We start from the raw sequence: 72,089 nt of genomic DNA on the forward strand, positions 1-72,089 counted from the left end.
AAACCATAGTCATTAATTTTCTAAAAATAAATTATAAAAATACTATTTATAATTTTATAATGAGCATATTTTAAGATTTTATTCGATCTCCACTGTGGGTTTAACATAGTCAATAGCATAATGGGGCCTCGAGGCGTTTTGATTCGTCCCCCTACGGAAGGTGTTCATTAGTTATTTTGACAAGGTTAGATCTCGAAAGATAGATAATTATAGGTCAAATTCTACTAGACTCACCCCTACGGTGACTACTAGGACTAAATCTATGCTTATCGAAACCGTGGGTCTAGTTCATAAAATAAGAGATTTTGTTTTCTTATTTTGATCGAATAGTAGGTTGTTAATAATGGTGTCCATTATTAAATGAGTTTACAACTCTATTTAACTAGTGGAAATTTTTGACTCTCGCCAACCGGGACAAGGATATCATAGATTAGTTAAAAACTAAACAAATAAAGATATGATTGTTTTTTATATTTTTTCTCATATCTTACATATTTTGGTATATGTTGCGCTATTTCTTGAAATTTGAGTGAATAGAAGTTTTATTGAGCAAATGTGATTGATTTCTTCTTTATTGGTAATTTGTAGTTTTAAGTTAAGTAGTGTATGTGTCTACTCCCATCCTTTCTCAATTTTCGATGGAGAAACTCATTGGAGAAAACTTCCTTAATTGGAAGCAGAATATCAACATAGAGTTGATTGGTGACAACTCCGAGTTCGTCATGATTGAGGAATCCCCAGAACAAGCATTGTGTCTGCACGTTCGTGATGGTACCATCAATGCTCATGATGGCACCGTAAATGCTTGGATATCACCGTCTCCGCATATACGTGATGACACTGTGAATGCTCGGATGGCAACGGGTCTGCACGTTCGTAATCAACTCAACTATGGTCCGACGCATCTCATGAACGAGCTTCAGAATTTCGAGTCTATCATGGGTGGACCTAGTAAAGGAAGATAAAATAAGACTATTGTTGTTGTTGATGATCCAGCTAAGACTGAAGCTATCCAAGCTTCGTCTTCGAAAGCTAGAAACAAGAGGAAAGGTGGACAAAACAACAACCCCAAGCCTGCAAAGGCTGCAAAGACGAGTGCACAACCAAGTGCACAGACGCCTAAGGGGAAGAACAAGAAAAACAAGAAAGATAAAGATAAGTGCTTTCGCTGCAAAGGGAAGGGGCATTGGAAATGAGATTGCCCCAAGCTTCTAGCAGCGAAAAACAAAGGTAATGATTATAGTTCATTTATCTTAGAAACATGTGTTTTAGAGAATGATAAATCTGTTTGGATTATTGATTCTGGATCTACCAATCATGTTTGTAACTCTTTACAGCTTCTAGAATCATGGGAGGAAGTGAACGAATGTAGCTTAAAGCTTAGAGTTGGGAACAGAGCGTTCGTTGTGATCCAAGCTAGAGGAAGAGGTCGTCTGAAGTTCGGAAATAAATTTTTAATTTTAAAAGATGTCTTTTTCATTCCGAATTTTAGTAGAAATTTAATTTCAGTTTCCATGTTGCAATTAGAACAAATTGTTATGACTTTCACAAGTTTTAATATATCTATTTCTTTCAATGGATCACAATTGTGTATTGCATGTTTGGAAAATGGGCTTTATATTCTGCGACGTTACGAACCCCTCGCTCTTAATAATGATTTATTCAAAGTAGCTAAACCTAGGACCAATAAACGTCAAAAGACCAATAACGATAATATGATGTCTTTATGGCACTTGAGACTAGGTCACATTGGCTATGATAGGATTCAAAGAATTACAAAGAACGGACCTTTGAGGGAACTCACCTTAGGGGAATTACCTGTCTGTGAATCTTTTCTATAAGGCAAACTGACCAAGCGTCCATTCTCTACAAAAGGGTGATAGGGCCAAAGAACCACTTGGTCTTGTGCATTCCGATGTTTGTGGACCTTTGAATGTACAAGCCATGGGTGGGTTTGAGTATTTCATCACTTTCATTGACGATTACTCTAGATACTCATGTCTTTACCTAATGCATAGGAAATCAAAAACATTTTCAAAGTTTCAGGAATTCCTAGCAATGGCTCAGAACCAATTAGGTAAAACATTAAAGATCTTGCGATCTGATAAGGGTGGAGAATATTTGGATATGGAGTTCCAAGATCATTTAACTGAACTTGATATTTTATCACAACTTACTACCCCAGGTACTCTACAACAAATGGTGTAGTGGAACGCTAGAAAAAAACTTGATTGGAAATGGTTAAATGCATGCTTAGTTACTCAACTCTACCAACTTCATTCTAGGGACATGCAATTGAAACCGCGAATGACATTCTCAATGTCGTGTCATCTAAAGCAATCCCCAAAACACCTTTAGAATGCTGGAATGGTCGTGAACCTAGTTTACGCCATTATAGAATCTGGGGGTGTCCCGCCCACATCCTGAGGAAAAAGGAGGTAAAGCTAGAGCCGCGAACTGAATTTTGCATGTTTTTGGCTATCCTAAAGGTACTTGGGGTGGAATTTTCTATAGTCATTCAGAAAAGAAAGTGTTTACTTCTACGAACGCTACTTTTCTAGAAAATGACTATGTCCAAAATTTCAAACCTCACAGCAAAGTAGTTTTAGAGGAGATGGTTAAAGATTTGACTCCAACCAATGTTCCATCGTCATCAACGTAAGTTGATGATGAAATTCCCACTCTTCATGTCCAACTGGCGCAAGTCCATTTAAATGAAGAAAGTACCACTGTTCCTGAGCAAATAGTCACAGAGCCTCGTCATAGTGGGAGGGTTTCTAGAAACCCTGTTCGCTATGGTTTGGATGGTGAAACCAATATGGTTGTTGGTGACACTAGTGATGATGATCCATTGTCTTTCAAACAGGCAATGGCTAGCCCTGAAAAGGAACTATGGCTCGAAGCCATGAAACAGGAAATGGAGTCCATGTACTCAAATTCCGTTTGGGATCTTGTGGAAGCACCTAGTGACTTTAGGGCCATTGGGTGCAAGTGGATCTACAAGAAGAAACAAGGTGTTGATGGAAATATTGAGACTTATAAAGCTCGATTAATGGCAAAGGGTTATGCCCAAAGAGAAGGCGTGGACTATGAGGAAACGTTTAGTCCGATAGCCATGCTCAAATCCATTTGCATCCTTCTATCCATAGCAGCTGCTCTCGACTATGAGATATGGCAAATGGACGTCAAGACAACTTTTCTTAATGGAAAGCTTGACGAAGTCATTTATATGGATCAGCCCGAAGGATTTAAAGTAGCTGGACGAGAAGGAAAAGTTTGCAAGTTGAATAGGTCCATTTTTGGACTTAAGCAAGCTTCTCATTCCTAGAATCTTAGGTTTGATGAAATAATCAAAACATATGGCTTTGAACAAAATATTTATGAGCCCTGTGTTTACCAACTGAAGGCAAATCAAATAGTGGCATTCTTGGTTCTTTTATGTAGATGATATCTTACTCATTGGAAACAATGTTAAGAAATTATCAGATGTGAAGAATTGGCTGAGCACTCAATTCCAGATGAAGGATTTGGGTGAAGCAAGTTATGTTCTAGGTATCCAGATCATCAGGGATAGAAAGAACAATTTCTTAGCTCTATCTCAAGCAGCTTATATAGATAAAGTGCTTGAACGTTTCTCAATGACAAATTCCAAGAAAGGGCGTCTACCGTCTCGCCATGGAATTCATCTTTCAAAGAAATAGTCTCCCCAAACTCCTGAAGAGGAAGATGCATTGAGAAAAGTTCCTTATGCATCTGCAGTTGGAAGTCTAATGTATGTTATGTTGTGTGCTAGACCAGATATCTGCTATGTAGTGAGAGTAGTGAGCAGGTATTAGTCAAACCCAGGACTCGAACATTGGATAGCAGTTAAGCATATCCTAAAGTATTTGAGACGAACTAGGGATTATATGTTAGTCTACAAGGGTGGTGTTCTGAACCCTGTAGGCTACACCGATTCATATTTTCAGACTGATGTTGGTGACAAGAAGTCTACTTTTGGAATGGTGTTTACTCTTGGGGGTGGAGCTGTGATTTGGAAAAGCGTAAATCAGTCTGCAATCTCAGATTCCACCATGGAGGCTGAGTACATAGCCGTGTCAGAAGCAGCTAAGGAAATAGTCTGGCTAAAGAAGTTCTATTTGGATCTTGGTGTTATTCCAGAAATGGATAAACCACTTGTGTTGTTTTGTGACAATACAAGAGAGATAGCCAACTCGAAAGAACCTCGAAGTCACAAGAGGAGTAAGCATATAAAAAGGAACTGTCACATTATTCGAGAACATGTGGGCATGGGAGATGTGAAGGTTATGAAGATTGCAACTGAAGACAATCTTGCGGGTCCGTTTACAAAGACACTACCAGAAGCTACATTTGATACGCATATCAAGGAAATGTGATTAGTAGAATTAAGGCATTAGTTTCAATTACTGCAAGTAGGAGTTTGTTGGGGTTTTATTCCGTAATTAAATCTCAAATTCTTTGTAATCTCATTTTATTATAAATAAAAGAATAGAAATCATTTTTTGACTTGGTCAATCACTTTGCTCACATGTTTTATTTTCATGATTATTTGTTTAATATAAACTTCTATTAAATCCCGAGCATATAGCTAATCTTATTTATAGTGACGTAATCACAGTGGAATATAAATATGATTATATGTTCAAAATAAGTTAGTCCTAAGATTAGTCAGTGCACATGATTTACACTGACTTGCCAATCTATGATATGATCTACTTACACATTATAGTGTTATGTTCTTTCCAGAACATTAGCAAAGTAGATAAGATCAGATGTATTTGTTACATCGAACAGAACCGATATTGACAGTTGATAAGATAAGTAAACATACCGTTATTATCTATTCTAGTCATATCATATAGTTGACCATAGGTCAATTCAATCTCAATTATGAGTGGTTAGTATTCTAACTGATTGTATTATTTGAGCTCTTTGACTTGTTCGTTACCAGCTTACCCTACAGACTAGCCCATACTTACATCTTGGGAACTCGGTAGTATAATAGAGTGGGAGTGTTAATCATAGATATGAACATCTATAGCTTATGATGAATAAGTGAAGCGATGGTTTCCTTTTAGTTTGGTTCAAGGTGTTAAAAGATAGAGATCTCATTTCAGTAATTAAATTAGTTTACTGAAATATCATTTACAAGAAACTAAGTATTTTAAGTATAAAATACAATGAGGGGTACAACGGTATTTTAGTCCAATCTCATTGTAGAGCTTCTATAGAGGATTGAGTAAAAATTATGGTAGTAACAATGGATAATTAATAGCATATCTACATTTGTTATAGAGCATTCTATGAATTCAAGAGTGCAATTCCGAGTCTATAGTAGAGTCACGAGGAATTAATAAGTTAATAAATTTATTTGTTAGATTTATAATAACTTATTGGAGCTTGATTTCATAGGCCCATGGTCCCCATTATACTTTGGATAAAATCATCTAGATAGTCTCAATTAATTGATTTAATTATCAATTAGAATTATAAAAGTTGACCAGGTCAATTTTGGATAGTTTCAAAGAGTTATGTAATTTTGAGAAGAAAAGAGAAATTATGGCAGATTTATTAATTAAGATAAATTGGTGTCTAAATTAATAAATAAGTTTAAATCAAGGTTCAAATTATAAATAATTAATTTGATAAAGGATTTAAATGATTATTTCATTAATTAAATTAATAGAAAATAATACAAACCTTGATTTTAAGTCCAATGGGCTTATAATCAAATGGGAAATTTCACGGGCCTAAAGCCCATGATAATTTTGACCTAGGGCTTTAAAATAACTATTATTTTATTTATTTTTTAATTAAATTAAATGGCCTAATTGAATCTATAAAAGGAGTGCTTAGAGAGAAGTCATCGATTAAGATTTATGAGACGATAAATAAGTTTAATCACTGGTTTTCTGATAGTTTTCGATTCTCTCTAAACACAAGTAATTTTCTAAGCCTCTTTGATTATTTTCTCTTCTTCTCTCTATATCTGTCTCATGTGTTGAGAATTGCCCACACTAGTCTAGGTGATTCTAAGGATACATTGGATGACTGTGAAGAAAATAGAAGATCGGTTCAGTTTCTTAATAATACTCTGCGACAGAGAGGATACAAGAGTTAGAGAAACTAAAGGAATGAATCTTTCATTCTGCTACGTATACTGTAAGAATTCTTGTCTTTGTTTCTCTTTGAATTCAATTTTAGAAGCATGCTCTAGGTTATCTCATATTAATTTGTTTAATATTAGATCTACATGAAAATAAATAAAGATCCTGTATAAGTTTTCCTAACAATAATAGGCTGAAGGGTCAGTTTTAATGCTGACCTCGCCTCTTCTACATTGACGAATCTATGAGCCTTATTATTGAACTTGGTTATTGTCCTCATGGGTTTCATTTGCATGTCATCCCAAAGTGGACTTCCTGGCAGTACTCCAGCTCGTACTGCCATGAGATGACCATTATCATTGAAATTTTGGGCTCGTGCCACCTCTATGTTAAATCTTTCCAGGTAGCATTTTAATGACTCTCCTGGCTATTGTAACGACCCAAATTCGCTAATAAGGCTTAAGGGCCTTGATTAGTGTGCCTGGAGGGCAAAATGGGAGTTATGTGTGGTTTTAATGATTTAGATGCATGATTATGATTTAAAACATGTTATATGATTACTTGAGTATTTGAGATGCATGACTATGTGTGTTAGTATGCATGTAGGCCTTGATTAGGTTAGAAGGGCATAATCGTAATTTTGGCCATTATGGGCATAACTGCTTTGATATATGTGATAATTGTCAAGACCACATTATTATGTGGATATATCTGTGATCTGTGACTCGAGACGATCCTAGTGAGCAAAATAGCGGAAAAGTCATAGCGGGGATTTATACCTGGCTCGGGGTGAGCTTAGGGGTATAAATGGGAGTCTGGCGGATATATTGGAGTCTATTTTGACATTGAGGAATGCCATTGGTGATTAATTAGGTATGGGGAATTAAGCGGGGAATAATAAAGACACTCGAGGAATTAGCGGGAATTGGGTGAAATGACTAAAATGCCCTTAAGTGGACTAAAGGGTTAGAATTAACAGGGAGGGTATAATGGTCATTTTCCTTACAGAAGTTAGATTATACTAAGGCTATATGTTAGTGGAATTTGTTGAATATCAAAGAAGTCTGAAAAAGAAGGAAAAGGAAGGGAAAAGAAAGGAGAGAAAACAGACAGAATTCTCTAGGTCGGTTTGTGCTTCCTTCACTTGTTTCTTGAGGATTTATGGAGTAAAGCTCAGAGGAGAGCTGGGATTAACTAGGAATCAAGGATCCTAACCTAATACTGAGGAATTGACAGAGGTTTAGCAAGGTTTCATCAACACTTGAGGTAAGACTTAGAATTCTTCAGTTTCAGTTTCTGGTTTTTGAGTTGTGGTGCTTAAGTTGAAATTGGGTGGAACCTTAGGGAATTCAGACTTGAGGCTGAGGAGGAGCAAGCCAAAGGGGTCTAGAAGAAGCTTGTGGTCGAAATTCTATCAAAGGTATAAGGTCTAAACTCTAAACTTTGATGTTTAGCTAGTTTTTACTAAGTTTTAGAGTTTAGAAGTGGCTATGGTGAATTCTGAGTTTGTGGATGCATGTGCTTAGGTTTTAGATGTTTAGGGTGCTTGGGATGAGTGGAGTGTGGTTATGAGGTTGTTTTTGAGTTTGGGTAAGAGTTGGAAGAGGTTTGGTTGAGGTTGGTTCGAAGAAATCGCAAAAAGGGAAACATCAGTGCAGGGCTGTCTGTGACTAGTGCTACAGCGCTAGCCTTTGGGCGCTGTAGCGCTAGGCCATTTTGCTGAAGGGTTTTTGGCTTCTGTTTGTAGCGCTGTAGCGCCCTCCCAAGAGCGTTGTAGCGCTACCCTGCCTCCTGAAGGAGATTTTTGGGTTATTTGCAAGGGTTTTTGACCTAAGGTTTGGGGTTTGGTTCCACCACCTTGTTTGGTGGAACTAGGACTTCCCGGGGGCTCGGGATTGGCCCCGGGACTAGGTTTTGAACTTTAGGCTTGATGATGACTTTGGCCATGATTGTATTTAGGTGAGCGCTAGGGCTCGAGGGGGATCGTGCTCAAGGTGTCGAGGGATCAAAGCTATTGAATTGAAAGGTAAGAAAACTGCACTCGGTTATACGATTGTGATGGGACTAAGTGCTCCCAAGAGTTGTATCGTGTCAATGTTGGTATCACGCCATGGGACATGTAAAAGCGGCCTAAGAGTGTCGTACAGACTATCAGTGCACAGAGCGCGATTCGGCCACTGGGAGCCATGAACACTGGATAACAGAGGGAGCAGCCTGTGAGCGCTAGCCCTGGTTATCGTTTATAAACTGTGCATGTTATGAGTTGATATGCTTAGTATGTGGAATACTTGACTATATTGAATGGTTATTTGACTGAGGCTGTGTGATGCAACGTGAGATATTGACTTGTCTGATAATTTCTTATGCTCTGTTGATATTGTGTTTTCTTGCTGGGCCTTGGCTCACGGGTGCTACGTGGTGCAGGTAAAGGCAAGGGCAAGCTGGACCAAGCCTGAGGTGGAGAGCTCCGAGGTGAAATGTACATAGTCAGCTGCTCGATCACCACGATCGAGGAGTGGATCAGGACAGGGATAATCTAACTGCTTGTTTTGCCTTAGTATGGCTGGTTATTGTATCTGAGTCTCACAACTTTTGTAAACAATCTTTAAACTTGTATTTTTGGGATCCCGTGCAACCAGATAATGTTTCTTAATGAAAAGTGTGGCTTTTGAGACCAAAACGCTTTTAACCCTAGTACCTTTGTAGCTTCTGCAACACGATTTTAATTAAATGACTTGATTAGCAAGTCTGGCACTTAATAAACACATAGTGTAACGGTCTTGGCTATCCAGGGCGTTACAACTATTGTCTAACATTAGTCAAGGTCGAGGCCTCGGGCCTAACACCTACCATGGCCTTGAATTGTTTCTTGAATTCCTTAGCCAGTTGTTCCAAAGAGAAGATCAAATGCCTTTGAAACTTGTCGAACCAGTTTTTTGTTGGTCTCGTCAACGTGGTTGGAAAGAGCATGCACCTAAGCTCGTATTCGATGTTGCTGACATGCATTATCGTATTTAACGTACTCAGGTGGCTATATGGGTCTGAGGTCCCATCAAAGGGTGCCACGTGGGGTATCTTGAATCCATAAGGAAACAGAGTTTTTGTTATGTGTGGAGCGAAAGGCTCGAGCTCCTCATCCGAGTTGTTAGCCTTGTCCCTATTTCTTTCTTCTTGAAGGAGCCTGAATGCTCTTTCAAGTTGGTTGATTCTTTATTGGACCAGGTCCATCGTAGGTTGAGCTTGCACTTGGGGTAGCTGGTTATTCTTTGTGAAAACTATAGAACCCTGCCACAGCACAGGGTTATACTGATTCCCATGTACTGGCTGCATGGGCTCTTTTTGGCTATTCAGATGTGTTTGTAAATCTGGGTTTGAAGGGTTAGCCTGCCCTCGATTTTGATTCAAGTGATCTCAAAGATCAGGATAGTCATTCTCATAATTTCCAATATTTCTAGGCTTGATGTTATATACACTCACTGACATGCAGAGGTCCAGACTTCCACTAAGGAAGTGAACATTCCTCTCAGGTTGTTGTTGTGTGGCGCGATGGTTGCGTGGTGGGTTTTCCACTTGACCCTTCACCCCAGTCATTTGTGACATCGACATATGAATTCCCACCGGTTAGGATGCCCTATGTCCTCGTGGAGCCTCTCGTTCACCCCCTTATCCAGGTCAAGCCCTATGATTTGTATCTTGGCTCCCACTCCAAGAAGGTCTCTGGGGTGCCCGTTCCCCCATCTAGTTCCCATTAGGAGTTGGTTGGGGTGCCTCTCGAGTTGGAGAGGGGTTTCATATTGGCGATGAAGGATGCCTTATTGGTGATGGTGGATGCCTTCGATTATTGGGTCTGGAAGGTCCAGAATTGGCTCGGACAAGCTCCGAGTTGTTCCTAGCAGGCTCAGGGTTATCATTCCGAGCTATGGGAGGAGCTCGATTATTCCCCATTTCATCAGTTACACTTACTATAGGGTTACCGCTAGCAGTGTTTTGAGCATTTCCACAGGACGACCGTTGACGGTATTTTTCCTAGGCATCGGTTGGGCCTGTTGGGCCTGTTGGGCCCTTTGCTCAGCCAAAATAGCGGCCGTACTCCCACGGGGCCATCCTCTTGTCCTCCGAGGCGGTGCCTGTACTTCAGTGCCTTGCCTAACCGATTCCTTGTATAGCCATGTGGCTTCATCTAGCTATTCGCACAGTCTTCGATTCTCCAATTCCACAATGGACATGTACCTTTCAGGATTATAGTATAGATCCTCATCGAGTCTGGGGGTTGGAGCAGGTTGCCCTCTGGAGGCTAATGATGCACTTCCCTCATCGGGGCTCTGATCTACCATGGGCTGCTTCCCAAGCCTTTGTTGGTAGTTATCAGTTTGATGAGTTCGCTCCTCAGGGATTTGTGGCAATGGTCGCCCACCAGTTCCAGGTTTGTTCGTGGCGGCCATTGATGGTATGCATGAGGTTTTTGATTAAACAATACATCGATTTGCTTAATGCCCTCAATGAAAGCACCAAACTGTTGATGCCATTTTTCGTCAACTTAAATATGAAGAGCACTAAACAAAAATATAGAAAAAGTAGAAGGATTCAGAGGCTTTTTTACGTGGTTCAACAGTTAAAATATGCCTAGTCCACGGGTCACTATTATTATTCTCACTACTCTCTCAAAGCTTTTTCAGAAAGCAATTTGGTAGAGTATTCTCTAGTACAATTTTATGTCCCCTACAAATAAATTACTACAGGCTAATATCTTCTTCTGATTCAAGGAAGTTACAATCAATCAAATAAATTTGAAATCAATACTATAAATGCGTTAATTACATAATATCCCATGACAATAGGGATTTAATATATGATAATAACGAATCCCTAGGAAATAGGAATTTCCTAATAGTCTTTCCGAGTGCAAAATGCGTCACTGAGCTCGATCGTTGTGTTGACGTGCTTTCGAGACTGGCCAAACTTTGAGCTCATCGTTCCAGTTATAACCTCCTCCTCATCCAGTGATTTCGTCGAACTCATTCCTCGGAGAAGATTGGTGTGTTCGAGCTTGCACCTCATGCTCGAACTCTGATAACAGATCTGGAATTGTATGTCAATTTATACAAGTGTACATCCAACACTTGTTATTTTCGATCTTACTCTTTTCGAGCCTACATTTTGAGGCTATTTATTTTATTCTCGAAATTTGGGTGTAACAATTATTTTTATATCAGTTTATTATACAATATTAGTTTAGTTTTTTAAAAAGGGAACTTAATATATTTTATTACTTTTACATTGTTTAATCTTTATTTTTCGTAATTTAATGTTACAATTCAAAATCACAAATACATTTTTCATTGTACCATTGTTAGTTTTCACCCATTCAACTTCTCTTCTCTGTGATGTCTTCTTTCTTCTCCCTATTTCGTCGAACCTTTTTGGAGAGAGTCTCACATTCAGTCGCCTCGCCTTCAACTCAAATTATTTAATTATTTAATATCATTTTTTATTATTGTACTTATTTTTTTACTATATTTAAAAAAATAATAATAATTTTTTTCCCAATTTAAAGATTGTGACTATTTTTTTTTCTTTGTCTGGGTTAAGAAAGTGATTACTTTCACATTTACATATGAGTAATGATATGTGCACCAAAAAATTACACCAACTGACGTGGCACTTTTTTTTAAAACAGTGGGTCCCACCTGATATAGATTTGATTGGTTAAATGAAACTGGCACGTTTGTTGATGTAAATTTTGGTGCATAATTTTGATGCATATATCATTATTCTTTACATATTTTTTTTCTTCATATTGGGATGTTCTCATCAAGGTAACTAGTTACACATTCACGTTTTCCTATCAGACTTTTTTTAGAATAAATGTTCACATCAAGGTAATTGGTTACCCATTCACAGTTTCATATCTATTTTTTCTTTCCAATTTTGGCGTTCCTATCCGGGTTACTGGTTATCCATTCAAGTTTTCATATTTAAATTATTTTTCCATATTTGGATGTTCTTACTAGGGCAACCAATTACCCATTCACGTTTTCATTATATTTTTGTTTTTCAAATTTGAATGTTCTCATAAGAGTAACTCATTACATATTCACACTTTCATATAAATATATATATATATATATTTCCAAATGTTCCTATCATGGTTAGTGGTTACTGCCTAAGTTTTCATATCTATTGTTTTTTCTTTCTAAATTTGGATGCTTCCACTAGGGTAATCGATTACCCATTTACGTTTTCATATCATATTTTTTTCTCTAGATTTGAATGTTCTTATCAGGGAAATTGGTTTCTCATTCACATTTTCATATCTACAAGTTTTTTTCTTTTCAAATTTGGATTTTTATAATGATTATTTTAAAAAGAAAATACTGAAAAAATTGATTTGAAGTTTTCTACATATAATAGAAAAAAAAAACACTAAAAAAAGTACAATAATAAATAATAAAATAGTAAAATAATTATGTAATATTAAAATATATGTGCAAAAATAAAAAAAATGAAGAAAAAAGTAAATGGAAGGATAAAAGAGAGTAGAAAAAAAGAAGAAGGATGGAAGGAAAAAAATGAAAAAAAAATAGAAGGAAAAAGAAAGAAAAAAAAGAGAGAAAAGAAAACTTAAAAAATATATAAAAATACAAATAATGAAAGAAAAAAAAAAGATGAAGGAAAAAATGGAAAGAAAAAAAACAATGAATGAAAAAAATGATAGAAAAATAAAAGGAAAAAATGGCAGAAAAAAAATTGAAAATTAGTATAAAAAAATTGGAAAAATAATAAAAAGATGAAGGAAAAAAACAAAAATTTGAAGAAAAAAAATTACCCTCAAAATTGAACAAAATATAACTATAATTTGAAATATGACATAGTTATATATTTCAAATTTATGAGAAAGAAAATCATATAATTATGAACTTCCAAATTAAAAAAAAACCCTAAAATAGTAAAAAAAATTCAATGATATTTGTGTAAATCAATCATAGGAAAAGAAAAGGAAAGCTTTTATATTTTTTAGATATTAATAACCCCACAGTCTCACTAGTTGACTAGGGAAATTTTACACTGTATGTTCCATAACATACTTAATTTTTTTAAAATGTCAACATAACTTACTCTCCCAAATATATGCCATTTTTAAATTTTTGGACAAAAATACCCCTAGCATTAAACACTCTCTTCCCAGCCAAACTCTCTCATTTCTCTCTCAGTATTTTCTCTCAACCGAGCAAACCCCTCACATTCTCACCATCTCTCTCAGGCGAAGCTCTCTCTCTCCTCACAGCTGCCGTCACCACCTTCTTCTCCATCGCTGGCCATGGTAAGGCAGTTGTTGTGGTTTATTTTAAAAAAAAAAATTGAATCGTAATGTATAAATCGATGAAATGGGTTTGATTTTTAATCTTTATTTTGCAAAAATGTAGCTTTAAATGGGTTTGATTCTATGCGCATCATTTTGGAAGATTATGTTTAAATTCTGCAAAAATTTGGTGGGTTGATGTTCATTCGATTCCACATCGATGCCATTTCGATGCTTCATCGATGGTAATTCGATGACATACAGTGCATCTGTAGCTTTTAAAATATTGAAAAGTTATTCATCAATGCGCAATCGATAGTATTTCGATCGACCAGTAAATGAAGGCAATAGTCCATCGATGCGCAATCGATGGTATATCGATGTCATTTTGATGGTTGCATGGTTTTCATTTTTTTGTGTAAAAGTCGATGAAATTTTGATGCTATGTCGATGCGATGTCAATGGCTTTTATATGTTTATTCGATGCTCTATCGATGCTATTTCGATGGTATATCGATGGTTGTTCGAGCACATTAATTTGATGGTGATGCATCGATGGTTATTCGATGTTATGTCGATGCGATGGCTTTTATATGTTTATTCGATGCTCCATCAATGCTATTTCGATGGTATATCGATGGTTGTTTGAGCACATTAATTTGATGGTGATGCATCGATGGTTATTCGATGCTATGTCGATGCAATGTCGATGGCTTTATATTTTTATTCGATGCTCCATCGATGCTATTTCGATGGTATATCGATGGTTGTTCGAGCACATTAATTTGATGGTGATGCATCGATGGTTATTCGATGCTATGTCGATGGCTTTATATGTTTATTCGATGCTCCATCGATGCTATTTCGATGGTATATCGATGGTAGTTAGAGCACATTAATTTGATGGTGATGCATTGATGTTTATTCGATCCTATGTCGATGTGATGTCGATGGCTTTTATATGTTTATTCGATGCTTCATCGATGCTATTTCGATGGTATTTCGATGACAACAACAGACTGTGTATTTTTTGTAAATTCAACTAATTCTCTTTTTTTTTGGATATTTTTGCAAATGCCACCCAAACGTATCCCACCGCTTTAGATCCTTATAGAGGATCATTATGTCGGTCGTATGACCTATAGAGGTTCTAGGAGGTTAATAAAATTGAAGAAAAGATTTGAGGAGCATGGATTGTTGGGGAGGGTGGATGAGTCTGTTTTTGGACCATTCTTCACAGCCCCTGCCTTTTCGTTCTCTGGGGTATTGGTGCACACACTGCTTTTGCGAAAGGTCAAGTCTCCGCGTGGCGATGAGGTGCACTTCTTGATGGGCCCAAACTTATGTAAGTTTGGGGTGCATGAGTTTGCCATTATCACTGGCCTGAGCTGCTCCCGTCCACCACCTGTCGTTGACATTCAACCTCACATTACTTCCTCTCGCCTAGTTAATACATATTTTAGTGTGGAACCAAAGAAAGACATTAGGTTTAGTATGTTGGAACGAGATTTTAGTATGTGCGATATACCTGATGATTTGTACAAGCTCAGCTTGGTTTACTTTGTGGAGGGTATACTATTGGCTGCTGAGAACGACAGTGCTATTTGGCGAGATTCATTGCCGATGGTCGAGGATTTAGATTATTTTGAGAAGTATCTGTGGGGATCCCTTTCATTCGATACAACTGTGAAACAATTCAGTAGAGATATGAAAGCGATTGGTGGTACAATACCAGGTAAGAAGGCGAAGAAGATCACGAGCTGGAGTCTTCTAAGGGTGTTCAGGTGGAGGCAAAGTACACTTGCAGGGGTATCCACCAGCCTTGCAATATTGGGCATACGAGACGATTCTTGATTTACAGAAGGAATACGCCAAGCCCTGTGGATTCAAGTTCCCTAGGATGCTACAGTGGGAGAGCATAGGCCAACCGAAGCATTTGCATTTGAAGGATGTACTTGTGAGGAGACATATAAGTTATATTAAATTTAAATATGTCGTTTCTAATTTGCTTGATTTGTTTCCATTACAGTTGTCATGCATTTCTATCCTAAGGCCTCGACCAAATGAGTGAGACTTCTTCGAAACCATATATCAGAGGACAAAGGGGGATGCTCCTAGGTATGCGATGCTGCAGGATATGATCCAGCCTGTACTAGAGGATGGAAGACCTTACGATCCTGAGGCAGAGGCTGCTGCGGTGGCTGAGATAGCCATGGAGGCTGGCATATTTGTGGAGGATGCCCCGACAGAGACTGCTCCAGATACTAGTGCAAAACCTCCTTCTGCTCCTGCTCCTGGGGCTTATGAGGTTGTGTTGGGTGAGATGGCCAGACTATCAGGTGCAGTGGACGAGGTTAAGGCCACTCTAGGTATCGTCCTTAAAAATCAAGAAGTCATATTAGAGAAGTTGGCAACACTAGGTGGTATACCTACTCTTGGATCTACTCAAGCAGTGGATGTAGAGTACGACATTCTCCCCACATGTTACGAGCCTCTTGTTGGAGAAGCCACACCTTCTCAACCAGTGCAGACGGTCTTAGGTACGACTAATCCATGAGTTTTTACATGTTTTAAAGAGATTATATACTAATTGCTCCCGTTACAGGTAAGCGCACTATACTCCAGCAGCCAAGAAACCAAAGTTTAAGGACCCAGTTACGATCCTTCCTTTAAAGGTGTTGGATCAAGATATGTTGACAACTTTTAACCGATGGGTACTCGATGAGATTGACAACAGCAGATCGAGGAAGTTGGAATGTTGTGATGGGACCCCTGTTTGGTTCTTGAAGTTGAAGGTGGCAAAAGAATGGTTGGCAGAAACTATAAGTCTCTTATATTTGTTAGAACATTTATCTCATTTTAACAATCCACTCTTCCTTAACGATACTCTATTTATTTGCAGCATCTCGACACTGCGAATTATCTTACATGGAGACGTCTTTTTGAGTTGCCGAATATGTACCCTGTGAAAGCCACCGTACTTGATTCATCATTTGCACAGTATATTCCTACTAGATATGAGGAATTCAAGAACAAAAGCAGGACTTACCAATGGGACTCGGACATTCTTAATTTCGTGAAAGGAGATGCTAAAAAATACAAGAAACCTTGGGGTGATTACAATGAGGTCTACTTCCACTGGTGCTTGGAAAATCGATATTGGGTCCTTTGCGAAATAAATTTCACTGATTGGATGATCACTATATTTGACTCAGATCATTCCAACTTTAGCCATAATAAGTTGTCTAAGTTGATCGAGCCTTGGACTAGGATGCTTCCATCTTTACTCAACGCTTCTGGTATGTTTAAAGGACACCCCAAGTTGAAAATAGCTAGACCAAAGATCACCGTTCGAAACTTTGATTGGCAGCGCATGTCCACTGATATTGTCCCACAGTCTAGAACCAGGTATTTAGATGTACTAATTTCAGATTTTCATAACACTGTTCTCCTTTAATTTTCAATACACTCACAAATGCGATTTCTTGGTTTCAGCGGAGATTGTGGTGTCTTTGCCATCAAACACTTGGATTTTATTCTTGGAGACATTCCCTTATCATATGCCATCGAGGACAACATTCAGTACGTCAGGAATAAATTATGCATCGACATTTTTATGAGAATGTGTACCCTTGATGTTAGAACATTTATTTTGATTTCTTTATGTTAGAACATTTATTTTTATTTCTCCTTAGTTTTGTATATAAAAAATGTCATTTCGATGGCTATTCGATGACACACAATAGTATATTTCTCCTTAGTTATGTATATAAACAATGTCATTTCGATTAACAAAGTCCATTAATACACAAATAAAAAGAGTAACAAAGGCCATTAGTACCCAAATAAAAAGTTTAACATTGATGCCATAAATTTCAAACACGAACTTTACAAGTTGTCCTATTATGGCCTAGACTTCAACAAGTGCTGCACTTGCGTTGTACAACCAATTTATTTCCATTGGAAGGATGTCGTTTCGTCTTAGGCCTACCTTGTTTCTTCTTTGGACGACCAACCGGGTTTTTCTGCGCAAGTATTCTCACTTTTATTGTCATAATGTCATGTGGAACAATTCACTCTTCCTCGTTGCCAGTAGGATATATAGATTCTGTGTAAGAGGACCTCCATGTCTCAATTTTATAGTAATTTGAACACAGTGAATAAAATTTCACCACTTGCTTAAGGGATCCAGATAGTGCATGAGCACATGGGATACTAATAATCTGAAACACACCACATGTGCATGTCTTATTCAGGAGGTCGACTTCACCATTCAGCTCACCATCTAACACATGGAACTCATGCCTCCCTATTGCATAAGGGATCAAGAATCGAGCTTTCTCAGCCATATCCACAAAAATTTTCTCATAGGTCGGTGCAAGAGTTGTAGTTGTCTTCTCTCCTATCACAGAACCAGGACTGCAGTGTGAAGAGAATAAATTTCAACGAATGTAGTTATCGGAAAGCTCCTAGTGTCCCAGGTCTTATTGTTGAAACTTTCAGTGTAATTGCTTGTCATTATATTATACCTAGTATCCAGGAAAACTAACATTTAATAGTAATGTAAATTTAGAAGATTTCATAAATTAAAATACAATTTACAATGACATGCCTATTTCCAGGAAAGTAAGCACGGGACCACTTATCAAAACTCATGCCTTCTAGGTATTGAGCAATATCTGGGTCTTTTGATTTGATTTTTTCGAAGTTAGCGTGTGTTGACGCAGTTCTTCGGCAACAGGTAATTAATAGAATAAGGAGAGGGATTAGTGCTAAATAATGAGCCGTAATAGATGAATGATCTCAAAGTAAAATGATAACACAAATACTTTTTTAGGTGGTTCAAAGGTTAAAATCCTTCTAGTCCACCAGCCAATATTATTGATATCTCTCTGATATTCCTTACAGGGTATTTCTTTACAAATTAGAAGCCAACCCTTTGCAACTCCCAGGGTCTCCATATTTATAGGGAGAGGGCACCTGGGTGTTGAAAAGGGAGGTCATCCTGTGACCTTCTTACCCATCATGTCACTCCTGTGACATTCATGATTAATTCCTAAAACCTGACATTGAAGTGTGGTCTAATCAATAGGTAAGGGGGATAATGGGCCGCACAGCCCAACCCAGCCGTGGGTGCCTGAACACGCACGTTTATGCTGTGTGTCCAAGAATTCAGGGATGGATCAGACACGTGATGTCTGATATATGCACGTTTACATTGCGTGGTTGACTTTATAAAAGGTCAGAGGTGCCAACTCAAGCTCGTATCTCGAGCTTGATGTAGTCTCAGCTCATGGTGTCCATACTTCTGACTCGACTCTTTAGTAATCTCATTAAGCCTTTGGTTATCTCGAGCTAAAGAGGTAGGACCTTGTAACAGCAGCTCCGGGTACGTGGCTTCCACGTGGCTGATATAATTATGTCATTTCTCAGCTCGCTAATAGCCCGTGGATATTTAGGGCGTACAGCGTGGAACTCGGATTTCCTAAAAGCATATGCCGCATTATACATCAACACGTGACAATGATCAGTCTTGAATTTAGCAACCACATTCATACTAATGTGGTGGTAGCAAGCACCGTGATAGGCATCGGGGAAAATAGTTTCCAAGGCATGTGTAATACTTTCATGCCTGTCAGATACAAACGACAGGTCCTCAACTTCCCCAATCGCTTCCTTTATCTTTGACATGAAATACTTCCAAGAATCATGATTCTCACTATCCACAATACCAAATGCAACTGGATATAGATGGTTATTTGCATCCAGCGTGACTGCACATAACATCTGCCCACTGTATTTTGTCTTTAAAAAAGTGTCGTCCACACATAACACAGGACGACATGTATGAAACCCTCTTCTACTAACTCCGAGTGAGAAAAAGAAATATTTGAATCGATCTTCCTCAGTGACAAAATCTCTCAACGTCCCGGGATTTTTCTGTTGAAGCATGAACAAGTACGATGGTAACTTCTGGTAGGATGCTTCCAGTGTCCCTCTAAGAAAGAGCATTCTCTCGGCATCTCCAAGCTTTTCCATATGACAACTCAATGCCATAATCATTCTTAATGTCCTCTCTTGTGTTGTTTTCCATGTACGCATTCGATCCAGTCTGATATTTTTTCTTTATGCAATGAACAATAACCCAAGGTGCAGCTTGGCGATGGCCTTTATGTAGGAGGTCAAGTGAGCAAGTGTGTTTGTTGGTGAAACGAATTATCTCGAACATATCAGATTTACGAATTCTCTTCCCCCTCAATCTCCACCCACAATCAGGATCCTTGCAAGTGATATACCAAACTTCAGTACCTGACTTCTTCACCACAAACTCGAAGTTCTTCTTCATTGCATACAAGTGTGCATTCGTCTTCAACTCTAACTTGTTCTCAAAAACCTTCCCAACTTCTATTACGCCACAACTCACTCCAGATAACGTGGGGATAACATAAGAGGGGCATGGGATATCTTCAGCAGTATACGCTGGAGAACTCCATCTATTTCTATCGTCTTGTGTAGTTGGACGAATGCTCTCTGAGCCAGCAGTCCTCCGTCCTTGGCTTTCTTGACGTCTTGGCAAGGGTCGTACATTTAAATTATCCACTTGAACCACAAGTAGCATCGACAATCAACCCTCTGAGTTATCGTTATAACTACTGCACCCCTCAACTCTTTCATCATCATCACCAAAATGGGCAACTAGATCGTCGTTGACATAAGGCTCATACTCATACCCATCATCATGCGGGAGATTTGTTGGGGGAAAAAAGTTTCATTATGACTAGGACCTCCCATGCATACACTTGGTCCAGGAGCTATTTGTGGAACAGCCGTGCATGATTGATTATGATTTTCCATATTAACACTCGCTCTAGGAGATGGATCAATAAGAGCAATGTCCTTTGCAATCGAACTAACGCATAAAGGAACCCGATGTGTTAAGGACTTCGAATTGTCAAGAATAAGAGCACTAACTCCTTCTTCATCTGTGATTTCAATGGAATCTATGCTAAAATCATTGCATGTAAACAACACTTCCAACTTCAAGTCAAACAATGACCTATCCACTTTTAGCTTTGAATACAACTTCTCCAATAATTCCATGTAACCAACATCAATTAGTACATGTATTATAGTGTTCAAACCAGCTTTGAAATTCCATTTTTCTGCTTTCTGTTCCCAAACACCATTGTAAGAAACAATTATATTAACTCTGGAACCTACAAATTTACAAAAAAAAAAAACATAAGAAAATTATAAAAATAAAGTGTAATCGTTGAAGAATCGATGGTAAATCAATGATGAATCGATGCCTATGAAAATCTGTATTGCAGTTCAACATCGATGACATTTCGATGCATAATCGATGTTGATGGTTGCCATTTGTACGCGATTCCATTTCGATGGTATATCGATGCCACATCGATGCCATATCGATGCTGAACCAAATCAACATATATGGCATTGATTCAACATTGATATACCATCGAAAATAACATCTAAATTAGAGGTTTGCCTCAGCATCGAGATTCCATCGATGTACAATCGAAATGACATCGATGTACCATCGAAATGCCATCGATGTATAATCGATGCTGATGGTTGCCATCAGTATGTGATTCCATTTCGATGATATATCGATACCATATCGATGCTGAACCAAATCAACATATATGACATCGATTCAACATCGATATACCATCGATATTATATCGAAAATAACATCTAAATTAGATGTTCACCTCAGCATCGACATTCCATCGATGTACCATCGAAATGCCATCGATGTACCATCGATTTTGGAATGGCTCCCACATAATCCCAGATTCGAAGAACAGTTCAAAAATTGCAGAAAAAAAATCCAAACTCAGCTGCGGAACAGTTCGAATCTAATATCTAACCATGACATTTCATATTCACAAGTAGATAGAATGAAATGATACTTACCCATGATTTTTTTCTCTTAAAAAATGCTAAGAATGACAAATTTTTCACTTGAAATGAAACTTCCAGATCTGAGCAGTCTAATTTCTTCAATGATTTGGCTGTGAAAATCGACAAGGATTGCTGTGAAAAATGGCTGTAAATGATGGATGAGAGAAAGAGATAGAGAGAAAAATGTATGAAGTGTTAAATTTGAGTGATGGGAGTATTTTTGTCCAAAATAAGGGAGGGGGCACATTATGGGGAGAATTTTTATGATGGCATGTTATAAAATTTAACTATATTATGATGTATATAATGTAAAATTTCCCTTTGACTATAGCCTGAACAAATTATACCATTCGCATAGCCAACATCTACATAGTCTAACAATTGTTCTTTTATATTAGCAGAGCATATTCAGCAAAGTGGGTTCAGCCTTTTCATAGTGGTAAAGCGTGAAGAGCTTCTTTTCTGCACAATGTGCAGGCAAGACAGGGGAAAGAAAACACAGCTCGAAAAATGGGCTCTCATGTCATGACTTAGAAAAAAGTGCCTTAAACTGGTTTACTTTACGGGGTGTCCCAATAGTTTTTGTACAGCAATCGACTTTGCCTTAAATAATCACATATATCAAACGACAGTTGACGTAATAAATGGTCGACAAGCTTAAAGAATCAGGGTTTGTTCTAATAAAAATGTCACAAAATTATGAGTAAAAGACCCTACATGTCGTATTATAAAATGGGGTTTAATTAATTATGTCGTATGGGTGAGGACTGTTTGATAATAATTCAAGGGAAGAGCGTGGTGTTTGAGCAGTAGGAAATTGTAATTAAAGAAGTATCAAAATGAAAAGAGAGAGAGAGAGAGAGAGTGAGAGATATTAGCTTTGGTGTTGGGGTTAAGAAAGTCATGCTTTTTTATTCCACGCGTGAGTACTACTTCTCATGCTCTCTCTCTGTCTTTTCAAAACCCAAAGGCTCCTCTCTTTTAGCTCATGATGACTCTCTCTATATATAAGCTCTCAAACCCTTTGACATAATGTGATAGTGCTAAGGAGAAGAGAGTGTCTGTTGTTTGCTTTGCTTCATTATTGGTGTTATATAAACCAACCTGCTCTGGAAAAAATTTAACAATGTCTGCAGTAAGTGTCATTCTTAGTATTATTTTACTCGTACGGCATTTTTTTTTACACTAACTATTGTTCTATGGAATATGGAAGTGATATCTTGACAATGTGAATGTTTCAGATGGTTGAAGTGAGAGTCCCAAACCTCGACTGTGAAGGCTGTGCTTCAAAGCTTAAGAAAGCTCTTCTAAAGGTCAAAGGTAAGCTTTTTGTCTAATTTATATTTATAATGACAATGCTTACCACTACTTTTCTACACTTTTTTTCTTTTGCACTGTTGTCTTAATATTATTAAATGTTAAGTAACTTCTGTCTCCTTTATTTCTAACATGAGAATCGGAACTTCCTAACATGCAGTGCCGTTTAGTTAGTCAAGTATAGAATTGTAAAGATTATGTTAGCATTGTTAGATAGTAAAAAAAAAAAAAAAACCAAATGGACTACAAAATCATTTTGTTTTTTTATATCATTGTTTTTTTACTTTTTTCAAAACATTTATGTATTTTTTCAACTTAATTCTTTTGTTGTTAAAGTTGATGATAAATTATTTAATGTTTGTTTATTGGTGTATATTATAAAGTTTCGTGGTGATTATTCATATAAATTATTATATCTTTAGTTTTCTTTTAGGATTTTTTTTTTCTATATGAATTAATTTTTTAATAAAAAAAATGTGTGCTGACTTAATTTATTTTAGTTTTCTTAAACAATATTTCAAAGGCAATAACAGCATGAACCTGTAATGGGCTTCGGCCACTTCAGAGTTAGCTCAGTTTGAAAACTGTGACTTGTTTCATGCCCAGTTAGTTTTAGTGAGGATATAATCTGACCCAAATTTGTAGGATTGAGTTGGTAAAAATGGGTTGAAGACCGGTTTGGTGTGCAATAACAGCCGTGAAGAAATTACACGTAGTACCCAAATTAAGTTAGTCTTTTTATTTTTATCTAAAATTTTAAAATTATTAATTAATACCAATTTTTTAATTACAAAACTTATTGTACTTTTTTTAGGCTTTAAAATGTAAACAATAATCTTTTAAAATATAAACTACTAGTCAAAAATGTAAATTACACACCCATTCATAAATGTAAATCAGAAGCCTAAAAATATAAATCAATAGTATTTTAATTACTCTGCCTCTAAATATGAGTATTAATAATAAAATAAAATAATGAATAAAAGTAGGTAATTTTGAAAAATCCCAATAGTCCTACTGCAAATGGGTTCACCAAAAGGAAAATTGTAGTCACTCTTCTTCTCCAAAAAAAAAAAAAGAAGAGGAAGAAAAAAATTGAATGCTACCTCCTTTGTTTCTAATTTTTCTCCAATATCTCTTTTAGACACTTGTCAGTGTATGAAAAGTGGAAAAAACTAGGAGCAATAAATTTGTATTCGTTTGCTTTGTGTTCATGCCCACTCTCTAAGAAGCCTTTTTCTTTTACACCCACACTCCCACTAAAGCTACAAAAAAATTAGGCATTTCAGGCTTTATGTTGCTATTAGCCCTTTTTTTCGTTGACTTTATTTATCACTTTCTTTATAATTTCTGTTATAGAATGTTATAAACACCACAAGTCTCCCAGTCTATTTAGGGCAAAGTAATGTAGATTAGCCACCAAACATAAAAGCTTTTTTGTTTGGTATGACTATGACTTTTCAAATATGCACCTTGAACCTACTTTGCGGTTAAGAAGATCTTCAATTGCCAAAAAATTAATATAATGATATATTTAACATATCTTTAAAAAATATATAATTTTAATAGTAATTTAAAGAAGGTGTCAAATTTGACATATGCTATATTGCTAAAAGTTGTGTCAAATTTGACACAAAATATAGCTTGACCCAAATTTAATACATCAATAAATACTATTTTTATTTATTTATTATATTGCTACTAATTATTCCAATTTAGTAGTTGACAATTAATAACCAACTATATATCATTTTTTATTTATTTTTCAATGACAAATTTCTTATAATACATAATTTGGATAATAAAAAATAAGTTTTGTATATTCTTAATAAATATTATATAAATTATTGATTTTTTTTGTGTTAATTTGTAGCTTGTGCATTGATACACAATTATAAATATTGGACCAAATATAGCATTAACTCATTTTTTGTTGGATTAGAGATGGTATAATCTATCAATCCAAAGACACACTTAAGAACTTCCAAAACCTATAAGCTTTTTTGGTTTTAATTCTGTACTAATTTATTTTTTAATGACATTTATAATAACATCTCTGAATATTGATTTTATTTTTTTATTAAGGTGCGGAAGAGGTGGAAGTAGAGATGGAAACACAGAAAATAACAGTGAGAGGTTATGCCTTGGAAGAGAAAAAGGTGCTTAAGGCCATAAAGAGAACTGGAAAAGCAGCAGAGCCATGGCCATTTCCAGGATACTCTCATTTTTCATCGTTTTACAAGTATCCAACTCACATTGTCAATCATTACTATGATGCTTACAAAAATGGCACCACTAATGGTGTTCACACTTTTTTCCATACACCATCTGTTTATTCCGTCGCTGTAGCCTCCGACGAGGCTATTGCTTCACTCTTTAGCGATGACAATCCTCATGCTTGTACAATTATGTGATTCCTTTGCTGTTTTAATCTAAGTTCTATTGTACTCAATTATACGGGTTGATTTTACAAACATCACTCAATTTTTTTAAAATAATGTTTTTTACCACTAGATTTTGAATTAAAGATTCATGTAATATATTTTTATAATTGGCTAATTATTCATAGCACCATACATTTTTCGATAGTTTACTAATAAATCACTATACTTATGGTTTAAACTGTAGGGATATAATAAAATAAAAATGTGGTATAAATCATGTTCACATTAAAAAGTGGGTTGCATCATAATATTAATGTTATTGTTGTATTGATGTGGAAACACACAAGGAAATGGCAAAGCAAAATTCTCACAAATAGTCAATCAAAGACCTTGAATGTGCCCTTCTCAACCCAGTCAAACTCAAACTACAAAAAACATCACCGTTAAAATCTTGACAGGACAACAATAAGAATGCATGAAAGAAAATCATACAACATAATTTGCGAGGTTCGACCAAGGTGGTCTACATCCTCATGAGTGCAGCCAATCTCAATCAACAACGGTTACAAACAACGGAGCTTCTCTCTTCTCAAACCCTCTCAAGAAAAATACCCTCTATCACATATACTATTTTTCTCTCAAGTGTTTCCCAACTCACAAAACTGTAATCAAAATATACCTCAAGAAACTAAGTCACGTGCTTTATATATCATAGCAAAAGTGATCTTACAATATAATAGAAGAAATATAAAAACATAGTTAGATTCCCCTTTCTTAACTATCTAAATTGATCTTTCCATCAAAATATAGTTTTTTTCTTAAAATACATTTAGACATCGCGATACCTGATACTTGACTTGCTTTCTTCATATCTTTAGCGATTGGTGTCGCAACACACAAGCATCAATGTCGTGATACTTAAGGGCAATTCCAACATAAAAGTCTTTTTGATGTTGGTTCAACACCAAAATAGTGCAATTTTGGCACTATGTTTTTTTCTATTCCAACCATAACACTAAGATTTACACAAAAAATTATATTCTTTATTATTATATTATATTATTTATAATTATATATTTATTTACAAAATATTAATATAAAAAGCAAAAAATAAAAGTAAAAAAAAATCATTTTACCGTTATGGTGGAACACTCTAGCATTCTACTAAAATAATGCTATGTTTGTTGTCCCATTGAAATTGATTTAGTGTGAATTCACTCCAAAATGCATATTGTCCCATTGGAAAAGCTGTATGGCTAAAATTTCAAACACAGAATATCTTGAGTTGTATGAACCAATAATCAACAAATCTCCATCTTAGTCCAATAACTCACTCTTGAGTAACTCTTTTTACACTCATATGTTACAAAATCTTTATAATTTGATAAACCTTATTAAATTATTTTAATTTAATAAATATAACATCAATGACCAAATTGTAAGAACCTGTCTAAATTGATCAATCCAAATTGCATTTGTGATACCATATATCAAAAACGTAAATAAACGAATAAAACTACTGTATGAGAACTAAACTACAGAATGAATTCTCATATTTATGGTTTCGACTAAAAAAACCTTAATTTAATTACAAATTAAAAAGTAAAACATTTGTCAATAGAAAAATTAAATCATTGTTTTGTCGTGGCGGTTAAAAACTTCAGCGACAAAATAAAGAAATAAAAATTGTAATAAATTATACTTTTAATAACAATAAAAATATCATTATGGTATATAAATTTTATAATTAAAATTAAGAAAATTTACGACAATAATACTTATGTAGTTAGATTTGTTGTACTTAAATATCTTTGTCAACATTTTGGAGATAATAATGCCTATTAAAAATTAGTCTTTTGGTGTGAACGTTGGTCCTTCGGCCATTAAGTATAAATGGTACATATGGCAGCACTTGATTAGGTTAAAATTATTGAACTTAAAAAAAATGAAAAAATATATATTTTTATGTAATTAACAATTAATAAAATATCATTAATATGTAATTAATAATTTAATGAAATTTTAAGTAAAATTAAAACAATTAACCTCATCTAAAAAAAAAAAACAAAAAAAATCTAATGACTAACCCATTAATACCTGATTCTTTGGTAAAGGAAAATCCTAAAATTTATTGCTCATGTTGACACCCATTGTTGGGATTAGACTTACAAACCTTTGTTTGTATTACAACTCAATGAAAAAATCATACAAGTAGATCAATCTCATAGAATAGTTAAACCCAAATTACATAAACACGATGGATAAAAGTTTAGAGTAGACCTTCCTTGAAGAATAAGCCCTAGGAGCATAAAATCATAAGTTATGACTTTATGTGAGACACAAAAGTGACGAGGCTTGACACAAATGAAGATTTTTTATCTCGAAATCACTATTTCTAGCATTCCTTTGAAGATGGTTGAAGTTACAACCAGTGGAATGAGATTGGGATTCACAAGTCTTGGATCTCCATACAATTCAAGCTTTCTTGATGAAGATCTTAGAGAAAACTAGTGATCTTGGAGCTAGAGAGAGAGTTCTTCTTTAGTGAGAGAAAGAGGTGAGTGATCAATTCACCAATTAATTCATTTGAACACCTTAAATATATAGTATAGGATCCTCATTAGACTTAACCAATGAGATTAGAGCATCTAAATTTAAGTTTAGGAGTTAAAACATGTAACCGTACGGACATTCTGAAATGGATCAGGCAACACGTCATCTGGCACCAGGCGATATGTTGCCCTATAACAGGTGACACGTCGCTTGACACTTCTCTCTCCTAGGGTTTTGAGAGCCTAGGCGACGTGTCGCCTTCTAGGAGGCGACGTATCACCGATGCCTCTGTAATACGATTCAATGAGATGTCTCAAAACACTTCCAAATGCTCCCAAACTTTTTTGGTGCTCTTATATACTCCAAATAAACATTTTGGACCCAAAAGCTTGATTTAAAAATGCCTATATTTAAAGTCAACTTTCACATGTTGACTTTTGTAAAATCGTTATTGTTTTAGCACCTCTTTGTTCCTAAACAATTCCACCATGTATTTAAACAATCTCAACACCTATTACCCAAAAATTGAAGCTAAAATTTCTTGCTCTTCCTACAAAATCGAAGAATACATTTCTCTTTAGGACCTAGAAATCGACAACGCAAGGGGAGGCCTATAGAATGTCGGTGGTTTGAAAACTCGACAAACAACCGCTTGCCTACGGTGAGTTGATTTCTTTTGTTAAATATATTGACTAGATTTTTGTAACTTTTTAAGGGCTTCTTACAATTTATTTTAGGGGAATAATAAGGGTATTTATACAGAGGACTTGGGCGAGGAGGGGTATGAAATTTTGGTTTTGAAATTTTTTGGGGGTAACTGTTTTGTTGATTTCCAATAGGCGGTATTTTTTTTTGGGGGGTCAAAGCATCTGCTTCAATGAAAAATGGGGTCCATAGAAACTTATGCTTTGTTTATCGAGAGAATCTTTATTGTTGTGTTGGTCATATTCATGGTTGAATCTTTGAAACTTCAAGTGTGTGACTTCTACTGTGTGTCAGTTTGTGATTAGAAGTGTTGACTAAGCAATTTTTTTATTAACTTGGGCAGTATTCTAAACCTAAGTTATCTTTGTTTAACAGGTGCACATCCTAACATCTTTATTATTGCAATACACCATGAAGGAAATTGGTCTACTTCATTCGACACTAGAAGATATGAAGGAGGTGATGTTGCTTATGTTGATTGGGTTCATTTTGACTTCTTCACTATAATGGAATGGCCATGGACTTAGGATATAAACTACCAGTTGGTTTTCTATACAAACCAATAGGCAAGATGCTTAATATGGGATTCATGGTGGTAGGGGATAAGGAGATCCATATTATTGTCGAGGATATTGAGGGAAATATTGCTATAGAGATTGATATATGTTGTCTTTCCTGAAACAGGCTTACCTTTACTAGCATCTTTGTTTAACAAGTGCACATCCTAACTGTGGATGCTAAAAATTCTATACTTGTTAAAAACCCAAATCTCATGCTTAGGTCTTGTGAATGCCTAAGTACGTACATGAGCCAGCCTCGCCAGGCAAAGCCCCATTAGCCACATTAGAACCCTCATATCGCGCCTCGCACGCCTGGCCGATGCACCGTGAGAGGCCTTCCTCAGGCGCCTCGCGCCACATGCCCATCCGTGTGCCAGCGCCTCACGAGACACCCTCTCGTGCCCAGACCTTCGCCTCGCGACCACGCCTCGCGCCACGAGCCCATGTCGCACGCCAGCGCCTCATGAGACACCATCTCATGCCCAAGCCTTCGCCTCGCGACCCCATCTTGCGCCACAGACCCCTACTGCGTGCCAGCTCCTCGTGAGACACCCTCTCGTGCCCAGGCCTTCGCCTCGCGCCACAGACCCCTGTCGCGTGCCAGTGCCTTGCGAGACACCCTCTCGTGCCCAGGCATTTGCCTCGCGACCCCGCCTTGTGTGGCGTGCTACCCCTTTGGCACACCCACATGGGGCCATTTTGTAATGAGCATGCCTTGGTGCTTGATCATTAGTCAAGTCTTGCACCAAGCAACCTCATGGGATAGGGTAGTGGCATTTTTGTAATATTGCATATGTCTCCCAGACAAAAATCATATATGTTCATGGGAAGACTTTATTTCCCTAGAAGGCTCCTTAGGGGGAGGTGACCTAGTGACTTAGGGAAGCACCATGGCCATCAGCAGATAGGGGCCAAAGCTGTGTACCCCCTTGCCCTATCAAGGCTATATATTAATGAAATACCATTTATCCATACTTTCCCCTGTGTGCTTCCTTGTTGCTTATGTGTTACTTGTTTGTTATCTTCGTTGGGCCATTGTGTGAAACTTGCCTTGTTGTGTGCTTTGTGTTGTGTGAACGTTCCTAGGAATGACTTGCTTTGTGCTTGCTCATACTTCGTTATTGCCCGTTACATGTCCGAGATGTATAGGTGGCTAACCGCTGGGTTTGTTTGCCTGTAGGTGTGTGTTGTAGGCTGACTTGCTAGCTTGAAGAGTCTGCAAGTGTCGCACGCTCCGTCTAGTTGGATTACCCAAATAGCCGGCCCGTGACACCTTGCGCCACAGACCCCTGTCGCGCGCCAGTGCCTCGCAAGGTACCCTCTTATGCTAGGCCTTCGCCTCGTGACCCGACTCGCGCCACAGACCCCTGTCGCACGCTAGTGCCTCGCGAGACACCGTCTCGTGCCCAGGTCTTCGCCTCGCGACCCCGCCTCATGCCACAGACCCCTGTCGAGCGCCAATGCCTCACGAGACACCCTTTCATGCCCATGCCTTCGCCTCGCACCACAAACCCCTGCCGCACGCCAGCACCTCACGAGACACCCTCTCATGCCCAGGCCTTCACCTCGCGACCTCGCCTGGCGCCACACACCCAGCCGTGCGCCAACGTCTCGTGAGGCATAGCCTTACACATGGTTCTTCCTCTCGCAATGGGCACCTCGAGGCTCTGGCCTCCCATGGCTTTTGGGATCGTGTCTCCCATGACGACCCATAAAGGCTTCGACACTTAAAGGTTTTAAAAAAAGGATGCATACGGATACGAAGTACATACGGGGGTACGGCCCTGAAGACCCCAGGTGTCTGTCCCTAAGTACCACGCCAGACAAGTAGTGGTCGTACGAGTAAGGTACCTAATGTGGTCCTTCCCAGCCAACCTTTAACATTCGTACTAAACAGATGGTGGAGGTATAACTAGGTACTAAAGTGGAGGTGCTCTCGCAAACCCTTGGCATGTACTGGAGCCGACCACCACGCTCTTGGCACCACTACCATCTGTAGACTGCATATGCAAAGTCGTGTCCCCAGGGACCACCATGTATAGTGAGCCAATAGTGCCCTACTATAAATATAACCTCCCTTCACCTGAGAAAGGGGGAGAGAATTTTGTAACCAGTTATTGCGAATGAAAAGAGATATTCAATATTCTCTTCATTTTTCATTCTAGAATTCTAACATTTACATTTGATGTTCTTGAGATTGTAAGGTAGTTTGCCTAAAGTTTAGTGAGTTTAAAGTTCACTTCTCTTACAACTCCAAAAGTTCTTGATTTAATTTAGTTGACAAGTTCTTATCGTCAACAGTTTGGCGCCGTCTGTGGGAAGGATAAGCTTCAAGCCACTGTTCTTCTATTGATTCCGGTAGAGAAAGATGTCAAGACGTTCTAAGCATCTGAGAGAACCACGAAAGGTTGAGGTCCACCTCGACGGAGATCAGCTGAATACCTCCATGAAGAATCCTCCGCCACCCGAAAATGTGGATGCACCAAAGGATCCCAAGGTTCCTAAAGATGAAAGGGAGGCTTTGTCCCCAGCTGTCTAGCCTGATGAGAACCGTCTAAAACCAGCGGCTATTCCTGTGGGAGATGCCGGAGAGTTCCCACCCCCAAGGCCACCGTAGGTGCCGAACTCCGACCGGCAAGATCCGGGTCCATCAACGCACATGCCAGACAAGAGTCCACGGGTACATTCCATAAGCTCGAGCTCTAGAAGTTGATTCTACGAAGAGGAGATACACACATTACACTGAAAGAATCCAAGGCTAGAAACCACGTTAGAGAATATGCAAGAGGTATTGAATGGCCTACTACAAGGAAATTCAAGCATGCCTCTCCCTAGGCGAAAGGAAAAAGGCCATGAAGGAGGAGAAACCACAGTCCCTGTAGATGATGGGAGGACTCATCCCTTCACTAGCAATACCCCTCGGCCAAAGCAACATGAACGTCCTGGACATGCGAAGGAGCCTAAGAAACCAGAACGAGGGAACAACGCTAACCCTCACAATGAAGTTGAGGTCACTTCAAGGGAAACACCCTAGACTTGAGGTGAAGAACTCAATAGGAGAAGGATGAATGAGAGGACCACACCTCATGTGGCTCCCCCGGAAGACAAAAAGAAAGGAAAGGCCAACCCATCCGACTTGAGAGACTCCTTGAACAAAAGGAGGCAAGACTTAGACACCGAGATGAGGAACCTACGGAGTAAGATAATCACCGTGTCTAGGGGGGGGGGGGGGGGCACGGTGTCAACGATGAGTTTGATTGCGAATCACCCTTCATTAGAGAAATCTAAGCCGTGCAGCTCCCAGCCAACTTCAGAGAGCCTCACATGACCCCTTACGAGGGCAATACAGATCCAAAATACCATCTGGATGCGTTCAATGACCTAATGAAGCTAAGGGGAACTACTAGCAGAGCCAGATGCCACTGTTTTTCTATCACGTTAAAGGGTCCTATGTACAAGTGGTTTAAGAGACTCTGGCCGGGGTCCATCAGGTCTTGGCAACAATTTTCTGATGAATTTCTCCAGCAACATCACGCTGTGCGTGATTACACCATGCTAGGCACTAGCCTCGCTAATGTAAAATAGGGAGAAGAAGAGAGCATGAAGAGCTACATCCATAGGTTCAATATGGAGGGAGCCAAAGTAGGAAGCCTAACTCGTGGGGAGTTAAAAATGGCCATTACAGTCGGGGTGCGCCTGGGCAGTAAATTGTGGGATAACATGCTAAAGAGGGAGGTCACTGAATTAGATGATTTCTACAAACATGCCCAAAAGTACATTCATGTCGAAGACGCCCATGAGAACCTGAAAGCATCACTTGTCAAGCCTTCAGCCCCTAAAGGTTCGAATGACGCGAAGAAGAAAATAGTGTATGAAGGGCCAAGAAATGATCACCAGTGGAATCACAAACACGGAGGTAGCCCCAGTCAAACATCCCACACCTTCTACACTGGCCTAACACATACTAGGGAACATATCTTCGTAGCGAACGAGAATCAGGTCCCCTTCAGGAGACCCCCACCAATGAAGAGAGATCGGTCAAAGAGAGATCCCGGAAAGTACTGTCAGTATCATAAAGACATTGGCTACACCACGATGGAATGCACTCATTTAAAGGTGAAAATTAAAGAGCTCATACGCAGGGGCACTTGGGTAGATACGTCTAAAGAGAAATGAAAGACCGGAGGATAGACCACCCTCGCCACGAGCACGAGATGTAGCCCCATAAGTGCAAGGAGAGGTTAGGATGATCTTCAGAGGACCAGGATTCAGAGGAGAATCGAGAAAGGGGCAAGATAGATATGCCAAGGAAGCTAGACGAAGTTCGCCCCCATGCATGCTAAGCTTAGAACAACGACCCTTGAAAAACTTTAAGGGGAAAACGAATCAATAACCTTCACCGAAGAAGACGTGCGGGGTGTGCACTTTTCGCACAATGACCCCTTGGTACTAAGTGTACAACTAGCTAACATGAAGGTACATCGAGTTCTGGTAGACAATGGGAGCTCCGTAGACATCCAATATCGCCCAACTTTAGAGAAGATGGGACTGGGCATCAAAAACCTAAAGCCCTGCAACACCTCCCTCTATGGGTTTACAGGAGACTCGATACAACCCCTGGGCACGATCGAGTTAGCCCTCAGCATGGAAGAGCCACCTAGACATACCACTGTAATGACAAACTTTGTCGTAGTAAGTTGTTCCTTGGCCTTCAATGCGGTATTAAGGAGACCCTCCCTGAGAGAATTGAAGGCGATAACCTCGGTATACCACTTGGCCATAAAATTCCCAACTCCTGGAGGGGTAGCGAGCGTGAAAGGGGAACAGAAAGAGACAAGGGAATGTTATAACACGTCCCTCCGCACAGTCATGAAACTGCCAGAACCTATGGTGATGGTAGTGCATGGGAGCACGAACCTGCATGAGTCCAACCCCAAAGTTACTGAGGAGATCAGAATCGATGGTTGTGCATACACGCCTAAGAGGGAACATTAGGTAAAGCTCCCGTTTAGTATGATAAATCAAAAGGGTTACCATAGTTAGCGCCCCCCCCCCCCACCCCCCAACATAGTTGTGAACCCTTAAAGCAGCTATGAATTAGAGGGGTAACTTAGATGCCCTGATATGTAGTAAGAACAATGCTACCATAGATACCGATGTACTCTACTCCTTTTTAATGAATATGATTCTTGTTGTCATGTCACACTCCTTATTTACGTGAGCACGTATCTAACTCTTGTACACCTATCACCAATTGGAATTATCAAAGTGCATGAGCAAAATGATCAAAGTGCCCGACGAGATAAATCTCGCCAACCACTTGGGGGGCAGAGTATACAACCAAAAAGGGTCCTAAAAGAGACCCTTATAAAAAAAAGGAAATAAAGAAGAAAACCTGGCAAAGCATATCTTGAGTTCACAAGGAGTAGCTACCCTTATGAACATCAAGAGAGTCAAAAGGTCCTATAGGAAAAACCTCCAAATAAAGGTCGATACCTCCACAAGAGGAAAGGCTTCAGGGAAAGCATCCACCAATAAGCCTAGAGCGGCCACTAAGCTGTCTAGCCAAAAAGGGTCCTAAAAGAAACCCTTGTAAAAATTGTACTATGCATAATGACGAGAAGGATGCTTCTCACAAGAAATAACAAGCGCACACAAAAATATATAAAAGGATGGCTAGAACCCATAGGGTCAACATATCCTTACAAATACAATCAAGGTGCACCAAAGAGACCATCACTACCAGTCCAAATAAAGTATCGACGAGTTATTAGAAGAAAGAAAGACTTATCAAACCCCTTTGAGTGGGCTCAAAAGGACCTCAAGCATAAAGAAAAAAGAGAAACCTATCAAACCCCTTTGAGTGGGCTCAAAAGGACCTTAAGCATAGAGAAATAAAAACAAATGATCACATATATATATATATAAAAAGAAAAAAAGTTGCGATAATGTTGCAGGATAAATTCGGCATCAGCCACAGCAGGACTTAGAAAAGTTCCTGAAGGAAAAAAAAATCAGGAGAAACCTCTCCAGTATAATAAGTTCGAATAAGCATACAACCAAATCGAAGTGAAAGATAAAAATTGTAGAAGCGAAATCTCAAGGCCTCTCGCCACGAGCATTCCACTCGGCCATCTTGGCAACAACATGGTCACCAAAGGAGGAGAAATCGAAGCTAGGATTCTGCCTCCACATTCCATGAGGGCGTTCTACAGACTTATACTCAACCTCTACCAAATTAGCCTCCAGGAGAGTGACCCTCTCCCGCAACACCTCAGCCTTAGCTTCCGCTCTCTTCTTCTTTTTTGATGATGAAGAGGCTTTTGCCAGGGCTTTCTCCAGCTTGAGGATGACATCGGCAAGCTGTCCCTCGAGCTCCTAAAGTCTGACCGCTAGACGATCCCTTTCGGCATTGGAAGAAGATATGCCCTGTGCCAAGTCTACAAAGTGTTGAGCCACTAGAGAAGCCTGCAAGGAAGCAAAAAGTGAGCAAACAAGGAGCCCAAAACACAAAAAACACCAATGTAAGACGCATGAACTCACCCAAGTTGTGGAGCGCGAAGGGTCTCCCCAAACTCCGCCATGGTAAAATTCTCGAAACCTCTCCACTCAGTCTTGGTAATACCCTCGGAAACTTGGGCATACATTTGCACGAAAGGGACTGACGTGCGACCCACCCAGGATGTTCCCTCCAAATCAGGAATGCCCAGGTGAGCAGGGATAGATGACCCGCTCACCGAGGGAGGATGAGGCGCAGGAACATCGGACGAAGGGTACCCCGAATGACCATGACTAGCGGGAACGTAAGGAAGATTATAAAATTCATCAGAGAAAGGTAGAACGAAGCGCCCTTGCATGGTCTATGGACCGCGAGAATGAGAAATTATGTCGCGGTCCATAGGAGCAAAAGAGGGACACCCCCTGGATTATGGAGATAATCGAGCTGGATGTTTAGATTTGGGGGAAACTACCTCAGGCACCCATTCAACATCACCCTCGTCCGAGTGAGGTTCTGTCAGAGTAACCTTCTTCTTTCGCTCGAAAATGTGCCATAGCAGGTCGGGCTCTGAAACCCTGGATAGACCATAGTGATTGAGGTTGGCCACAGTAAAGAGATGGGCAACCATTTTCATTGCAAGGTCTGCATCAAGGAAGACATCTACCAGTGCTGCCTCCGACTCGGGAACGTCGAGGATACTTAAGCTCTTTGAATAATCAACTCAGTTATCAATATGAGTATAAGCTCCAAAATAGCAAACTCAATATAAAAGGAAAGACTTGAAGTACTTACTTGGGGATGAGCGGAAATGTTCGCAGACGAAAAGGGGACCTTTCACAAAGAAAAAGTCATACTTCCAGGAACCTGGGTTAGACACAGAACCCTCTATCAAGGAGACCTGAGAGTTGGCTTTTTGTAAGAAGTAGAAGCATTTGGATTTAGGAGTGGGCATGAGTTTATACATAAAATGCATCTCCTAGGCCATGGGAGCACGACCGTTAAGCTTCATGAACACCATATATAGGCAGCTTAAGGTCAACCACCTGTTAGGTGCCAGCTGAAGCGGAGCAAGGTCGAAGTGATTCAGGACCATGATGAAGAAAGGGTGTAAGGGAATGGTCCCACCCACCTTCAGGATATGTTTGCTCATAGCAACATAGCCCTGGGGGGATTATCAACCCGACACTTGTTGGAGGGTACATACAGCTTGTACTCTTTGCTAATGTGGTACTTCTCAGACAACTCTAATAGCTTGTTCTCTGCACGTTGGAAATGATGGTGGACGTCAATAAAGGATTGGAGTCCGGCTTCTCGAGAGCCACCTGCCGTCTCATTCTCTTTGACATGTCTGCAAAACCAAAGGTAAAATGTGAGGTCAAAACAGGGCACTTTACCCTCCATTTTTTTCTTCTTGCGTGATTTTTCCACCGAGGCATTGAGTCTGGAATCATCGAACACGGGTGGATTAAGGACAAGGGTTGAGGGGAACCAAGGGTGACCTCGAGGCTACTACAGGGAGAAAATGGGGCATGAGGTTCAGGAGGGAGGTTTTCCTCCATGAACTCCAGCTCCATTTGTAGATCAAAAAGGCTCACTCTAAGGCTTGTAATGTGATCATTAAGGTCAAAGGAGAAAGGGACTCCATCACCCCTCAAAGCCGAATCTATCTCGCTCTCCACCACCCAGATTTTACGCCTAAGCTCGGCCATGCGTTCAAGGTGACATATTGTTGCGATAAATTTAATAATGGATTTTAAATACGCAAGTGCACGTAATCACACAAGTAATATAATGATAAGTAGATCGTCTCCACAGGGATTGCAAAATAGAAAAAAATAAGCAAAACAATTACTAAACAACTTAAAAGTACTAAAAATCAAATGAGTTGTTTATAGGCTAAACAAAATATTAAAAGAGATGGAAATATTGAAATTAAAACTGAACTAAACAAGAAAATTGAAAGAAATATATGGATTGCAAAATGGACTTGAACTGATTACCCCTATATTAATCATCCTAAACAGATTGTAGCAGCAATATTCTAGCAAAACTCCCAGGTTAACAAGAATTCATTAAACACTCATAAAACTTTCCCAAATTTTATGACATTAATTCTTTTACCTAATTAAACATATTCCTATGCACAATAAGATTTAAGAATGCAAATTCAAAGTTTAATTCTCAAAAGTTACACAAGACAAATAACACATCCCTATGTTACTTACTAACATAATCTAACCTAGATTATGACTTGTGTCATCCAAGTTCTTCCCATTACATTTAATATTTCCAACATTAAACATAATTAAATATCTTGCCATTGCTAGCCAAACAACAACAAGAAATTAATATAAGCACACTTGAATGAACAAGAGAGATTTTACTAAAAGAAAGTGCAAGAAATTACTAGACTATAACATAGGGTTCGTCAACAATTCAAGCCACCTAAAAATTAGTTAATGGTTGAGTTTATAAACATCAATCCACAATCAATACAGCCCATAATATTCAGATTCAGAAATCAACGTAGAAAATATAAAAATGGAGTTTAGAAATAGAAGAAAGAACAAATCCAAAATGATGCTTGAGCTCTCTTTTTCGTTATCCTTCTTCTTGCTGATTTCTAGTTCTACTTCCTTCTTCTTGCTGGTTTTTCTTTCCAAAAATGGCTGCCTTTTTTTCCCCAAATTCGACTGATGCTTGTTTAGGTATATTCTAGGTTTCCTCCTTTTTCCCCAAAAGTACAATATTGCCCTTCCTTGTAAAAAACGTGAGTCTCCTATTTTCTTTTGTCATTTTCTCCCGATTTTGACTCATGCTTTCTGTACTTGCCACCTCAACCACTATTCCAACTCACCCATTGACTTGCCACGTGTTCTAGGTGCCCAAAAGCTGCCTGATCAAAATGCTTCAACAAAATCTGCTTTGCTGCAGCAAAACTTGATAATTTAGCCATCAAAAATTCAATTTAGATAGTTTCACATGTTAGTTCATTCTTTGTACAAATACCTATTCATGAAACTATTATCTTCAACCCATTGGCTATTAAAAACTACAAAAATAACTAGACTTAACTAAGATCATAAAAACACCAAAGTTAGCTACAAAAGCTAAAAATAAACTAACATCACCCAACATTTTTTCACAATTATAAGCTCAAAAGCACATGAAATAACTCATTATTAAAAAGTTATCACATATACGGGCCCTCCTTAAGGTGTCATAGTTTTGGTAAGGGTTGTTTTTGGGGGATCCTGAGTCTGAGGATAAGTCTACAAACTTGACCCTCGGAGGAACGCTAGATGACCCCCCACATGCCATAGCCTCATCTTGTTGGTGATAAGGGTGCAAGTGTAGGTGGAAAGGGTAGTACAAAACACAAAGGAATAAGCTCAAAACCTCTAGACACAAGTGCTCGAAACAACCAACTACGGGGTACAAGGGAGGGTATATGTGCAAACGGGTGCATTTACATGAATTAGCTCACAAGGAGCTCCGACCGAGACAAATCTTCCCAAGTAACGCTAATTTAAACCCATTGAGCATAAGAAAGGGTGGAAGCATACCTTGAGTGGGTAAGTTTGCGCACTGTCGCAGCTGAAGAAATACCAGGGGTCGAAAGTACATGCCTACAAAAATAAATGGGAAATGTGTTTTATACTCCTAGCACATATATAGACATTTACATATAAAAAAAAAAAGGAGAAAAGTGTAACGCCCTGGCTACCCCAGAACAGTTACGGTGAACGGTGGACCGGAAATTTGACTCGCTACCCAAGTCCTTTGGTCAAAAACGTGCTCTAAGTGTAATCATCAGGTTAAGGCATAAAACCAATAAAAAGGAAATTGAGATTTTCATTACAAACTGCTCTGCAGAGCTAAACAAAACATTTACAAGTTGTTCTCAGTACAAAATGGTCACTACTGTTTTAAATTTACAATCCCGCCGACCTAAGCGGCAAAAATAGGGTAAAACCCCTAGTTCCTCTGAGAACTCCTTGGCCGTGGTGGCCAAGCGGCCGCATATGTACACATCACCACATCAGCTCTCCACTAAAGGCTAGGTGAGCTTTTCTTTTCCTTTACCTGCACCTCATAGCACCCATGAGCCAAAGCCCAGCAAGAAAACATAATACTTTTCATAAACATTATCAAATGATTATCATTATAATCACACTGAGCATAAAGCTTTCAAACAAATGAGTGAACATCACATGATTCAAGAGGGAGAGTGGCTGCTAAGTAAGTCACTAGCCTCCAAGCACTTATTTCATTCATCGACCATCGGGGTCGGTCTGGCATTAATGCTCTTTGAGTCATTCAATGCTAATAGTCGATTAGATCTAATCTCTGTTGACTTGCGTGATACACGCTAAGGCCGTTCTGACTAATGAGTCAGCGCTACGTGACCAGTGTCCAGTATCACTGCCGAACCTGACTAATAAGTCACAGCTTCACAGTTAACACTAACACCTTTGCCAATTCTGACTAATGAGTCAGTGCAACGTGACCAGTGCCCAGTACCACTGCCGAACCTGACTAATGAGTCACAACTTCACAGTTGATACTAGCACCTTTGCCAAACTTGACTAATAAGTCAGTACCATGCACAAGTGAGAAACATATGCTAAGCATTCTATATTCAGTCCATGTCCATATTACACAACCAACATGCCTCACGAGTATCCATGCATGTCACACTTGGGGTGCAGTCTTCTTACTTCTGGTTCGAGCAAGAATGAATAAAAGAACAACCCTGAGAACGATCGACCTTTTGGTCCTTTAGCGGTTACCTGGTCATAACCAATTATGGGATTCCATCAATAAAATGAATAATAAAAGGTTCCCAAACCAAAACCTAACCTCCGAGACATCAAACACTACTCAACCGGGTAGTAGGTTCAACCCCGAGGCCTTAGGCTAGCATCCCTGAGCCAAAAATCCAATTCTGGCCAAAAATCCACTAAGGGCCGCGGCCCGCCCCCCAAACAGAGGCGCCCAAACTCAGTTTTCCCCAAGGGCCACGGCTCACCCTGGCCATGCCGCGGCGCAACCTCCAGTTTAGCCAAAACCCCTGTTTTTCTTCCCTTACGTTTCCTCTTGGAACCAACCCTTCAAACCCAGTTTAAACACCACCCAAACCTCCCATAAAATCCCTAAACTTTTTCTATATCACACCCTTAGAAAAACCCAAGACAAACCCCAATTAAAACTTCCATCAACTCCAACAATCCTCCATAAAAACACAAGTTGAAATCTAACACTAAAATAGGGATAAACCAGAAAGTTAATGGAAAAAGCTTACCTCAAACCTGGAATTGAACCCTCTCCAATGGCTGAACTAAGTCTAAAACCTCAGCCCCTTGATCTCCTAGCTTGATTCCACCCTTTGAGCTCAAAACACCAAAGAAGGAAATGAGAGAGATGAACGTACGGGAAGGATGAGGAAAACTCTGTTTTTGGTTCTATTTTGTACGTTTTCTACAGCCATCTAAAACCATATATATCCTAACCAAATGACCTAAATGCCCCTAGGTCATTTAAGGCTTCTAAAACCATTTCAAGGGCAATTTTGGCACTTTCCACCTATACCATTAATCATAATTAACACTTCTCAATTCCCGCTAACCTCAATATTCTCAAACTCCAATATTTCACATCCCGTTACCCTTTAATGCCTGGTAACACTCTAATCATTAAAACACCCCGAGACTCACCCCGAGCCCCGAGCTTAAGCCTGTTATGACCAAATCGATAATTTACATTCCTTGATCGTCTCATGCCAAATGGCTCGAACAAATCCACATCATAATGTGGTCTCAAATATATCACCAACATGCGTTCAAATAATCAATTTACCCTCAACGGGCCAAATTACCATCACACCCCTGTAATAAGAAATATGGACTCACATGCATGCATTTCACATCATATCATAATATAATCAACATATACATACATTTATCAATTAATAACATAATTAAGCAAGTATGGCCCTCCCGGCCTACTATTCACACCTTTAAACACATCGGAGAATTCAGGGCATTACAAAAAGGAAGAAAAAGTGCCCTTGTGAGGGATAGAACCACTTACCTCTTAGAAGATTTGAAGACACAAGTATCACCAAGCTAAGAAAAGAAAGTGTAGAAATTGTCTTTGAGAAGAGGACCTATTTGTAAGAAGCTCAAACTCATCCTAGACATTGAATCCAATGCTTGATCTATGGCCAAAAATGAAACCAAACACCTACATTGGGATCCACAAAGCCAAATGATAGGCTCACATTCAATCTCAAGGGATCATGAGGATCACCACCTCCAAAGTGTGTTTTTATATACCACCAAAGCAAAGAAACACACTAATGCCACCTATGCTTTGAAGACACCATGGCGAAGAGTCTACCAGAACGCCTAAAGGCCCTCTCCTAGACTGGGAGGGCAAGTGTGGATGCTAAAAATTCTATACTTGTTAAAACCCAAATCTCGTGCTAAGGTCCCGTGAATGCCTAAGTATGCACATGCACCTACACCCCAAGACGAGTGCTGGGCAGCCTCGCCAGGCAAAGCCCCATTAGCCACATGAGAACCCCGATTTCGCGCCTCGCACGCCAGGCCAATGCACTGCAAGAGGCCTTCATCAGGCACCTCGCACCATAGGCCCATGCCGCGCGCTAGCGCCTCGCAAGACACCCTCTCGTGCCCAGGCCTTCGCCTCACGACCTCGCCTTGCGCCACAGGCCCATACCACACGCCAGCGCCTCGTGAGACACCATCTCGTGTCCAGGACTTTTCCTCGTGATCCTACCTCGCACCACAGACTGCGGCAACGTGCTAGAACCTCGTGAGATAGGCTCTCGTGCCCAGGCCTTTGCCTCGCGACCCCGCCTCGCACCACAGACCCCTGCCACGCGCCAGTGCCTCGCGGGACACCCTTTCGTGCCCAGGCCTTCGCCTCGCAACCCCGCCTCGTGCCACAGACCCCTGTCGCGTGCCAGCGCCTCACGAGACACCCTCTCATGCCCAGGCCTTCGCCTTGTGACCCTGCCTCATGCCACAGACCCTTGCCGCGCGCCAGTGCCTCGCGAGACACCCTCTCGTGCCCAGGCCTTTGCCTCGTGACCCCACCTCACGCCACAGACCCATGTCACGCACCAACGTCTCACAAGGCATAGCCTCGCACATGTTCCTTCCCCCCACAACAAGCACCTCGAGACTCTGGCCTCCCATGCCTTTTGGGATCGTGTCTCCCATGATGACCCATAAAGGCTTCGACACTTAAAGGTTAAAAGAGTAGGATGCATACGGATACGAAGTACGTATGGGGGTACGGCCTTGGAGACCCCAAGTGTCTGAACCTAAGCACAACACCAGACAAGTAGTGGTCGTACGAGTGAGGTATCTGATCTTGTCCTTCCCAGCCAACCTCTGACGTTCGTACTAAACAGATGGTGGAGGTATAACTAGGTACTAAAGTGGAGGAGCTCCCGCAGATCCTTGGAATGTACTGGAGCCGACCACCACACTCTTGGCACCACTACCATCTATAGACTGGATATGTAGAGACGTGTCCCTAGGGACCACCATGTACAGTGAGCCAATAGTGCTCTACTATAAATACAACCTCCCTTCACTTAAGAAAGGGGGAGAGATATTTGGGAGAATTTTGTATCCATTTATTGCTAATGAAAAGAGATATTCAATATTCTCTCCATTTTTCATTCTAGAATTCCAACATTTACATTTGATGTTCTTGAGATTGTAAGGAAGTTTGCGTGAAGTTTAGTGAGTTAAAACTTTATTTCTTTTACAACTCCAAAAGTTCTTGATCTAACTTAGTTGACAAGTTCTTACCATCAACACTAACATCTTTACTATTGCAATACACCATGGAGGAAATTGGTCTACTTCATTCGACAATAGAAGATATGAAGAAGGTGATGTTGCTTATGTTGATTGGGTTCATTTTGACTTCTTCACTAGGATGGAAAGGCCATGGACTTAGGATATAAACTGCCGGTTGGTTTTCTATACAAACCAATAAGCAAGATGCTTAATATGGGCTTCATGGTGGTAGGGGATTAGGAGATTCATAACATTGTCGAGGGTATTGAGAGAAATAGGGCTATAGAGATTGATATATGTTGTCTTTCCTGAAATAGTCTGACCTTTACTAACATCTTTGTTTAACATGTGTACATCCTAATATCTTTACTATTGCAATACACCATGGAGGATATTGGTCTACTTTATTTCACAATAGAAGATATGAAGGAGGTGATGTTGATGTCTCAGATGATGTTTCAGTTTTATAAAAAATACCAAGAGTTGGTTTTATCAAAAACTCAACCTATGGGGAAAATATTTTAGAAATAATTGAGAAGCAAAAAAAGGTTGCAAAATATTGTCTGCTGACGAGGTCTAAGAAGTTTTAGTTTCAAATACAATGCAGCAATGGTAGTCAGTTGGTTTTGGATTTAGATTTTAGAACTTTCACATGTAAGAGGTTTCAACTATCTGGCTTCCCTGTGGTCATGCATCATCTACTATTTGGTTTACGGGAGGTAATGTCTTTGATTATGAGCACGGGTTCTATAGAAAAAAAGTCATTGCAGAAAGCGTATGAATAAAATGTGCATATTATGCCTAGTTCATATATGTGGTTGAAGACTGGACTCAAACTAATTGATTCACCACCTGAGACCAAGCTGATAGAAGTGTAATATCTACTCACATAATTTAATAATTATTTATTTTTGTTCATTGTTTTATTTTAATTACTTATTTGTAGTTTAATTTTGATTCTAATTTTTTTTTACCAATGTTAATTTTTTTATTTGTTAATTAATTGTTGTTAGTTATCTTTTATGTGTTTTGTGGTGCTTTGTGTGTCTTGGGCGTGTGAAATGAGAAGAGGAGGTAAGCGTTAACATTTTTGGTAACAATGATTGGCAAGGAAAAAATCAAGGGTGACATTTATGGTGGCAATGTGATTGTGAATTCCCTTGCTAATTTCGAAAATTGGAGAACTAATTAGAGAAGATTATATTCTCTTTAATTGCTTAATGCCATGAAGATGATGAGCTGTGTTTCGGGAGCTTATTAGAGGAAATTTTGAAAATCAAAGGGAAGAAGGAATCGAGTGTTAATATTATGGAAAATATGGTAACATTATTATGATTGATTTGATTTAGGATTGATGGTCGTTTAAGTGTGATTGAGCGGCCAGGATATTGGGTGATTAGACAATTAAGGAACAATGCATGACATTATGACTAGGTTCAAGGGTTGGTGATAAGACTTTGAAACAATCATGGTGATTTATAGTAGTAAATTAAGGGTTATTTGATTTAGAATTTGTGAATCAATTAGGGTTTAATTAGATGATTTGATTGGAGCTAATTGAGGGGTATGGTAGGTAGGAATTGATGGGTTTGAAGCCTATAAATAGGAAAGCTTGCCTCTCATTTTACTTCACACACCAAAGAGAGAATGAAAGCTAGAGAGTGGCATGAAGTAAAGAGAATAGGAAAGCTAGAAGGTGGCATGAGCAATAGAGAAGGAAGGCAAGAGTGAGTCTCAGGATTTTGGGAGAAAGAATAGATAAGTAATTGAGATTTGGTAAGCTTTTGTGATTAGGCTCTTCGTGAGTTCTTATTTATTTTATGGAAATCTAAGATATGTTCTCTTGATGGCTTAGAGGTATTCAATCGATACTACAAGAGGGTGTGGTTGAGGGTTCGACTACTATCAGTCCAAGAAGTATTCATTGTTTTACTTTGAAGTTATTATATGCTAGGATTCTTTTATGGTGATTTTGGGGTTTTGTTTTGCATGGTTCATGCAAAAATGTGTGGGACTTAGATCTTTGGTTGATATGTTTTATGGTTATTCTTTTAAGCAAGGGTTATTATGTTGATAGACTTGTGACTTGAGGCAGTGTAATTATCCTTCTCAAAGACTCTCTGTAACGTCCTATTAATCCAGGACTATTACACTGTGTATTTAAAATAGTGCTTAACTCGATAAGAGATCCAATTGGACTTAAATATGTAATTAAAGTTAATTAAAGGGTTAGATATTAAAAATTTTGGCCAAAAAAGTATTACTTTTCATTAAAAAGTTTCAGTATGTACACTGGATCCCAGAAAATGAGTTTATAAATAGATACAAAAGTAAACAAGGTACAAAATGGCCGACCTACGCGGAAAAATAAACTAAACTCTAGATCTTCAAAATATATTCCGACTGTGGAGGTTGAGCAGGTCGCATATGTACACATCGCCTCTACAGCTCTCCAACTCATGGCTGGTCCAACTTCTCTTTGCCCTTACCTTCTTCACGTAGCACACGTTAGCCAAGCCCAGCAAGAAAACCCAATTAAACAAAAAAAATATTCAATAGGATATAGATCATTTTATAACCAAACTCAAGCAAGTACACAATTCGTTTGAGAGGCCGTAGAGCCGGACGAGAGCAAACCGCACTCCCAGATTGACCCAGCCATAACGACCTGCATTTGGTATTGTGGATAGTGAGAATCATGATTCTTGGAAGTATTTCATGTCAAAGCTAAAGGAAGTGATTAGGGAAGTTGAGGACCTGGCGTTTGTATTTGACAGGCATGCAAGTATTACACATGACTTGGAAACTAATTTCCCCGATGCCTATCACGGTGCTTGCTACCACCACATTAGTATAAATGTGGTTGCTAAACTCTAGACCGATCATTGTCATGTGTTGATGTATAATGCGACAAATGCTTTTAGGAAATTCGAGTTCCACGCTCACTTCGAAAAAATCAAATCAAAAGACCCGGCTATTGCTCAATACCTAGAAGGCATAGGTTTTGATAAGTGGTCTCGTGCTTACATTCCTGGAAATAGGTATGTCATTGTGAATTGTATTTTAATTTATGAAATCTTGTAAATGTACATTACTATTAAATGTTAGTTTTCCTAGAGACTAGGTACAATATAATGATAAGCAATTACGCTGAAAGTTTCAACAATAAGACCCGGGACGCTAGGAGCTTTTCGATAACTACATTCGTCGAATTTATTCGCTTAACAATGTAGTCATGGTTCTGTGATAGGAGAGAAACTAGTGAGAAGACAACTACAAATGTAATGACCCAAAATCACTAATATGTCTTAAGGGCCCTGATTAGTGTGCCGGGGTGGCATAATTGACTTATGAGTGAATTTATTGATTTAATTCATTCTTGTATGATTACTTGAATATAAATGTGGTTAAATGTTATATCTGTGAGAACCGCATAATTATGTGGGTAGATTTGCAGTGAGCGACTTAAGGCGATCCTAGGGAGCTAGATAGCGGGAAAAGTCACAACGGGGCTTAATAGTTGACTTTGGATAAGTCAAGGGTATTTTAGGTATCGGGTAGTTATTTAGACTATCGGGTTATGGGAATAAATATATGGAGATATATCTAAGGATAGGTAGTCTAGGCGAGAATGTTGGGGAAATTTACCATTTTACCCTCGGGGACGTTTCCGGCACCCCGAGCCTCGGGATTGACCTAAGTAACCAAGGTTAGACTTAGCCAAAAGAAAAAGCTAGTGGAACAAAAATAGACCAACTTCTTCTCTCTCTCTCTCTCTCTCTCTCTCTCTCTCTCAAGGAAAAAACACAAAACGCTGAAAATTTAGGGAACTTAGCTGGGAATCCAGAGGATTGAAGTGGGGATTTGGAAGATTATCTCAAGAATTATCCAAGGAACACTCAACCAAGGCTAAGGTGAGAATTGAATTGTGTTTTTGGGGTTAGAATTCTGAGTTTCTGGCTGAGTATTAAGGTATTTATGATTTTTTTGTTTAAGGGCTGAATTGAAGCTGAGAGCTTGGGTTTTAGCTCGGGAATTTGTCAAGGAATGGTTCAGCAGAAAAGGTAAGCTCCAATTCATGATTTGGAAGTTTAAATTCTAGTTTTGTATGACTGGTTTTGGTGTTTTAAGTTCTTGAGTTTCATAAATTAAAAATGGGATTATAGTAAGTTTTTAGGCTGGATTTCTGTTGAGTTATGTTGTTAGCGTCATGTTAAAAGTTTTGTGATTGATTGATTTTGAATTAAGGAGCTTTGGGATGGTTTTGGATGAGGTTTAGATGTTGGAAATGGTGGATTTTCTGGGCACGAAGGGAAGGGTCGCTGCTCTGTTCTAGAGCGTTGCGGCCCTAGGATGGGAAGGAGCCAGGGAGGCTCGGCCAAAGGGAAGCGCTGCGATGCCCAAGGGCAAGGCCGCAGCGTGTGTCTGCTTCCAGGGATGGCCTTGGCTCTATTTCAGGGCAGGGTCGCAGCTAGGCTTCAAGGGTCATAGCCCTTAGGTGCACACTTGAACATTTGGGGATTTTAGGCACGGGAATGTAGTCTAGGGTGCTCGGGATCGATTTCTCCACCGTGCTTGGTGGAATTCGATGTCCCGAAAGCTAGTATTGTATCCAGAAACCCTTATTTGAATATTAATGGAATCCAATATCTTGGTTGTGACTAGGTGTTAAGGCTAGGGCTCGGGAACGGATCGTGCTCGAGAAACGTCGCTTGTAATCAATGAACGCAGAGATTAAAGGTAAGAAAACTGCACCTAGTTGTATATCTGTAATGGGACTAAGGGTTCCCTAATGTGTATGCTTGAAAGGTTGGTATTATGCCATGTAAACTAAACAGTGAACCAACGGCCTAAGAGTGCCAAGGGTTACACTAGCGCACAGGGCGCGGCTTGGCCACTGGTAGCCGAGGACAGCTTAATATGCACTGAGCTTGGTTTAAGCGGGCCGGAGTCAGTGGGGTAAACAGAGGGTGCGGCCTAAGTTGTCGGCCCTGACTATTATGTGACCTGATTATTATGAGACTTGAATGTTATCTATGATTAGTTGCATCCTTGATTCTGAGTATATGCTGATTGGTTAATGTGGATTATCTGATGGTTGATAATGCGTAAAGAATTGAATTTCTGTTATTGTTGTTTGTGTTGCACGTTATGTTTTCTTGCTGGGCCTTGTCTCACGGGTGCTACGTGGTGCAGGTACAGGCAAGGGCAAGCTTGATCAGCCCTGACTTGGAGAGCTCTGTGAGCTAAATGTACATGACCAGCTGCTCAGCCATCACGGTTGGGGTTTAGGCAGGGATGCGAGAACCAGAAATGTCTATTTTGCCTTAGTATGTGTTGACCCTCGTTTAAGCCAACTGACACGGAGTCAAAATATGAATGATATAGGCGAATATGTATAGATAATAACGTAATGACAAAAGTAAAGAAAACACAGTAATTTATAGTGGTTCGGCCCCAGAATCTGGTAATGACCTACATCCACTTAGAATGATATTGATATGGGAACAAAAGTGTGATCAGAGAGCTTGGGCTCAATGAGTTTCAACACTCCTCATAAACAATCCTAGTTTTCACAAATAATTTCTATATTCCTATGGTTTTTTAGCTGCCAAAAGGTCCCTTCCCATGAGCCATCTCTTGCTTTTTATAGGCCCATGGAGGGTTGCCCAATATTGTTACAGATATTATCCCCTAAATCATGGGATATTCAGAAGATTGCATGAAATAAATTCGGGATACATAAGATCTTTCCATAAATGTTTGTTTACCGAGTTTTTCGGAAACGAATAACTAACAGAATAATAAAAAGATAAGAACTATAGAAATACTGGAATGTAACTAAACAAACAGCGTTTTTACGTGGTTCAGGCGTTAACAAGCCCTAGTCCACGAGTCGATGTTATTATACTTGGAAAAGATTACAGTAAGATGGCTGGTGCATAAGAACTTCACACACTCACAATGTTTCTCTCGGGTTCTCTTGAAGAAGATGAAGCTAGAGAGATTTTTGTAGAGTTTTTTGCTATCTGATCTCTCCTCCCTTTCTTGTAAAAGGAAGGAGTCTTTATAGCTAGGGTTTCGGATTAGGGTTTTTCTCTACGTACATGAGTCTTAATTACACCAGCCATAAATAGGGGATACAATTACTGTAGTAGCATGGCTACCAGACTCTATGTGGGTATATTTACGTGAAAGTATGGGGAACACACAAAGTCAGCCGTCTTTTCCAAGTTGTCAGCGGAACAGTAGGCGAAAAGGTACCCTTAGGCGTGCTGGGATGTGTGCGGCTTTGACCTGATGGGCGTGTCAGGCGGGATCCTGTGTCAGACGGATATCATTCCAAATATGCCTTCTCCCGGACTCGACCGTTCGGTTTTGTTCTGTGCGGGGCACGGAACTGTTTCCGCGGAGACCACTCGAAGAGCCTCTCCTGGAAGGGGCCTCCCCGAGGGGTATCCTTCGGGAGTCCGGGAGAGTTGACGAGCTTCCGTGTTGTGCTTGTTTGGAAGAGTAATCCGGATACTAGACAGGAGAGGCGAAGCCTTTCTGTCCATCCGCGAGCTCTGCTCACCCTCCGTGAAAGACATCGATAATTCTGCTTCCCCGAGGTCATCAATCTAAACGCTATCCGGAAATCTGGATAACATTTACCCCCCAAGGTCGCGGAGCTTTGAGAGATCCGGGAGCTTGTACAATCGGTTTCTTAGACTAGGCGAGGGGGCACCTTCTGTGTTCCCGGAAGGGTTCCTTTTTCCCGCCTGAGTATTAGTATGAAAGAGAAAAAGGAATTTCTTCTGTTTGAGATCAAGTACTCAAGTGCGGCAAGGATCACGTGTCATTCTGGGAATGGTTCTGCGACCAAGACGTGTGCGTGAGGCGACTGGTTGAGGATGCGTGCGTCAGTCATCTGACTATTTGACGGTTTTTAATGGTACTCAGGGCCCGAGGTGGTGTAATGATGGGAAATAAATACTTTATTCCCATCCGAGGAGTCATAAATAGGATCGTCGCTTCCTCTCCAGCCGTTGGATCCGACGCACATGGAATGGGAAGATCGGGACCGTCCACTCGAGGAATTCGAAACGGCTTCTTCCCTGCTATAAAAACGAGGGAAAGGACCTTTCTTCCTCTTTACGCTTTCAGATTCTCCATCTTTAGGATTTTCAGATTTCCAAACCTTCGAACTCTCAGGCTTCCCATCTTATGTTCCTCCGAACTTGCCATTTCTTTTGGTAAGTATCTGGAAACTTATCTTTTTGATTTGGCAGTGGGTTTATTCCCCGAAGTTCCTGGTTTGAATCACCATTCATCTTTGCAGCTTTTACTTCTCGCGATCGTGCTGTGCAGTGATCCAGTTACTCCTTCAACCTCCACCTACCCGAATATCAGTAAGTATTTCTACTTTGCTCTTTCCTCCCAAACCTTAGGTTGTTGGTAGTTGTTAGAGTAGAGGTTTCTGCCATTATTGCTTATGTGCATGTGTGAATAGGGCTTTGGTAGGCATGTGATTGATTGTGAGTCGATAAGTAGCCTTTTCTGCGTGTTTTGGCGATTTGCGTTTGGAAAGTCGTCCCTTGTTTTGCTGTTTTAGGGCATAAGCATGAACGCCTTTAGGGTGTCTTTCTCTGGAAAAACACTTCTTTTGGTGGGCTTAGGCTCGGGGTCTGAGTCTGGTTCCTTGCTGTCCTTCGGGTGGCATGGTGCCAATCCCTCGGCAAGCTCGGTGGGAGCCTCTCCAAGCAGTTTTTGGGGAGGGTCTCCCCGACGCCTTTGATACCACTAGGGTATGACAAGGGTGCTGACTGCTTAGAGTGTTTTCTTCTTTCTTTTCTTTTGTCCAGTGACGAACATCTCGAAGGAACAACTCCTTGCTGCGGGGGAGGCTGAATCTGCCCAAGAGAAGGGCTCTCCTATCGCTGGTGGAAAGGGGAAAGGAAAGGCGAAAGCGGTCGCGGCTAGCCCACCAACCTCCAATAGTTCCATCTGGGAGATGGACCAAAAACCGAACCTTTTCAGGAATTATGGCATGCTGGAGCTGTATTCCTCTGAGGCAGGCCTGAAGAACATCCCAGGTCTGATGTGGCACCGTCTGTCGGTGCTGGGCGAGTCAGCTAGCCAGAGCCACGAGGGCTTTGGTGCCTGGAGCTGGGCACACATAGTGTGCGGAGCGCACTTGCCCCTAAGGAGTTACTTCGCCAATTTCTGTGCGAAGGCGGGGATTGCCCCCTTCCAGTTAATTCCTCCCAGCTACAAGCTTTTAGCGGGGTGGTTCATCTTTTGCAAGTCCCGGAGACTGGAAGCTCCTACCCCGGAGGAGGTGCTGTACTTTTATGGGTTGAAGTCTCAGCCTATGAGGGGTCACTCAGACAAGGTGGGGTTTTACAGGCTAGAAAGGCACCCGGATGTGATGTGCCCCACTTTTCATACCGCGAGGGTTCCAGACCTCCGGGAATACTGGTTCCTGACGACTGGCTTCCCGCTGAAGAGGGTGCCAGCTCTATCTTTGGACTTCAAAATCCCTGGTAAGTGTTTCCTCTTTTCCTTTTCAACTTTGTTTCTTTGTGTTTGATTTGCCTTTTGGGAGGATCTCTAACGCTTGTATTTGATTTTTGCAGAAGTCGTTCCGCGGACACCTCGCTGCGCGGAGATGATAAGGAGGTCCAAGTTCTACGAAGGGCTTTCTGAGGAAGAGTTGAGAGTGGAGGGACTTGTGACCTCCGAATCGTTGAGGGAGTATGGGTTACTCGCCTCCTTCCAAAATATCGAGCCAGTAAGTGGTAGGGGGCAGACTCAGGTGTCGGCTGACATCCGGGAGCAGATTGCCCTGGAGCTGTCTAAGGTGATCACCCAAGTCGCTCGGGACGAAAATACTCTATCTCCTAGTTGGGCGGAGAGGTTCCCCGACCCCCAGCCGGAGGGAGAGGAGATCGAGGCTCGCCACGCCGCGGCTTACCCTAATGAAGGGGCTCCGGGGGCTAGTTCCTCCGGGAGAGGTAAGACTAGTTTTCGATTGATCCACACCCCCAGCCTGTCTGAAGTTACCCAAACCTCTCAGATGGGGTTTGATCCTCGTTTCCTTAGGCTAGATCCGCGTAGGATACCTTTCGACAGGTACTGTGATAGGGTAGATGAGCTCCTCTGGTGTCTGAGTGATGGCAGTCTGCCAGAAGGTGTCATCATGGTTGACCCTTCTTCTCTCAGCATGTTCTTCCCGGACTTCAAGGAGTACGGGAGCTTCCTGGAGCAGGAAGCGATGTTTTGTTTTGCTCGGGGAAGGCCATCCACGTTTCTCGTGCATGGTCGTCCCTTTCAAACTTTTCTTTTTCTTGTTTCTTGTTCCCTGCTGGCGGGCTTGCTTATACTTTTATGTTGCTGATTGTCTTGCCTTCCGCTTATCTTCTTTCTCATTTCTTGTTGGTTCGTTAACCTTGCTTTGTACGTTTCTTGCAGAGTGTCCCGAAGCCAAGATGTTGGGGAAGGTTACTTTGCTTATTAAGAAGGCTGCCACCAGCCAAGACCCGCCCACGGGGAAAGGACGGAAGACCAAGGCTGGTAGGGGAGGTAAGGCTGCCTCCCCCAAGAAGACAAGTGGCGAGGCGCAAGCGTCTCCGAGGGTAGAGAAGTCCCCTGCTGAAGGGCCTTCCGAGACTATGATGGTCTCGAGTAGCAGTAGCGACGGGGAAGGGCTTGTGTTCCCCGTGAGGACAACTGGGGTGAGCAAGCGTCCCGGAGAAGATGCTGAGGGTGCTAAGAACAAACGCCTTAGACACTCTTCTCCCGGTCGAAGGCAACAACAAAAGCAACGACAGCAATCACAACTACAACAACAGCAGCAACAGGAACAAGAGAGACAATCACCAACGCCGCAGCAGCAGCAACAGCAACATCCAAACCAGCAGCAGCAACAAGGGCAATTACTTCTGCTACCGCAGCAGCAAAAGCAACAGACCGGGGCCTTAATACCCCGGCTGCCTCCTCCTCCAGCCCAAAGGGGGTCCACCCTTCCGGGGTCTCCGTCTTCTCAGACAACCAATCTTCCCCTGCCTGGCCTGAAGTTCCACTTTCCGCGGAAGCCGACCAGTTTTCCCGCTGCCCTCCTGGAGGGTGTAAGACAGGCCGATAGTTTTTTGAAGAGGCGGCTAGAGGCGGAGAAGGCCGTTACTCAGGGAAGGGCAGATAACTTGTCTGCCGTGAAGAGGGCTGAGCTGGCCGAGGGGGTGAGATCTCCTCACCCGGCCGGAGCGGTTCTGGATGGTCCAGCCTTGGAGAAGAGGCTGGTGCCTAGGCTCGGACGTGCATTGGCGCCGTTCGGAGCTGAGATGATGGAGGACATGGCCCTGAGCTTATGCGAGCTCAATTCTGAGAAATGGGCCATCAGCAGCAGCAAGGATCCGCTGTTGCTGACACACGCTGTGAAGCAGCAACTGTCCGGGGTAAGCCGTCAGTTGTTATTTTTTTTTTTTTTTTTTTTGGGACCACCTGTCTTTTGGTCCTGCTTTAGCTCATTCTGTTGTCTTTCCTTGCAGGCCTCTATGATCGCGGAACGCTCGTTCCGGGAGGTTGGTGCAGCTCTGGTTCAGCTGGAGGAGAGCCAACTGGCTCGCCAGGCCTTGGAAGTGGAGAAACAGAAACTGACCCAACAGGCCTTGGGGGTTTCGGAGAAGATTGATCAGGCCCGGCGCATGGCTGAAGAAGAGGCGGAGAAGAAATATCTTGCCAAATATCAAGAGTACCGGGCCAAGGCAGAGAATGAGTTTAGACAGCGGTCGGATGGGATTAAGACCGAAAACTCCAAGCTCCGGGAAGAGCTGTCCCAAGCCAAGGTGGAGAAAGATACCCTGGAAGCCCGCTTGCAATCAAAGAACGATCTCCTCCTTAAGCGGCAAGAGGAATATTCCACTCTTCAGAGTAAGCTGCACGACGAGGAGCAACTCCATAAGAGGAGCAGGGATCTCGTGTCTATGCTTCAGTTGGGGCTCGCCGAGAAGGATAAAGAGATCGGGGCTTTGCAATTCACTGCCAGGGGGCATGTGACCGAGAAGCAATCCGTGCTGAACCAAAATAGGGAGCAGCGCAAGGCGATTGATTCTCTTAAGGGGGAGCGGGATGCCTCCAAGGCCGAAATGGAAAAATTGAGGGCCCAACTAACTGCCGCGGAAGCACAGCTGGCAACCTCCGAGGCGGAGCGGTTGAAGGAGAAGGAGGATGCTGAGGTGATACTGAACAGGACTATTAATATATCGCATGTGGTCCTCATGCATCAACTCTGGAAAGTGAACCCGGAGGTGTTAGGCTATCTGGGAGATGATGCCGAAGCCATGAGGGAGAAGCTACTCGTGTGGGATCAGGGCCCAGAGGCGTACGTCCAAACTTATAACATTGACGAACGTGCTGAAGCTCCTGAGGCGGGAGATCCCGGAGAGGCGGGGACCTCTGAACCTTCTCATGACCAAATCCCTCCTTCCAATGAGCCGACTCCGCCAGCCTCATCTGAAACAGATGCCCCCGAAGCTGCGGTCGTGGACGCTGTAGTTACCCCCAATGCTTGAAGGGGTTTTATCTTTAATTGTTTTTCATTTTGAGTTTTTCATTGCGGACAATTTTGCCATAATCATAGCATTCTCCTTTCTTTTTCTGCCGAGTTCTTTATTTATCTTTGCGCTTAGGGTAGACATTTATACGGTAGAAACTGTTGTAGGGGCGTATGGGGTTTTGGTTCCAACGGCCAAAACTTATGCACTTCCTAGTTGAAGCTTTAACGGATGATGTCTTTCCCCACGTAGTTTCTAGGTTATGAAGGTTTTCTGGTTCCAACGGCCAGGCTCCTTTCACCGTACTTTATCTTTCCTGAGGCAAATAGCCAATCCCGGGACTTGTAGTTATACTGTTCGCTGGGATTGCTAAGGTGAGTCGTTCCATTGTTTGGAACGGGAGTTCTTTTGGTGAGCGTCGCTAGACTTAAGGTTAGATCTTTGCGAAGCAAAACTAACTGTTGTTGCGAACCTCATGGTGGCTGGCTTCAGGGACCTGGCATGGAGCCCTGCGAGGCTAGATCCGCGCGAAGCAAATCTTTAGAGCGCTCGCGGATCTTGCCATCTTTTGTCTTGCGGGACCCGGAGCTGGAGCTTGCGAAGCAAAGCTCTTCAGCGCTCGCGGATCTTGCCATCTTTTGTCTTGCGGGACCCGGAGCTGGAGCTTGCGAAGCAAAGCTCTTCAGCGCTCGCGGATCTTGCCATCTTTTGTCTTGCGGGACCCGGAGCTGGAGCTTGCAAAGCAAAGCTCTTCAGCGCTCGCGGATCTTGCCATCTTTCGCCTTGCGGGACCCGGAGCTGGAGCTTGCGAAGCAAAGCTCTACAGAGCTCGCGGAGAATTCTGCAAAGGACTTGTCAAGGAGCTGGGGGTGTTTTGGCGTAGCTCTATGAACGTGCCTCAACCCCCAGTCCCGTCCATCGCTGGGCTACACAAGAGATAATTCTCATGATACATAATGGCAGGCATTTCTGTGGCAATTTTCACTTAAGCACATAATGCACATATGACACGTAATGCAAGCATGTTCATGGCAACAAATAAACCTAAGCTTAACAATTAGAGCAAAACAATTTAAAAACTTCAAACACAATGCTAGCACATAAGTGGTGTTCTGTGTACGTTTTGTTCAAGGGGCGTATGGCTAAGCCTTAGCCATGTATACCCCCCAAGTGAGCGTGGGGTCTGGACGTCTCCGGACCGCGTGGTCGCTTGTTAAAACGCAGCTTTGAACAAAGTGCAGTAAAAGCGGAGTGAATCCCTCCGTGTTTCATTAAAATAGCCTGCTAGGCGCTAGTTTTACAACAGGGAGGATTATTTCCACATTTTTCACTTTTGTTATTTTCACCAAGGACTTCCGACTGGATGGTCCGGGGCTTACTGGTAGTAACGGCGGAGGTGCTCCGCGTTCCAGGCGCGCGGGACTTTAGATCCGTCGAGTCTCTTTAAGTGATACGTCCCATGGCCCACTTTTTCTTGGACTTCGTAGGGGCCTTCCCAGTTGGGTCCGAGGACTCCTACTCCCGGATCCTGCGTAGCAGGAAATACTCTCCGTAGGACAAGGTCCCCAACTTCGAATGCACGGCTCTGGACTCTCGTGTTAAAGTGTCGGGCTATCTTGCCTTGGTACATTTTTAGTTGGACCTGCGACTGCTCCCGGAGCTCTTCGATCATGTCTAAGGACTCCTGGAGGAGGGCATGGTTCCGGGTAGGATCGTAGGTGTCTTGCCTGTGAGAGGGGATCATAGCTTCTACTGGGATGACGGCCTCGCAACCGAAGGTCATGGAATAAGGCGTGTGCCCCGTCGAAGTTCTCTCTGTTGTGCGATAAGCCCAAAGTACTCGCGGAAGTTCTTCCGGCCAGTGAGCCTTGCAGGCTTGGAGTTTTTTCTTCAACGTGGTCTTTAATATTTTGTTTATAGCTTCCACTTGTCCATTAGCCTGGGGTCTGGCGACTGCGGAAAAGCTTTTGATAATTCCATGCGAAGCACAGAAGTTCGTGAAGTGTTCACTGTCAAACTTCTTTCCGTTGTCGGACACAATTTTCCGTGGAAGCCCAAAACGACACACTATATTCCTGATGACAAAATCCAGTGCTTTTTTAGATGTGACCGTGTTCATAGGTTCAGCTTCAGCCCATTTGGTGAAGTAGTCTACCGCGACTATGGCGTACTTCACTCCACCCTTTCCAGTGGGGAGGGAACCTACTAGGTCAATGCCCCAAACGGCGAACGGCCAGGGGCTGGTCATTAGGGTAATTTCCGTAGGCGGCGCTCGCGGAACCTTGGCGTACCTCTGGCACTGCTCACACTTCCTGACATAATCCACACAATCCTTCTTCATGGTGGGCCAGAAGTATCCTTGTCGAAGGATTTTTTTGGAGAGGCTCAGCCCGGAGGTATGATCGCCACAGAAGCCTCCGTGAATCTCATGGATGATGGTGCTGACTTCGGTTCCGGCAACACACCTAAGGAAGGGTATGGACAACCCCCTGCGGTAAAGCTTTCCATCCATAACCACGTATCGGGGAGCTTGATACTGGAGCTTCCTTGCGTCAGCTTTATCGGTGGGGAGTTCTCCGGTGGTGAGAAATCTGAGGATGGGTCCTATCCAGGAGTGGGAATGGTCGATGATGGCGTTTATCCTTCGCGTCTCAGTACTGGGGGCTTCTAAGTGCCCGATGGGGACTAAGCCATACTGTTCAATCTCCGGGTCCGTTGCAAGCTTGGCCAGCGTGTCCGCAAGTGAGTTCTGGTCCCGGGGGACCTGGCGGATTTTGTAGCCTTTGAAATGCTGCAGTAGGTCGCGGGAGAGAGACACGTAGGCAGCCATCCTTTCGCCTTTCGTCTGGTATTCCCCGGATATTTGGTTTACCACAAGTAGGGAGTCGCTGTACACTTCGATTTTTTGGGCTCCGACTTCTCTGGCCAGTCGTAACCCAGCTAACATGGCTTCGTGTTCTGCCTCGTTGTTTGATGCTGGGAATGCGAAACGGATGGCGCTCTGGAGCTGATGCCCTTGGGGAGATATTAGGATAACCCCCGCTCCAGCTCCTTTTTCATTTGAGGCTCCGTCTACGTAGACCTTCCAGGTGGGAAGTTCCGGGACAGGATCTTCTGGGAGGTCATTCATTCCCGAGCACTCCACAATAAAGTCCGCGAGAGCTTGACCTTTTATGGAAACATGCGGTTGGTAGTGGACGTCGAACTGGCTTAGTTCCATGGCCCACTTAAGCAATCTGCCAGAAGACTCGGGCTTCTGCAGGACTTGTCGGAGAGGGTGGTTGGTGAGTACTTTGATGGTGTGCGCCTGGAAATATGGCCTTAGCTTCCGTGAAGCGATCAGCAAGCAGAGGGAGAGTTTCTCGATCATCGAATATCTGGACTCGGCGTCCAATAACCTCTTGCTTACGTAATACACAGGGAGCTGGATACGGCCATCTTCCCGGACGAGAGCGGCACTTACTGCGTGCTCAGTCACAGCTAGGTATAAGAACAACGCCTCTCCTTCGACCGGCTTGGACAGAATGGGGGCTCGGGTTAAATGTTCTTTGAGGTGTTGGAAGGCCGCTTCGCATTCGGGGGTCCACTCGAACTTCTTGTTCCCTCGCAGAACATTGAAGAAGGGGATACACTTGTCGGTGGCCTTGGATACGAAGCGACTGAGAGCAGCTATCCTTCCGGTAACGCTCTGGACATCCTTATGCTTCCGGGGGGAAGGCATATCTATGAACGCCTTTATTTTCTCAGGGTTGGCTTCCACGCCGCGGGAGCTAACAATAAAACCGAGGAACTTCCCAGACGAGACCCCGAAAGTACATTTCTTTGGATTTAGTTTCATCCCGTACTTTCGGATCACGGCGAAAGCTTCCTCAAGGTCGTTACTATGGTCCCCGGAGGTCTTGGACTTTACCAACATGTCGTCCACGTACACCTCCATGTTCCTCCCCAGTTGGTCCTTGAACATTCTGTTTACCAGACGCTGGTAAGTCGCCCCAGCATTCTTCAAACCGAAAGGCATGACCACGTAACAGTAGACACCCTTATCCGTGAGGAAGCTGGTGTGTTCCTGGTCCGCGACATGCATCTTGATCTGGTTGTATCCGGAGTACGCATCCATGAAGGATAAGAGTTCGTACCCGGAAGTAGCGTCCACCATCTGATCGATTCGCGGGAGAGGGAAACAATCTTTCGGGCAGGCCCTGTTTAGGTCCGTGAAGTCAATGCACATTCTCCAGGACCCATCGGGTTTCGGGACCAGAACTGGGTTGGCCAACCACACGGGATAGTGCGACTCCTGGAGAAAGCCTATGGACATCAATTTGTCCACTTCAGCTTTGACGGCTTCGGCTCTCACTGGGTCCAGCGGCCTCCTCTTTTGGCGAATTGGAGTTGCAGCTGGGTCTATGTTGAGTGCGTGGCACGCAACATTGGGATTAATCCCCGTCATATCAGCGTGGCACCATGCCAGGATATCCTGATTATCCTTCACAGTGGCCACGATCTTATCTCGAACGGCCGACGGCAGGTTTTTCCCCACCTGAATGACCTTGGTGGGTTCTCCCGGATTGAGGATCACCTCTTCGACTTCCTCCATCGGCTCTATTGCTTTCTCGATTCCCACTCTTGGGTCGAGTTCGTCAAAGTATGCCTCCTGAGCATCCCTAGTTTCTGGCAATACTTCCGCCAAAGGAATGGCAGCAAACGTCTCTCGGACCGTGTAGACGGCTCGGACGGAGACGTTATAACAGCTCCGTGCACTTCTCTGGTCTCCTCGGAGGGTGCCAATACGCCCATCGTCGCAGGGAAACTTCAAGCATAAGTGACGTATCGAGGTTATGGCCCCACAATCGATCAGGACCGGTCGGCCTAAGATGGCATTATACGCCGTGGGGCAGTCGACCACCACGAATGTGCTATGCTTGAAGGCACAAGCATCGCTTTCTCCTCTGAGGGTGACCGGAAGTTGAATTTTGCCTAATGGCATGAGTGCGTCCCCATTGAAACCTTGAAGCTGGATGGGGCATGGGGCCAGGTCCGTCTCGGTCAATCCGATCGCGTGGAAGGCCGCTTTGAAGAGGATGTTAACGGAGCTTCCGTTATCGATCAAGACCCGTGAGACCTTCTTATTGGCAATCTGGGCTTCCACCACGAGGGGATCGTTGTGGGGGAAGTGCACATGTCGAGCATCGTCCTCCGTGAAGGTGATGGGAAGATCCATCATTCGGGGACGTTGAGCAGGTGATTGGACCAAGGCGCACATCTCCTCGGCGTGCTCTAACTCCCTCAAGTACCTCTTCTGGGAATTGCGGGTGCTTCCGGCAAGGTGTGGTCCTCCGGAAATGGTGGCGACGTGTCCGTCAACGGGCGGCGGAGCAAGGCCGGGCGGATATGGGTTGCCTGGCCCTGGAGCCAACAAGGCAATGGGCGCCGGAGCAGGTGGAGGAGGAAGTGCTGGGAACTGAGACCCGGGAGCTTGGGGGTGACCGGCTCCAGGAGCGCTAGCGGCCCCCCTCTGTCCCGGTGAATATGCAGCTCCGTGAACTACCCCCTGTCCGGGATAGATTATGGGTATTCTCACCCACTGACCGAGGTGTCCCGCTCTTGCCAGGGACTCGATCTCATCCTTCAGCTGAAGGCACTCATTCGTGGTGTGCCCCACGTCTCCGTGGAACTCACACCTCTTATTGGAGTCTCGCGGACGCCTTCCTCCGTGAGACACTTTCGGGGGCTTCCTGTAGTTGACCATATTACAGGTCGCCCGATAGACATTCTCTCGCGAGTCTATCAAACTGGTATATTCCGTGAACTTGGGCTCATAATCCTTTCGGGGTTTCTTTGAATGGTCTCCCCGGTTGGAGTTTTTTCCGCTTCGTTTGCTCCGCGATTGGCTCAAACTTCGTTCCGGGGCTTCCGCTTGCGGCTGCGGCATGCTAGGAGCGATACTACATCCGGTTTGTACCGCTCCATACCCAGAGAAATGGGTTTGACCCGGCGTCTGAGCAGACGCGGAAGGCCCATACACACTCGGAGTGAATCGGGCTCCTGGAAGCGTGAGGACTGGTGCGGGAGCTTGCGAAGCAAAGCTCGGCGCAGTCACGGAAGGGGTTGGAGCCGGGGGAACTCCAAAGGCTTGCTGGTAGGCATCCTCAAGGTTGATGATTCCCTGAGCTTTTGACATGAATTCGGACAGGGTTTCTGCCCGTCTCCTTTGCATTTCCCCCCATAGCAGGGAGCCGACAGTAAGGCCCGATTGAAGGGCGATCAGCTTCATGTCATCGCTGACCTTGGTTTTTGCAGCAGCTTCCATCATTCTCTGAATGAAAGCTTTGAGGTTCTCAGTGGGTTGCTGTTTGATGTTGGTTAAGGAACCAACCTCCATGTCGTGGTCGCGGGCAGCAATAAACTGCCTCCTGAACGCGGACTGTAGCTCCTTCCAACTGTGGATTGATCCGGGAGCTAATCTTTTCCACCAGTCCTCCGCAGACCTGGTAAGGGTGAGTGAGAAGCACATGCATTTGGCGTCCTCACTGACGCGCGCCACTTGCATCATTTTATTGTATTTAGCTAGGTGGGTACGCGGGTCTGTCCTCCCATCATATAATTCTACGTGAGGCATTTTGAAGTTATCCGGGAGGGACGTTTCCGCGATCCTCCTAATACATGGTTCCGGGTCTTCCTCCTCAGAATCTGACAGGGCCCCACTTTGCTTCCGGACCAGCTTGGTCAAGGCAGCAATCTGTTCCTCGAGCCTCTTCGTATCACTTTCCGGGAGGTCACGTCCCCGGAGCTTGTCATTAATATGATTTCGGAGGTCATCTCCGCGAGGCCGGGATTTTTCCCCTTTGGCCTTCTCATACTTGGCCTCCAACCTTCTTCTTAGGTCCACCGTGGACCAGCTATCTTCGGAGTGCGAGTTCGCAGCCCAACCGTCCTGATTGACGGAATCACTGGGGCGGTTGTTCCTTCCCCTAGGCCTGGGTGCCTTAGCACCGGGCCCTTTAGGCACAGAGTGCCCCCTTGGGGCTGAAGGGCGTCTGGGCTTAGGAGCGCCAGAGACCTTCTGCGCGCGGGGGGGGCAGTCGGCCTGGTGATTCACGCCTTTAGGAGGTGCAGGGGCGTCAGCGCGCACAGGCTCTCCAACTTTTTCTTTGCCCTTGTTAGGGGCGGCTTTGGATGGTCCAGCAGCGGCTGGATCCGGCATGGGGGCATCAGCACCACCTCGAACAGAGGTATCCTCGTCCGAGTCGCCTAGATCTCCGAACTTACTTTGGAGGCGTTCCATCATGCGTTGCATTCTTTCGGAGACGCGCCCCTGCTCAGCAAGCTTGGCCTTAGTGGCCACCAGTTCTTCGGCTACTTGGACCAGTTCTGGGTCCTTCTCATAGTAGCAGCCGTCCTTGTAATAACCGTCTTGGACATACTCTTCTTCGTCTTCTAAGTATGTTGTATCTTCGGTACTGACCTGATCCTGGCGGGATGTCGGGTCTTCACCTCGGTAGTCTAAGGGTTCGCTCTGCACCACATCTTCCATCACGGTATCGGGGTTGACCGTAGCATTTTTGTCAACAGCGGATTTTCGCGTAGTCACCATCTCTTTAGTACGAAGTGAATACAAAAAACGTACACAGAAAAAGAGCTGACTAACAACTTCCTACAGCTCTCAATGAAAGCACCAAAATGTTTACCGAGTTTTTCGGAAACGAATAACTAACAGAATAATAAAAAGATAAGAACTGTAGAAATACTGGAATGTAACTAAACAAACAGCGTTTTTACGTGGTTCAGGCGTTAGCAAGCCCTAGTCCACGAGTCGATGTTATTATACTTGGAAAAGATTACAGTAAGATGGCTGGTGCATAAGAACTTCACACACTCACAATGTTTCTCTCGGGTTCTCTTGAAGAAGATGAAGCTAGAGAGATTTTTGTAGAGTTTTTTGCTATCTGATCTCTCCTCCCTTTCTTGTAAAAGGAAGGAGTCTTTATAGCTAGGGTTTCGGATTAGGGTTTTTCTCTACGTACATGAGTCTTAATTACACCAGCCATAAATAGGGGATACAATTACTGTAGTAGCATGGCTACCAGACTCTATGTGGGTATATTTACGTGAAAGTATGGGGAACACACAAAGTCAGCCGTCTTTTCCAAGTTGTCAGCGGAACAGTAGGCGAAAAGGTACCCTTAGGCGTGCTGGGATGTGTGCGGCTTTGACCTGATGGGCGTGTCAGGCGGGATCCTGTGTCAGACGGATATCATTCCAAATATGCCTTCTCCCGGACTCGACCGTTCGGTTTTGTTCTGTGCGGGGCACGGAACTGTTTCCGTGGAGACCACTCGAAGAGCCTCTCCTGGAAGGGGCCTCCCCGAGGGGTATCCTTCGGGAGTCCGGGAGAGTTGACGAGCTTCCGTGTTGTGCTTGTTTGGAAGAGTAATCCGGATACTAGACAGGAGAGGCGAAGCCTTTCTGTCCATCCGCGAGCTCTGGTCACCCTCCGTGAAAGACTGTTTCCGCGGAGACCACTCGAAGAGCCTCTCCTGGAAGGGGCCTCCCCGAGGGGTATCCTTCGGGAGTCCGGGAGAGTTGACGAGCTTCCGTGTTGTGCTTGTTTGGAAGAGTAATCCGGATACTAGACAGGAGAGGCGAAGCCTTTCTGTCCATCCGCGAGCTCTGGTCACCCTCCGTGAAAGACATCGATAATTCTGCTTCCCCGAGGTCATCAATCTAAACGCTATCCGGAAATCTGGATAACAATGTTGCTTTGCCAGCGGAACCACCGACCAGTCTGGTCGTGGTAAAAACAGGTCTGTCCTGCTTCTGGTGTGTCTCATGGTCGATACTCTAGCAGACGCTCCAGGTGTCAGGCACGTGTCAAGAGATTATTCGCCACGTCACAAATGCTAATTTATTGGATAACATTTGCCCCCCAAAGTTTATTTACTACGAACAGTAAATAAACTTTGAGCGAACGACTCTTCGGTAACCCCTCCTGACGTGTCAGAGCCTTTCGTGCGTTCTTGAAAAAAGCAAACCACTCCTGTCTAATCAAGGCTTTTCAGTTTCCCAGAAACAATTTTGACGGCCATTACGCTTCCCCATACTTCGAAAATGGAAAACTAATGATCACGCCTTTTGAGTACCAGAGACAAACTTATATAAGGTTACTTGAGCCATTTTCTTCCTTTTTACGCACGTCATCTCTTTGTCGAAAAACCCTAAAAACCAGAGCTTTACTCTCTCCGGCGAACCTTCCTTCGTGCTGTAGGATCAGACGGTGGGCTCATTGACTTCCGAAACTTTCATTTCCATCTTCACGACCACTTTCCTTGGTAAGTTACTCTGCAACTCCATGCTTCTAACCTTTCGTGGTGCATGCTTTTAAATGGTCTACTGTTTGAATCTCTTGGTTTCTGGTTTTTTTGAACGCCTGTAGATAAGATGTTTTTTGTCGTCAAAGTATGCTTTTGAGTAGGTTTAAAACCCAGGATTAGCACTTTTTAGGACGTAGGATCGAAGTAGCATTTCGATTTTTTAATCCGGTTGGAAATAATTTCTTCCCGTTGCCAGGGGAGTCGAAAAAGCTTTTCAGGAAAACTTTTCACTCTCACCCTTTTGGTCCGCTTTCTAAACTGTTTGCGCAGAGAGACTTAGTTAGAATACTGTTATATAAAGGCTTAGCTTTTATACTTCGACCAGCGCTACTTTAAGAATCTCCTAGATCCCTCTGACCTCGCCTCCCCATTCTTCTGTTTGCAGATTTTAATGCCAGATTTGTGGGGAGGTGAGAGACCCATCGACGACGACCTCCTTGCCCAACTGCTCGAGGGAGAAGAACAAATATCCGATCGCATCCACCAGATACCCTTCTCACGAGCCTCTTCCAGACCGCACCCTTCTATGGCCCGTTCAAAATCCTCTGGCAAGAAAAGGCCCGAATCTGAAAGTAACCCATCTCCTTCTGCCCAGCCTGACTCGCAGGCGGGGGCTCCCTCGACCAGTGGTCGAGAAAATCTTACTCCTGAGCCCAATATCCAAACTAGGGCTCGTCCTCGTCATCGCAATCCGCCTGATGTCGAGTGGTACACTCCTCCAGCCAGTTCGATGACCCTTCGGATGGTCGCGAACTGCTTCAGAAAATACCCCCTAACGGGGGTAACCATTACACGTCCTACTGCGGAGCAGAGGGCTAACCGTCCAGGAGGGGCAAACAGCGCCTGGTCCCGGTATCACATTGAAGCGGGGGCTTATCTCCCTCTTCATCCTTTCTTTGTGGGGGTGGCCAATTATTTCGGCGTCGCTCCCTTTCAAATAACCCCTAATGGATATAGGATGTTGGCTGCACTCTATGTCCTGTACAAACTTAACAAGTGGCCAGAACCTTCACCTCATGAGGTTAATTACCTCTTTGATCTTAAGTCCAATCCTCAACACAACGGGACGGGCTTTTTTCACTTCTGCCATCAGGAAACTGGCCGGACGTTTTTGAGTGGCACCACCCACATATCAAACGTGGGACATTATAACAAGGAGTACTTCTTTACTCCGGATATATCCAGCAACAACTTGGCTTTCGCGAGAGGAGGTACAATTTTGTCTTTGCCCTGGTCGATACTTTATCATAGAGTATTTCTCTTCGTCATTTCTCAAACTCGACTTGTTTTTCAGGCCCCTGGTTACGCCCGACCCCAACACCAGACATGGTGTCGAGGTCTGACACTCTGGCCAAGATGTCTGCCGCTACCAAATGTGTCAAGACCTTGACACAAGAAAAGAATTTGAGGTCGTCTGGCCTTCTGGCTCCTCGCCATGACAATAGAGGGTCCGAAACGGACGAACCCACTGCTGGGGGGGTTCCCGAGCAGCAATTTCCTGTGCCCTCTCCAAGGAGGAGGCCAACAGGAGTTACGATCAGGGAACCCACAGGCAGCCCTTCTACAGAAAGGCCTTCTGCTCCCCAAGGCAAGGGGAAAGAAAAGGCCAAAGAACCAGTTGTTGACTTGGAAGAGTCTTCTGATGACAATGGTAACGTTATTTCGCTTTTAAATGGTCTGCCAATCCCCTGTCACATGTTCGACGGGGATGGAAACTTTACATATGTTCCAAATCTAGGGCCAAACTTCTTCATGCCAGAAAATGAGTATATGATTAATAGAGTCAATAGTATAGCGACCAGTAGTTGTAGCTCGGGTATTCACTTTATTATCTTCTTTCTGTTGTATTACTTTTTTCCACCTTTTTCTTCCCTTATTAACCTTTTGTGTTTATTTTCATGCAGATATGTCGACTCCCAATATCTTTGACATGTACCAGGCCGAAGAGGAAGAAGAAGTCCCTCAACTTCAACGGAGGTCAAAGAAACGAACTGGTGAAACCAGTCGAGGCCCTTCAGCCAAGAAGAGTCGACCAGAAGACCCTCCTCAGGGTACTCCAACCGGGCAAAGTCCTGCGCCAACCGGGCGAACTCCTACCCCTCCTCCAGCTCCTTCTGAACAGCAAAACACCCCTGCTCGATCTAATCCTCCACCTGCGCCTGCTAGGGAGCATCTTTCTCGCGAAGAGGCTCACGAGGCCAGGCTCGTGAGCCATACCATTCGATCCGCTAAGGATCGAATTGAACGGATTGGCAGAGGTGAGCGTGTTGGGGCTGCCATGATCCAAGCAGTAGAGCTACCAGTCGATCAGATCCTGAACAGGACTCTGAACGAGATCTCCAGCGTAAGTATTTCTTTGTTTCTCGAGTCTTTGTTTTTTTCAGTTCTCGTGATGAGTCTTGACTTCTTTTTCGTTTACAGGCCTTACTTTCTGCCATTACTGCTCGTACCCGAGCCCAGGCCTACTTTGAGCAGATTGAGGTTAAAGTTCTCGAGAAACATCAGGTGAAGGCGGCTGAGGAGCTTTCGGCTGCTGAAGCCAAACATGCTAAGGAGTTGGGGACGGTGGTCCAAGAGCGGGATGCAGCGGTGACCAAACTGTCTGCGGCTGAAGCGGCTAAAGATGCAGCGGTTAAGCTGAGGGAAGAGTACCGGTCGTACAATAAAACTCATCTCCGCGAGATCAAGCATCTGGAGGGGGTAGTCAATTCTAAGGACGAGACTATTGCCACTCTCGAGGGCAAGCTGCAGCAGTCGGAGCTCGACAACTCCAAGAATCTGGAAAAGTATAAGAGGGCGACACTCCGATGTTTCTATAACTTTTGGAAACATAATCGGGGTGCTGACTTTAGCTACCTTTCAGAGGAGGTCAGAGTTGCGGAGTTGGCTCGGTGCGCTGCTCAACTGGCTGAAGAGGAGGCGAGAGCTGCGACTCCTGCAACCCCAAGCGTCGTTGGTTTGGACGAAGAAACTATCGAGGAAGAGGCTGACCAGGTTGTTGCCCAGGATCCTCCTGCCCCCCATGCCTCTTAATTTATTTAGCTGTTCTTCTTTCTTTTTAAACACGCGGCCCACGGGTCGCAATGTAAAGACAATAATTTCTTTTTAAACTTTGCTGCACGGGCAGTAAATCTTTTTGTTTGAACAATTACATCCAAGCAGCAATGCTTGCGGTGTAAAAGCTTAACTCTTGGTGTTATAATATTGTTACCTATTATAACGTTTGTCCGTATGACCGAACTTAGCATAGTACTTTGGCATCATATATTTTGAAAAAAATACCCTAAGTACTTGAAGCATGCTTTCACTCATTTTGTTCATGTGTTTACATACCTTGAGAGTATGCTTTGCTATCGATGTGCCTTATATGCCCCCCAAGTGATCGAGGAGCTCTTAGGTCCTTGGTCACTTGCCTTGACCATGGCCTGTTCGAACATTACTGCTCGAGCGGAAAAATGATACTTGTAATACAGCAAAACAACACACGTAATGAACAAATACTTGTAAATGTAAATTCACAAAGTTTGGCAAGAACGACTGGCTGAGCACAGTCCCTTATAATTTCGTATTAAAAATGGACTAATCATGTCTTTACGAATGATTCTGAAACAGAATCTTACATATACGAGCAGTTAGCCATACACCGTGGCTAACCCTCTTTGCAAAACTTGTAAAAATTAATGGGGAAAATTTGAACAAGCCAGCCCTTTAAGAAGGGCTGTTTATTGATAATACTTGCACAGGTGTTCTCCATTCCAGTAGCGTGGAACGAGATCTCCGTTTAAGCGTGCAAGTTTGTAGGTGCCTGGGTGAAGGACTTCTTCAATCTGGTAAGGTCCTTCCCAGTTAGGTCCGAGCACGCCGGCAGTGGGGTCGCGGGTATTCAAGAAGACTCGTCGTAACACCAAGTCTCCGACGTTGAATCTTCTTTCTTTAACTTTGGAGTTAAAGTACCGGGCGACTTTTTGTTGATAAGCAGCAACTCGGAGTTGAGACTTTTCTCGTATCTCATCAATTGAGTCTAAAGACTCCAGTATTAGCTGGCTGTTTTTCTCTTGATCATACGTTAAACGCCGGTGTGAGGGGGGGTCTATCTCGACGGGTATCATGGCCTCATACCCATAGGCTAAGGAAAATGGGGTACGCCCTGTGGCTGTTCGATGAGATGTTCTATATGACCAGAGGACTTCCGGTAGTTGTTCTGGCCATGCTCCTTTCGCTTCTTCAAGTCTTTTCTTCAGGGTGTCTTTGAGGTTTTTGTTTACAGCTTCGACTTGCCCATTCTCTTGGGGGTGTGCGACTGAAGAAAAGCTCTTGGTTACCCCATGCCTTTCGCAGAAATCGGTGAACAGGTCGCTGTCAAATTGGGTTCCGTTGTCTGAAACTATCTTTCTGGGCAAACCATACCGGCACACAATGTTCTTGATGACAAAGTCGAGAACTTTCTTGGTCGTTATGGTTGCGAGTGGTTCAGCTTCAACCCATTTTGTAAAGTAATCGACTGCCACAACTGCGTACTTTACTCCTCCTTTTCCTGTCAGTAGTGATCCAATTAAATCTATTCCCCATATTGCAAAAGGCCACGGGCTTTGCATCTGCTTTAGCTCGTTTGGAGCTGCTCGTGGGATTTTGGAGAACCTCTGACATTTATCACACCTTCGTATGTACTCCATTGAATCCTCGTTCATCGTTGGCCAAAAATAGCCTTGTCGAAGAATTTTTTTCGCCAAACTCTGCCCCCCAGCGTGATCTCCGCAGAAGCCCTCATGCACCTCTTTCATGAGTTCCTTGGCTTTTTCTGTTGTAATGCACCTGAGCAGTGGCATTGAATATCCTCTTCGGTACATAACACCATCGAGCAGTATGTACCTAGCAGCTTGTCTTTGTAGAGTTCTTGCTTTGTTTCTATCTACTGGCAATGTCCCATTTGTCAGATACTCCAAGTAAGGTGCCATCCATGTATCTTCTTCTCGAATTTCCATGCTGGCTTTGGCTGCATCAATGCTCGGTTCACTTAATCTCTCTACTGGGACTATGTTCAAGGTGTCAGCATCTTTGGCACTTGCAAGTTTGGCCAAGGCGTCTGCATTCGAATTTTGGTCTCGCGGAATTTGCTGGAGGGTGTATTTTGTAAACTGTGCTAGCAAATCTTTTGTTTTATTAAGGTAGGCCATCATTTTTAACCCTCGTGCTTGATATTCTCCCAGGACTTGATTCACGACCAGCTGAGAGTCACTGAAAATATCGAGCGCTTTTATGTTCATCTCCCTGGCCATTTTCAGTCCAGCGAGGAGTGCTTCGTATTCCGCTTCATTGTTTGACGCTGCGAAATCAAACCTGATTGCGCAGTGAAATCGATGCCCATCGGGCGTTATCAATATCACTCCTGCTCCAGCGTGAGATTCATTAGATGATCCATCTGTGAATAGTTTCCACGAAGGAGTCTTGTCTTGAGGCATGGGCGCCTCAGGTTTCTCGCACAACTCGTTGCTGGGGAGTTCGGTGAACTCCGCAATAAAATTGGCTAAGGCTTGCCCTTTTATTGCTGCTCGCGGTGAATAAGTCACGTCGAACTGTCCCAATTCGACCGCCCATTTTAACAGTCGTCCAGCCACCTCAGGTTTTTGGAGGACCTGCCGAAGGGGCTGGTCGGTCAAAACCGTGATAGGATGGGCTTGGAAGTACGGTCGCAACTTTCGGGAGGCTAGAATTAGGCAATACGCTAATCTTTCGATCGGTGGGTATTTTAATTCTGCACCGATCAGCCTTTTGCTGACGTAGTAAACAGCTTTCTGCACGCCTTCTTCTTCCCGTATCAGTACCGCACTAGCAGCAACTTCGGTAATCGCCAGATAAATGTACAAAGTCTCTCCTTCCATTGGTTTTGATAGGACAGGAGGTTGCGACATATGAGCCTTTACTGTCTGGAATGCTTGCTCGCAGTCTTCCGTCCATTCAAACTTTTTATTTCCCCTAAGTAGATTGAAGAATGGAACGCACTTGTCAGTTGATTTTGAGATGAATCTACTAAGGGCAGCTATCCTTCCGGTCAGGCTTTGGACATCCTTGATCTTTTCTGGCGACTTCATATCGATCAGGGCTTTTATCTTGTCGGGGTTGGCCTCGATTCCCCTTGAATTCACTATAAATCCCAAAAACTTTCCTGACCCGACTCCGAAGGAACATTTGAGGGGATTCAACTTCATATGGTACTTATTTAACACATCAAAGCACCTTTGCAAATCCTTCACATGTCCTTCAGCCTTCTTGGACTTTACCAGCATGTCATCCACGTATACTTCCATGCTTACCCCGATCAGCTCCTTGAACATGTGGTTGACCAATCGTTGGTAAGTTGCACCTGCGTTCTTCAGTCCAAAGGGAATTACTTTGTAACAATATAAGCCCGTATCGGTCCGAAAGCTGGTATGATCCTCATCAGGGGGATGCATACTGATCTGATTGTAGCCTGAATACGCATCCATGAACGAAAGGGTCTCATGCCCAGCGGTTGCGTCGACTAGCTGGTCGATCCTCGGGAGTGGGAAGCAGTCTTTTGGGCAGGCCTTATTGAGGTCTGTAAAATCCACACAGGTCCGCCATTTGCCGTTAGGCTTGGGGACCAACACCGGATTGGAGACCCATGATGGATAAAACGCCACCCTGATGAACCCATTTTCTTTAAGTCTTTCGACTTCTTCTTTCAAGGCTCTTGACCTGTCTTTATCGAGCAGCCTTCTTTTTTGTTGCACCGGTGGAAAGACTTTGTTTATGTTCAGGACATGGCTGATCACCGCAGGATCTATTTCGACCATGTCTTTATGTGACCAGGCGAAAACTCCCTGGTTCCCTTGCAAGAATTCCACCAGCGCTTGTTTCGCGGTAGGTTCTAAATTCTTCCCAATATTTACGATTCGAGTCGGGTCTCTTTCATCGAGATGGACCTCCTCCAGGTCCTCGACGGGTCCAACATTTTCTTCAAAATCCCCAAAGCGAGGATCCAAATCTATATCCTCACTTTGGGCAACACCCTATTTGGTGACTTTTCCACCTGATTGGGTTTTGCTGTCTTTCGTCATCTGCAATCGTTCTGGGGTAGCGCTCCTTGATGCTCCACTTTTTGCCTTTGTGATCGAGGCGTTATAGCACTCCCTGGCTTCCCTTTGGTTTCCCAAAACGCATCCTAACCCTGCGTCCGTTGGGAATTTCATGGCTAGGTGCCACATGGAGATGATGGCCCTCAGTTCAACCAGTATGGGTCTTCCAATAACGGCGTTATACGCTGAAGGACAATCGACCACTACAAAAGTGGCGAGTAATGTCCTTAAAGCAGGCGCTGTACCCGTTGTCACTGGGAGTTTGATCATTCCGGCTGGAGCGAGTCCTTCTCCAGAGAAGCCGTATATGGTTTGATTGCAGGGCTCCAAGTCCTTCACGGACAGCTTCATGTGTTCCAGCGTTGATTTATAGAGGATGTTCACTGAACTTCCTGTATCGACCAGTATTCTTTTTACCATCATATTGGCCATTTGGATATCCACGACCAGCGGATCGGAATGTGGGAACCGGACGTGTTGGGCATCGCCTTCAGAGAAGGTTATCCCGCACTCCTCTGAGCGGGCCTTTTTCGGCGCTCGGTCCTCCACAGTCATCATCTCGATGTCCTGGTCGTGGCGCAGAGTTCGAGCATATCGTTCTCTAGCCTTTCCGCTATTTCCAGCGAGGTGTGGGCCTCCACAGATGGTTAAAAGTGTTCCGGCTACGGGGGCAGGCTGTAATGGTGGCGAGCGTTGGCGTGTGGACGTCTGCTCGTTGCCACCTGGAGCTTCTCGTTGGGAAGTTCCCGAGGCCCGTACGTACCTTCTCAAGTGTCCTTGTCTAATGAGGAACTCGATTTCATCTTTTAGCTGGTTGCATTCATTAGTGTCATGTCCATAGTCATTATGATAACGACAGAATTTGGTAGTG

General features: G+C 42.7%; 2 protein-coding genes across 2 annotated transcripts; both read left to right on the forward strand.

Annotated features, from left to right (window-relative positions):
• The first annotated feature begins 14,562 nt into the window (after positions 1-14,562).
• Positions 14,563-15,495, forward strand: LOC133779032 (uncharacterized). Its single transcript, XM_062219035.1, has 2 exons — positions 14,563-15,163; positions 15,458-15,495. Exons 1-2 carry the CDS (start codon positions 14,563-14,565, stop codon positions 15,493-15,495), a joined length of 639 nt encoding a protein of 212 aa, XP_062075019.1.
• Positions 15,496-22,353: 6,858 nt separating this feature from the next.
• Positions 22,354-25,129, forward strand: LOC133780349 (heavy metal-associated isoprenylated plant protein 31). The gene is made up of 3 exons (XM_062220142.1): positions 22,354-22,495; positions 22,602-22,680; positions 24,763-25,129. The coding sequence occupies exons 1-3, from the start codon at positions 22,487-22,489 to the stop codon at positions 25,089-25,091; spliced, it is 417 nt and encodes a 138-aa protein (XP_062076126.1). The 5' UTR covers positions 22,354-22,486; the 3' UTR covers positions 25,092-25,129.
• The last annotated feature ends 46,960 nt before the right edge of the window (positions 25,130-72,089 follow it).

Source organism: Humulus lupulus, chromosome 5 (assembly GCF_963169125.1).
Source record: "Humulus lupulus chromosome 5, drHumLupu1.1, whole genome shotgun sequence".
In the NCBI taxonomy this organism is placed as follows: domain Eukaryota; kingdom Viridiplantae; phylum Streptophyta; class Magnoliopsida; order Rosales; family Cannabaceae; genus Humulus; species Humulus lupulus.

Excerpts from the sequence above, each read along its gene's own strand:
- LOC133780349 (XM_062220142.1), top strand. Across the intron at positions 22,681-24,762 it reads AGCTCTTCTAAAGGTCAAAG|GTGCGGAAGAGGTGGAAGTA; the intron begins GTAAGCTTTTTG and ends TTTTTTATTAAG.
- LOC133779032 (XM_062219035.1), top strand. The coding sequence starts at position 14,563 with ATGACCTATAGAGGTTCTAGGAGGTTAATAAAATTGAAGAAAAGATTT. Across the intron at positions 15,164-15,457 it reads GATTGGTGGTACAATACCAG|TTGTCATGCATTTCTATCCT; the intron begins GTAAGAAGGCGA and ends TTTCCATTACAG.